This window comes from Perca fluviatilis, chromosome 4 (assembly GCF_010015445.1).
Source record: "Perca fluviatilis chromosome 4, GENO_Pfluv_1.0, whole genome shotgun sequence".
NCBI lineage: Eukaryota > Metazoa > Chordata > Actinopteri > Perciformes > Percidae > Perca > Perca fluviatilis.
The window spans coordinates 30,652,645-30,724,733 of record NC_053115.1 but is presented as its reverse complement, the minus strand read 5'-3'; the positions used below and the strand labels follow the sequence as shown (position 1 = coordinate 30,724,733).

The following is a 72,089-nucleotide window of genomic DNA, read 5'->3' as shown; positions in this document are numbered from 1 at the left end:
GGTTCACACTGGAATCTAATATTGGCCACATTTAAAAAAATAATAATGTGAACAGCTAAACTAAATAAATTGGAGGAATAGCCTAAATCAGAATTGAGCACAAAGGCTTGCATTGTGAACGTAGTCTTAAGGTCCTTGCACACCGAGTCCGACGCGTATTAATTAATCTGTTATCCGCGAAATCTTTCGCAAAAGCAAAACAAAATGTGACGCCGCTGTCGCTCTGCCTCTCTGTCCTTCTCCCTCACTTCATCCCTCGCTTCTCTCCGCTGGCGGTAACGTTACCTCTCTGCCTGTCCTCGCTGGAATCGTGGAATCGTTTCTTTATTGGAATCGTTTAATTTGGTTTCAATGTGACCCGGTTCAACTCCACCCCTCAAAGAATTGGAATCGATAAGAACCGGAATCGAAAGGAAGAATTGGAATCAGAATTGTTAAAATCCAAACTACAGATAACTGGCTTATAAGGGAGAGCCGGGAAAGTTTAAACACTTTTTAATTAAACGTAACTTACAAAGGGATCGTATCGCACTGAAAGCTAATATTTTGTCACTAGCAACCTACACCTGTCATCTGTCACATACAGTTGCATTTTCAGATTTGAACAAAACCGTTCAGGAATTATTACAGCAAATAGGGGGGTGCGTAATGTTTCATTCGTCCCTCCTGGTCGGGACGATTGAAACAGCATGTGGGGACAAATGAAACATACAGTTTAAGCCATATAAACTTCCCACAACTTCAATATTTTACTACATATTATGAATGGTACTCCCAAAAGGTGTTATTTTAGATAGATTGTTGCTGGGCTACACGTCTTCGTGAATAACTGTGCTAACAACTCATTGCCGTCACCTTGAAGCATGTATGAAGCGGTTTTTGAAATATCATGCACTGTGGATGATTCTGCCATTTTTATAGCTAGAACAGTACGTTTTCCCATTTATATCATGTTTCTATTGTGGAAAATGTCGTTTCCCTAGGTTTTTACGTGGGTTAGGTCACTGCACATCCAAATAAGTGGCCATAACGACCCACAGCCCATCAGTCTCCATAGAATAACATGGGAAAACTCGACCCCCTACCTGGTGGGGCCCAAATATATTTTCATCTGTCTAAAACTGCTTTTCCATGTCTCCCCTCCATAAATTATTGTATAAACACAGATATTTGTGCATTTACTTAAAATACATGGAGTTACAGCCAGGTCAGGGACAGTTGAAACAGCTGTTTCAACCGTCCCGACATAGACATATGCCATTATAACCTGTTTTGCTTTCCACGTAAACAAGCATGCAATATGAAAGTCTGGAAATGTGGAGAACACTAAATGGTCTACTGAATAAGCATGTAGTCGAACCTATAAATGAAAAACAGTCATTAATAATCGAAAAAAATGTAACCGCTATGAAGTTTACTTTCGACCATCAAAACTTGTTTATCGCCTGTAACTCTGTGATAAAAGGAAAAAACAGGAAGATATTTGGCTGATAGGAGGTTAACATGCTCTATGTTTTGACCTAAGGAAGTCTGTCTATCATCATTGCACTCGGAGAAAACGGGAATGTTTAATTCGTCCCGCGTTTCAATCGTCCCGGCTCTCCCCTACTTGTTTTTGAAGTGAGGATTGTAGTTATGTAGCTTTGTAAACAGTGCTTAGAGTTGTATAATACTGTCTCGTGCATAAAGCCAATTACAGACCCTGACCCACTTTGTCAACACCATTACACTGGAACCGAAGACAGAAAATAAAACGTCCTGCCAGAGGGAAGCCAAAGCCACCACAAGCGTGCAGAGCTGCTTAAGAGTCTGGACTGCTTAAGAAAGACTAAACACTGAAAAACAGACCCCAACCAGCCTCACATCCCAGTCCAGACCAAAACTCACATTAGAATCCCCCATATCGATATAAATCATACCGAGTTGGTGTAACACATTGCTGATCATAAACATCGTGAAGAAGGATTGCAGTCCAGACCATTTAAAAACCAGTTTGTGGTACTGTATTCTGACACCGGGGCTGAGGAAATAAATCCCCTCGAGTTGACGATACTGACAAGAACCACTTTTACTTCTACTACCACTTCTCCTAATAAAGACAACTTCTGAACAAGAAATGTAACTTGTCAGAATGTGTGCCAGCGCAATACTAAACTCAAACCATCCTTTAGTCAATAATTGACTTAGTGTCTGTGGTCATATTAGTTGCACATAAACATCAGCAGCTTCCAAACCCAACCACTCACATACCCGGTTTCGGTCTCCCAGTGGAGCTTTTTTGCTGCCTAAAGAGAAAAACATGTCTGATCTATTGAGTTCCTGTTTACCCTGTATTTGATTGGTTTTTGTATCAGCAGGGGGAAAAAATACGACTGTTCCAAACCACAGTCCACACGCCCATGTAAATTCCTTTTTCACATGCAAGCTGCCGTTTGGTAACTGATTTGTTCGTGGTTGTGCCCTGAGCACAAAACCATAACTTGTTGTTGAGTTGCTCAAATTGTAACACAATCTTAGAAGACGCAACACACAGCACCTGTTTTTTCCTCTCGTTCAAGTTCTAATGAATTGATACAGCTCACATTTTAGTTAAACAAAAGTAACTTCAGTGTTGGTTAACATTTTACTAGTCCCGCTTTTGCTGGACCCTCCTCCAAAGCGTGATGGAGGAGGGTCTGGCTACTCCACATAGCATTTGGGGATGGGAGGAAAATGTGCTCTGGTATATTGGCATTTCTTTAAACCAATCACAATCGTCTTGGGCGGTGCTACGCACCAAAGAAAAACCACGGTGCCGCTGCAAAATAGGCTCAGAAGGAACTTGTTTTGGTGGAACACGTGTACGTTCAAAAGTGGTTTTAGTCGTGCGAGAGAAAACTCAGATTGGACAGATAGTCTAGCTAGCTGTCTGGATTTACCCTGCAGAGATCTGAGGAGCAGTTAACCATAGTCCTCATGAACCCACCGGAGTTTAAAATGCCAACACAAAGAAAGACCAAGGTAACGGATATCCGGCCAAAATGAGTGAAATCCGGCGGATTTTCTGGCGGCAACAAAGCAATCTCAGAAGTGGAACGTCAAGGATATAGACTAACATATTACTGATGCATTTAGTATCACATTAACATTTTGAGCCTTGCCTGAAATGTTTAGGAACAGCCTTTCACAATGTAGTCAACTGGACATGTATTCCGCAGCTTTACATTTCCTCCAAACAGGGGCGCCGTATAGGGGGGAAAAGTTAGGACAATTCCAAGGGCCCATGACTGACAAAAAAATAGGTAAAAACTAATATAAAATTATTAAACCATCATCATTCAGTATATATATTTCAAATATAATAATAAAATCAATGATCTTTGTTTTTACTTGTTTTTGGCAGTAAAAGTTAAATATCCCCATTGACCAAAAAGTAAACATCCATATTGACCGACCACCCCCCTGTATCTGCATGAAATGGTTTGGTCCTGCCTTAGCGCACTCAGTGACAATAGGCTCGTTCCAGATGAGCCAGATCTGTGCAGAATCGATCACCGGCAATCGGCGCCCAAAGCATGCCGGTTAGATTTGTGTCCGACTTGATCCCGACTTGCTCTGACGTCATGCACACGTGGGCAACGATAATCTCACGAGACCAAGGCGGCCGCAGTTCTGAGACGCAGGCAGCGCAGTTGCTTTTCACCAACTGCAAGAGCCAGGCGGACGCAGGTTGACCCAGTGCATGCTGGGAAACGCCGGCCTCTCAGCTGATCGAACAGCTGATTGGTTCAGAATCGACTCAACATGATGACGTTTTATATAAACTTTTTATTGATTTTGAATCGGAGGGATTTTAACTGCTATTTGTCTGATTTAAAGGCTTATTCCGACAGAACACATGTTGTGTGGCTGATAGTTATGTTTAGAAGTCAGAGAGACTAAATCTGTTCAGATTACGGATCATCTACAGTGTGTTGTTAATTAAAATCAACAACAGATCACATGTAGAGAATTTTGACAGCTACTCTGTCATAATAAAACCAACTGGAGACTGTGTAGGGGCAGATATATGGGTCTGATAACATTTTATCAAACCGGAATCGGACCCGAACGGACCACAGTGTTTGTGTCACTTCCTGTTCAGCCTGAAGGCTGCTGGAGTCAGCTGGAAAACTGTCAGACTTTTGTCACCGCCCCCCGCTGCTGCCGCCTGCTCTCGTCTACTTTACAGGCGAGGCGCAGTTCATCTCGAACGAGCCTAGTGTTTAGTTGCAGTCAGTAGATGCGCCAGAACTACAGTGACCACAATGTTGCCAAGTAACGTTAAATCAAAATCTGGTTTTCAAAAAAGGAAAGAGAGGAAAGAGAGAGAAAGACAAAGGAAAGGGTGTCAAACTGTAACCCAGTTTTTCACCAAGAAAGGTGGGTAGCCTCTAGTCTAGTCTCTAGTGAGTGGTATTAACCTGTTGGCTTAATGTCCATAGTGAAATAAGATGGCTAGCTACAGACTAGTGTTAGCCTACATTTAATCACCATTTAGCATCACTGCAGGGAGCCTGTGGGGATTTCTTTGTCTCTCTGGCTCTTTTTACCATTACAAAAAAGAAAATATCAAATTTTACAATAAAAATACATTGAGACTGTAAAAGATGGCCTTCAGCCCATTTTTTATGGTTGCTTTTAATCTTGCATCAAATAGTGAACTGCATACTAGACTTGCATGCATGTAGAAATCACCAGCAGTAAATGTTGTGCTAGTACTAGTATTGAACTACAAGAAGCAAGCCTTTAATTTATTTAGAGTTATGTAAAGCTTTTGATGGGACAGTTAGGTCCTAGAGATGTGGTGACAACAGCTGCGCAGAGGGGGCCCAATTACATTTTTTGTCATGGGGCCCAAAATTCCTGGTGGCGCCCCTGCCTCTAAAACATATTTTGCTGTTACAAAATAGTTGAAAAAAAAAAAACATTGCATCTTCAAATCATTTACTGAGCGATTGCAGATGTGTCATTTGTTTTCTTTTCATGACAATATCCACTCTTGCGATACAACAGATATTCGGAGCAAGCTAAAGGACGTTTAGGCCAGTGGTGTAGTCTAATCGATTGTGGGTATACTGTGATGCAGTGATGAGGTGGGTGTACTATTAGGTAGATGGGTACTGAGGAGGAAGTGGGTATGCTCTCCTATATAATCCAATGGCTTTTTGTCTGATAGATGAGTGGGTAAAAAGAGGTCGGTATACCTAGTATAACCTTCACTCTTTTTACACTCCTGAAACAATTTGTTGTAAGAAAACAAGACTTTAAACAGCCAGTGACATAATTATAGAGTAATAGTATTATTGTATAAATGTACTATTGTTAAACACGGACTTTGCTCATTTTTACAGTATATAGGCCTACTATTTGAGGCACAGTCCTAATTTAAATCCAAAATGATACAAAATCCAAACACAAATAAATAAGGCATGTATTTGAATTATTTTGTAACACCCTTTGGCAGGAGAGACAGTGAGGAGTCACAGAGAACGGGACAGGCAGTGAATACAGAGGGTGAAAGGGGGTCATGATTAAATGACAAAAACAATTCAGGGTGGCACCTCCTCAGTTATTGGACCGCAGTATTTCCAAAACCCTGTGTACGGCCATGCCTGTCACTCTATTGCTGTTAAGCTTGCTTGGCACGTGTACATGAATATAGCCTATACATGTATCTATATATTGGATTGTGTAATGTATTAATATTATATGTATTTAAATTCAAATACATAAAAAAAATGGATATGGGACCCAAGACAACCATTGGCCTGTGCTCTTTGTGTGGACTGTGGCTGGATCGGTTCTTTATGAACATATGGCTCCTGCCAGAATTTCAAGTAAACAAATGCCTGAGGCGAGCTCATCGTGGCTTCGATCACATAGTCACAAATATTCTGCGGCTGCGGCTTTCCCGGATCTTCTTTCAATGTTTTCGTTACACATTCGTTGTCTGGGTCTCGCGCGTGTGTAAGTGACTTTGTGATGTCCAGTGTGAATTTCATAGTGTTGGTTAAAGAGGATATTGAAGGCAGGGTGTTAACTGAAAAACTGTCTGTGAAAGTGGAGTCAGTTTTATTAACGAAAGGCAGGCGTTGCTGGTCAGGTGGGAGTTGAGGTCATTTGTGCAACTCAACGCTGAAACAAGAGGCCGTTGTATGCATTCATCCTCTCCTTCATAAAAACACCCCTCTCTTCACGGTACGCTGTCCACCGGCGGCCTCTGCTCTGTCAGGGTGTTCAGGGCAAGGCAAGGTGCGTTTGTTTGTATAGCACCTTTCAGCCTCAAGGCAATTCAAAGTGCGTAGGCTGGGGTGATGGATGGATCAAACAAACACAGGACTTTCACCTGGGAGAGTGGGGTTTGTGTCCCGTTTAAAAAGAAAAGTAAAAACCGCAAGTTTTATTTATTTATTTTTACTTTACGGAACAGACGGAGTCACGTCTTCATCCTCATCTGATTTTAACCCAAACCACAATCTTGTTCCAAGCTTAACTGAGCAGCTGGTGCCTGCTGGTGTCCAAGTAGGTTTTGTGCCTAAACCTAACCAAACTGCAAAGTACACACGGCGATACGCCAGTAAGAGCAAATGAGGTTTAACCATGTATCCAGCTAATTTAAATAGTGCACGTTACTGTATTGTGTGAACAGTTCATTTCATTTAAAAATCACATACAATATTAAAAGGAATACGCCACCGTTTGTTGAAATAGGGCTTATCACGGTCTCCCCTAGCTGTAGATAGGTGGGCCAACGCATTTTTTGTGCATGCATTGTTTGGTCCGGTGCAACACCGGCAGTGCCACCGCTAGTTAGCTTAGCGTAGTGAATGGAATCCTATGTTGCCGGTTAGCATGTTGTGAGTAAAAGTGAGCCAACAAAAGACAAAAAAAAAAAAAAAACTAATTACTTGCACTGAGACAAAAAAATGCGTTGGCCCACCTATCTACAGCCAGAGTAGACCGTGATAAGCCCTATTTCAACAAACGGTGGCGTATTCCTTTAATATTGTATATGATTTCTTTTTTTTTTTTTTTTTTTGTGGTGCAAATGTTCCACCAAAACAAGTTCCTTCCTGAGACTATTTAGCAGAGCCGCCGTCGCTGCGTCCGGAGCTTAGCGCCGCCCGAGACTATTGGGATTGGTTTAAAGAAATGTAAACAACCAACAGTGGTTTTTTTTTTCTCCTATCCTGGAATGTATGTTTGGTGTGCGAAACTAGTTCAAATATAATATAAAAGCAAAGACTTGTGGTGATTTGTATAGTCTTGAGGATGTCCTTGCATTCTGTGTGCAAGGTGAAGTTATTCCTCTCACTCTTGACTAATCCCAGTACAAATTTCTTGCAAAGCCACTGCCAGATATTTGTTTCATATTAAAAGTGCAACGCAAATGAGATGCAATTCTGATGTTAAACTCTGGACGACAAGGGCTTCGCCGGTCCCTTCAGCCAAATCAGGCGGTTGCAAATTTTGTCTGACATTTGCTCAGGATGGCCAGTTGATTTTGCTTAGAGGTGAATAGCAGCACGGGTTCAGGATGTCACTCTGCTAAATGGGTCACCGAGCAGTGCCAATCGTTCTGCCCGTCACATATGTGTCTGGTATCCATCTACTCTATCTACCTCACTGCTTCCCAGACGTCTTCTGTCAGGCAGATGGACTTTTCTTTTTCTATTCCTCATCTCTCTCCACTTATTCCTACGTTCCTTCACTTAATCATTCCTTACTTTATCGTCTCTCAGTGCCTCTTCTTGTGCTTCTTCCTTACCTCTGTTTCTGTCCTCCGTTATTATGATCTATCATAACTGATGATGCCTAAGCCCACATATGCATGTCAAAAATGCGTGCACGTGTGTTATTATACATTATGCAAGTAATGAAAGGGAGGCACCAAGATAGATTTTTAATAGTCATTTTTAGAGCTGTTTGCATCCAGCAGCTAGCTAGCTCTCTCTCTCTCTCTCTCTCTCTCTCTCTCTCTCTCTCTCTCTCTCTCTCTCTCGTCTATGTGGTGAACCACATGGTTAACTGCGGTCCAAGCCTTAACGGCTGTTTCTCGTAGACCTTGTGGCGGCACAATGACACCCTGGGCGGCCAGTTGCCACAAAGCTCCCCAGTCAAAACAGCCTCATCAACCAGCAGCTGAATACTCGTGTGACCACTGTAGTTTAGGGTTAATCAGACAATTTAAGAAGAAAACATAGCCGTGCCCATATAGAGCTGAGTGGCTGGGTCCAAGAGGAACTAATACATAATCCTGTTTAAGATTCAATTCCATCAAAACGTTGTCTTTTTCCTCCATATATGCCACAAGTACAAACTATGTGAATGAAAAACAAATGTAACTGTGAAAAACAAAAACAACAACCATGTCATCAAGAATCTGTTTAACTCTGTCCACCGGGACCAGGATCAAGACCTGTGCACGTTGGGATGCCTGGCTTTAATATTTTTATACTCACCTCAGTCTTGATGGGAATTATAAGTAGTTATTTGGACCAGTTGCCATTTTCAAGATAAGTAGCCTACTGTATAATATTCCCCATTCATTTAAGGATGCTGGAAGCACTTATTTAAATTTAAAGCAAGCTGGTTGACATATGTGAGAATATTCTTTTACTCAGTAAAACATCTTTTACTGAGACTAAGGTTGATGAGACACAGCCTCAAAGATCAAGAAAATAAAATCAGAGAGTTGCCTATCTTATTCTTCCGATGTTTCTGGCCAACCCGGTCTCACGGCAGTTCGTGTAAATGTCCACGTTATTCTTAATCTATTGATACCTGTTCACGGAGACGTTTTTCTAGTTTTTTACGTGTAACTGTCACGTTATTTTTTACGTGTAAATGTCACATTATTTTATCGGGGAAAGGACGCTGGGAGGCGGCCGAAAAGGTCGCTCCATAAGCCGGGAGGCGCCCGCAAGGCGGCCCGCTGGGGACGCCCCACAATAACGGGATGGCGGAGGTTGGGTTTAGGAAAAAACATTTATGGGGAAAGGGCGCCTTAAACGCCGGGGAAAGGGCGCCTTAAACGCCGGAGAAAGAGCGCTATACGCGGGAAAGGGCTTAAATGCGCCGGGAGCTATAGCGTAACGGGAAAGGGGTGCTGCGAAACGCGCGAGGCAGCGCCACAGTAACCGCGCGGACAAAACGCCACACGCAGGGACGCCATCCCGGGAAACAAACGCAAAAGCGAGGACGCGATCCCCGCTCGCCCGGTTGAATGTCCTGTGTTGTTTGACCCATCCACCACCCCGACCAGCCTCCCTACGCGGATTTTCGGCTTTTTATATTACTCCCTACAATTTCGTGCTGTGGCCACGAAATATGCTTCCCATTGAAATACATTAGTTCACATTTTCGTGTTGTCCACCACGTAAAAAACGACAAAAACGTCTCCGTGAACACGTATCAATAGATTCAAATAACGTCACATTTACACGAACTTCCATGAGACCGGACTGTTCTGGCTGCAAGTCATATTTTCAGACTATTTTTTAGGTATACTGGCCATCTACGGTGGACCAAACTACTGTAAATCTTGTGACACATCCCTGTTTCTGCTTGCTGTGCATTGTCTTAACCAAAAATGAGTAAATTATGGTCAATTTGGAAAAAGAGCGGGGGACATTAAATTGTGTCTTTGTGGTGATGGCTGGTAGAGCAAAAATGGTAAATGCCTTTTTCCATTTCGATCAAATATGTGAACTGCTTCAACCCTCCAAATGTAGATGTACACACATGTAACGTTAGCGCTGTATGAACTATTACCAACTTCCAATTTAAAAGAGTAAGAGACATTTTGCCCCAAATCCTTTTTGAAACGCCAATCAGCGCATTTGTGAACTGCTGCCAACTGCAGCCTGTGTACTGTAGTGTGCAGATGTTAAATAAACGGCTGGACTTCCAAGGTAAACCGAACATGTCAACAGATGTCTGGTTGCAAGATGATTTCTTATTTGGTAAAATTGGACGATTTTGCTTCACTTTCTATAAAAGGGTTTTCTTGGTTAGTCTTTGTGCCCACATTTTGTGGTCTTTTGCTGCCGGGAACACACAAAAACATCTGGATTTTTTATATTTTTAATTTCAGTTTAAAAACTTCAGAAAATTAGATTTTCACCTCAAACCCCAAAATGGATGCAGACTAGAAAATGTGGAAAAAGTTAGAGAAAAGCACATAACATTGATAACAAATTGTTTTTCTGTCTCCACTCTAACACATGGCCATTTATTCTCCAAGCTCACAGCTAATTTTTGTTTCCCCTTTTCTTTTTGTAAAAAGGCAGTTATTCTTACATTTACTTTGATGATCATTTTGCAAAGTAACCTCAGGGAGGGAACTTAATGCAGTTTTATTGAATGTAGTGATCCATGTACACTTACTGATTTTTTGACTGTAGTTGAGCTTAATCTCAGGTAGAGTTTTAGGGCCCTATTTTAACGATCTAAGCACACGGCATGAAGCGCCTGGCGCAGGTGCGTTTAGGGCGTGTCCAAATCCACTTTTGCTAGTTTGACAGCGGAAAAAAGGGTCTGTGCGCCGGGCGCATGGTTCAAAAGGGTTGTACATAGTGTCTTCATTAATTCATTCAGTGTGTTTTGGGCGTAACGTGCAATAAACCAATCAGAGTGTCATCTCCCATTCCCTTTAAAAGCCAGGCGCGTTTGGACCTTGGCGCATTGCTATTATGATGGCGCATTTGCACCGTAATATTTTTATTTGTAATCTTTTGCATGTTTGTGTGCTGCTGCGCTCCCCTGTGTGTGTGTGTGTGTGTGTGTGTGTGTGTGTGTGTAACAAGCATAGTGTGCGTGTTAGGCGAGCCTAGGCACATTTTACGAATTTGCTGTTAAAATAACAAAGAAATGCTGCACTATTGACTTTAGACCAGGTTTTTGTTGGTCAATGAAGCGATCACTTCCTGCTGCCTCAAGATAGCAATACGCCAAGAATTCACCTGAACACACCTCCCTGTAAGACCAGCACGCCCATGGGCGCAAAGATGGGCGCAGGTGCATTTGCTATTTAAACGACGCGGGCGCTGGACGGGAAATTGACAACTGCGTCGGTCTTAAACTAGCAAAGACACTTGCGTCGGGCTTTGCGCTGCGCCGGGTGCAAGATAGAGTCCTAAATGTCTTCTTTGGTAAAAACATTTTTGGTAACTGTCCAACATTTGGGATTCATAAGCATCTCTTAAGCCTGTAAATGTTTCTCACTCAACAAGCCCTCTGCACTTCATACCACCTACTGCTTTGCCTACACATGCCTACACGATTCATTTTAAGCTGTTTGATCGATGCCGTTTCCCCCCCCTGGAGATGACAGTCACTTCTCACTATAGGTAAAAATATCACCAGGCCCTAGGAGAGTTTTGTAAATGTACCATAGATGTTCATTAGGAACTTATTCCGAGTGTTTCTTGAGGAACACGCATCCCTTGTTCTTTGGTTTCAATCGAAACATTGTTTTTTTCCAAGTCTTCACTCTGGCAACAGCAGATTTGTCTGCATTAGTCGGCATCCCTCTGTATCATCTGCCTGATAGTCTCGCATAGCCAGACCTTCCTCCACAGCGCTGCGAAGGAGGGTCTGGCTAGTCCACACAGCATTCCGGGATGGGAGAAAAACGTGCTCTGGTTTATTGGCATTTCTTCAAACCAATCTCAATCGGTGACATCCGGCCAAACTAAGGGACATCCAGCTGAATTTCCGGCGGCACCTGAACAAATGAAACTTCGTCGATATCTGCCTAATGAATTCTTCTGTATTTAACATTTAAAGTGGCCTAAAGTTGTATATTATAGCTTTAAACTACAGCAACAGATGTGTCTAAAAGTTAGGAAGTAAGCACAGTGTGTGTTTATTCCTGCTGTCCTCAACCTCGGGTCATTAAAACGGTCATTCATCTCAACTGCTGTCCATAAAGCCTCCGCAGGTGTACAACAAGAAGGTGATGATCGTTTTTTTTCATCCTGCTATTATCCAGAGAGCCGCAAAGATTGGAGAACCAAATATTTGAGTAAAATTGTTTGTGACTGGCTGTTGAACTGAAGGTTTAAGGAATATTTTTCAGGAGACACGTGCTGCATGCAATGAAACGGATACACAGCCGAAACAACAACAAACGGAGGACACAAATTACACACTACTAGCAGCTCTTTTTCTCCGCTCTCCTCCTGCCCGTGATCTGGAAATTGATCTCAGCGCTCCATCTTGAAGGATGTCTGATTTGTAAAATGCATCTCGAGGAGTGTGGAGCGAGGAGAGTGGATGCTTTGCATAAGTCTTTTTGGCACCTTTTGCCATTTAAAAAGAGGCCCGGAGCAGGGATGTCTCATTTTGTCAAATGCCCGTTGCCTCGACTCCTCGACTCCTCGACTCCTCGACTCCTCGACTCCTCTCTCCTCGTGTCTTTTCCTCGCTTCACACCTCAGTCGGGATGGACTAAGACAACGTGAGGAGTGGAGGCCCAGAAAGGTATCGAGGATGCACAAACTGAGAAATGTGAAGAGGGGAAGAGTGCACTGTACTTGTAAACTACAGCCACCCTACAACACGGTGGCCATTTCATACCAGCCTAATGACACGATGACCTCTTTAAAATAAATCCATTTTTTGTAATGCCAAATTATAATACCAGACAATACATACGGTTTATAAAACCAGGACTATCCCCGTCACCCCCAATGTCATCAATGGTCAACCAGTTAAACATAAAGATAACTTTAAGACTTGTAAATACTCCTAAATGAACTCAGAATATTAGGTTATTATTAGGTTTTAAAGTAATGCATATAAAACAAGTCCACCTGCTCAAATGACTGTGGGTTTGGATAATTATTTCGATATCATCGAAAGTGTTCTGTGTGATCATACCTGAGCCGTGACTACAGGAGCCACACACCACCATGTGAGGTGCATGCTGGGGAGGACCACTGGACAACATTGGTGGGCCGGGATTCATATCCTGTCTCATGCCTCAAGATAGTGTTTACTTTTTCAGTATATAACCCGAAACCACAATCTTTCCCGGAAACAAGTAAAATGTCTGTATGTATATAATATCTAAAAATAACAACAACATCCTATCTATAATATGATACTGTAGTGAAGACTAGAGCTGCAAAGATTAATCGATCACTTGTCAACTTTTAATGGCCATCGATTTGAGTAATTTTTTTGTATGAAAAAAGTAAAAATTTGTGATTCCAGCTTCTGAAATATAAATGTTCTTTAGTTTCTTCACTCCTCTGTGACAGTAAACTGAATCTCTTTGAGTTGTGGACAAAAGAAGACATTGGAGGACGTCATCTTGGGCTCGACAATGATCAACATTTTTAAAATCACTTTTTGGACATTTTATAGACCAAACAATCGATAATCGAGAAAGTAAGACACACACACACACACACACACACACACACACACACACACACACACACACACAGTCTCACTATCTTTGTGGGGATTTTCATTGACATAATGCATTCCCTAGCCCCTTACCTTAACCATCACAACTAAATGCCTAACCTTAACCCTCACCCTAACCATAACCTAATTCTAACCCTAATCCTAAAACCAAGTCTTAACCCTTAAACAGCCCTTTAATGTTGTGGGGTCCAGGATTTTGGCCCCACAAAGCTGTCAGGACACCACAAGTATACTGTATTCCCGTTTTTTGGACCCGATGAATGTAGTTAAACAATGCACACAACACACACACACACACACACACACATCCATCCTCACGTGGGTGGGGTCTGCAAGCACCAACCACAAGTAACAAGTCCCCAAAAACATGTTTTTATTTTTCCATGTCAAAATACCTCCTGTCCACCGGTCCCTGATGATCGCAGCATGCGAGACATTATGCCACGCAGTATTGTGTAACAGACTGTGACAATAACCCTTTAGGAGTGAGACAAAGGGTCCACTGGAAAGCCAGCAGTGTGAAAATAACTCCTCCAGACATGTACAGTATTGTTGCCGTGCTCATAACAAGCCACGAGCTGTATACATTAACAAGCTTGGACATGCTTACCACACCACATGCTGCTGCATGCTTTTATTCAGATCCTTTACTTAGTAAATGTACTAATACTACAGTGTAAAAATACTAGTATCATCAAATGAAACGAAAATGTACTTAAAAGTATTGTTGGGGACCAAGAAGCTGGTTAAACAGTGATTTGGCTCAGATTGAGTTGACTGCAAAGACACAGAGGAGGCAGGACAAAGGATCTTGGCCTACATGTGAATTCCAAAGCCAGTTTCACGAAACTCCTAAAAAGCCGCCACTTCGCAAGATGGAGAAAGTGCATTCAACACGTGTGGGACAAGGCAGACTGGTGGTGAGACAAAGAACTGCTTCACACCTGTGACCAGGTTGCAGTTTTCCCATTTTGTCCGGCCGGGTTTAAATGCACCACCCCGGCCACAAAGGAGGCGGGGAACGATAAAAGCTTTCGGCGTTGTGCTTTCTTCGCTTTCCACGGTAACCCGTGTTGCTGAAAGGAGGCACTAGTCCGATTTAGCTAGCTAACCAGCATCACCCTCGCTGGTCGAAGTTTCGAGCTGGTACAAAGTTTATATCGGCCTGATATACAAAAGGGATCCGAGGAAATGACGGGCGAAGTATTCCTTCATCTGCAGCGGGCTTAATCAGCCTGGATTAAAAAAAAAGGACTACGTTCTGGTTCTTGTTTGGTCGACCTGGATTCCGTTCGTCCCTCTGCTTCGGACCAAACGGGATCGTTAAGCTCTGGCAAGAGACTTAACTGACAAACAACGCATGTACAGTAAGAAGGCTTACACAGTTCTTGGCAGATATCAGAACTAGTCGCGTTTTGGTTTGTTACTAATGAGCAAAGGGTTCGCTACCGCGGTGCCATTAATGTGATCTGATTGTAATCATGTATGGGCCATATCTGGTTATTAATCTGTTCTGTGAATGTATAAATTGATCATTATACCTTTGATTTATGTTGTGTTAAAGTAGCTGGGTTAAAACCGTAATTGCTATCATCGCTAACTCCTTTCAGGAGTTTTAGTTACTGTCCGCAGATAATCGCGATGAATCCGCTGTTAAGCCACTGAGCTGGCCGTTATCAATATCTTAAGATCAGAAGTGCCTCTTTTCTTTACTCTACTTCTCTTTCTTCCTTTACTAACACACACACAAACACACACACACACACACAAACACACACACACACAACACACACACACACACACACAGGCTAGCCGCACGTTACACCCAAGCTAACGCTGTAGCTTCACACCGTGGGATCTCCCTACGCTCGTACAGAGCTAAAACAGGAACTAGCTACCAGATCGGCTAAGCGGCCTGCTTGCCTGCCTAGCAACCCCGGCTTCTTCAGCCCTTTCCGCGCACGCAGCACCACTACCGCCCTCTTGAGGCTAAATAGTTTTGTGCAGCTCACAGGAGTAGCCATCTTTGGAGTTGTTTTGGTGTTTAGAACTACACTCCGACACCACCCCCTCCTTTGTCACTCACTCTCTCTCACACACACACAGACACAGACGTGTCCATGACACATGCTGCTTTGTTTTTGCTTTGTTTTTGGTTGTGATATTATAAAAAGGTATATGAGTTTATTATTGAAGGATTATTGTTTAGCTACTGATAATTGTGAAGTTAATAAATCTTATTATACTTAATTAGGAGTTGCTTGTGATTGTTTGTGTACTTGTTGTAATAATTGCTGGTCGATCAGGTCCGTTGCTTGGATTCACCCATTCCTTTATTTCGTTTTAAAGGATTTCCACAGAAATGAGACTGTTCCACAGTTTGATTATTGGTCCCTGACTAGCAGGGTGGTACCCCGTTTTGATTGTTTGTCGATTTGATAAAGTTATTAATAACCATATTCATAACTTTATTAATATTGATAAAACATCTTTGATAATTTGCCAATGATCACATCTGTACCCTACAAGAATCCTACAGTATTAAATGCAAAAGTGCTCCATGCTAAAAAACCTCACATTTTAGAAACTGGAAACCATCCAAACAATTGTGTTTAATCAGCTGATCATTTCAGCTGGACTATAGACAGCAGTTATATTGTCGGGTAGTTTAATTTATAATGGAACATGGTAAAGTAACTAAATCTGTCAGATGAATGTAGTGGAGTAAAAAGTACAAGTAGTAGTAGTAGTAGGAGTAGAAGTAGAAAAGTAGAAGTAGAAAGTGGCATGAAAAGAAAACAAGGACTCATGTAAAGTACAAGTACCTCACATTTGTACTCAAGAACAGTACTTGAGTAAATGTACTTCGTTACATTCCACCACTGCCCATGACCAGACAGGATTAGGATTTCTGGGTCAGTAATTTTTGCTTTGTTACGAGATTTTAGTGAGATGCCCCCACGGTACAGGTCAGAACTTATTCTCTAATTTACAGAGGACACATTTTTAGATTGTAATTGCTGACAGCAATACAACATTTTTAACCCTTCACACAACATAGACCTCACATTCATAAATTCACTGAAGAGCTGATTGGTCACATGTGTCTGGGGCGAGACGAAGAAAGTAAAGAGAGGAAGAAGGTCCTGTGTTCAGGACTAGAGCATATGGTCAAACCAGCTCATTTCATTTAAAGTGCTCATATTATGCGTTTTGGCTTTTCCCCTTTCCTTTATTGTGTTATATATCTTTTTTGTGCACGTTATAGGTTTACAAAGTGAAAAAGCCCAAAGTCCACCCCAAAGGGACTTACCATCTCCAACAGGAAACACTGTTCACAAACTGCTCCAAACAGCTCTATTGTAGTCCAGCCTTTACCTCAGTGACAAACGTGCGTCACTTAGTAACACGTTATAATGTTCGCCTAGCTGCTAGCGTGGCACGCCCTCATACTCTCCAACTGACTAGCTAGCTGTACTTACTGCGCATGTACGACTCCCAACAAAGATGGTACAGAAGTGAGATGTCTCACTCTGTAGCTAAAACAGAGAGCTCAACACACAGGGTGAAAAGCGGAGCTGCAGCAATGTGCAGTACAACAAAAATATGGTGTTTTCTGAAAATTAAACCACATAAACCTATTCTGGTACAACCTCTAAATACAATTATGAACCTGAAAATGAGCATAATATGAGCACTTTAAATCATCAGATATTGTCACAGATTTCGCTCTGCTCTGCCGGTGTCGGTCTCTTAACTTAAGCGGCGGCTGGTTTGACCACGGAACCGCGAGTGGCGACGAGCTTGACTGCGGTCCGTTTCTGTGAGAGAAACGCTGCAAGCTGCTACGGTTTGTTGCTCTACTGCACCGCAGATTGCAAAGCACACCTGAACCCATTTAGCTCAGACTTGTAGAGTGTACATACTGCACAGTAGTTGGTGCGGTTCAAGGTTGGATCACGTTCTCACCACAAACAAACCGCTCCACAGAGTTTGTTTATAGGCGATCTGCTTTTGGTGCGCATCCGAGTGCGATTGCTGCAGTCCCTCCTCACCTGCCCAAACAAACCACACTTAGGGGGAAAACCTACTCTAGTGCAATTCTACCAAACTAAATGAGGCAGGTGTGAAAGCGCCCTTAAAATGGACATTACCCCATATGTGAATAGAGCAGGTCATTGTCTGGAGAGTTCGCAGCGAGCGAGTGAGCGTGTTGATGATGTTTCAATCACGCGTCTGGCGCAAAACTGGGTGAATACAAATATCTGAGGTTGAAGAACAAGGGTCATTTACACAAGAGGCAAACGGAAATGTCTAAGCGGAGGGTTTCAGGAACATCCGTCCGTAAGGACCTACGCCGAAATCGTCAGACAAACTCAAAGAACGGCAAGAGACAAATTAAGAACCGGTTATGTGAACGCATGTCTTTTGTTTGCTAAATGTAACTGTGAAGACAGCTAAACATTTACTATCATGTGACCGGCCGTCACGGGAGGATATCATGCAAAGTGTTGTGCATAATTTTTCGCACGATATCATGAGTTCATGAGAATGTGTTGACCCCTGAGCATTTCCAGTAGGTGAGAACGCGTGTACTATATGTGTGAAAGAGATCTGTATCTGATTCTCCAGACGTTGTGCGGATAAGATCAATGAATTTTATTTTATCGATGTTATCTGTTCATAACACAATGTTTTCAGCTGGCTCTCAGCCTCTGGCTTGGTGATACATGTTTAGTGCCAGTTCCTTCTCTAATGATCCACCATGATAGCGCCGGGCTGGGTTGCTAAGAAATTAATGATGTAACTGCAAAGCCTCTCCAGCCCAGCAGAGTCTGTCTGTGTTTTTGCTTTCATGTTTTGCCACATGTGGTCGCCCTTCCTTCCATGGGACCTTCTGTCATTTGTCATTTATCTGAGGCCTAACGCGCTGCCTGCCTCTACAACCTCACCATACATCCTGTTAGTGGACACAGGTGACTGAACCAACACACACACACACACACACACACACACACACACACACACACACACACACACACACACACACACACGACCCAGGTGTGTATGTGAAGGAACTAAAGAGAGAGAGGGCTTAAACCAGCTATACCATCATTACAGTACACAGATAATACATCTTTCAACTTACAGCTCCTATAAACTGGAACTCTGCAGCTGCAATGCTTTACTGCAGGGGTTATAGCTACTGTCAATACAATTTGCATTAGTTTCTGATTTGATGTAGGCTGAAATACCAGCGATGGCCCATTTGCAGTCATTTCGGCACCCGTTTGTTGACGCTAACTGGACGATATTGTAAAGACATTCCTCTTATTTCCGGACATGAACTGTGTGTCCCCACCTGACGGCTCACATTCATTGTACATTATGAAGGCTTTCACACCTACCTCGAAATTTGGTCCGACAAAAAGCGGTGGTCTGGATCCGAACAATTGTTCGGTTCGTTTCTAGTGTGAAGGCATTTTTTTGGATGGGTTAGACTTTCGGACCAAATAGAGGAAGTTCTGGCAGGCTAACGTCACGTTATAAGACCGGGGAAGGTCCTTAAGGAATAGCTCAGTGCTTAGCGTGTACGTGAGAGAGAGTGACGGTGAATATGCTCAGAGGAGACAGCTGTCGAATATCGGAGCAGTTAGCAGTTTACTTGTTAAGTGGTAGTAAATGTACAGTGGAAGTAACGTTCCAGTGTCTTGCTTCTCAAAAATGCAACAAAACCAAAAGTGCTGCGATAGCAGTCACTTAAAAAAGAAACTTCAGACACCAAAAAAATTCAAACCGATCAATTACAAGTATCTGGAGACGCGGCTCACGTACGTGATGACGACAGGACGTGGTTATGTCATGTATAGTTCTTTAGCGTGCTTGCATAACTGCAGTGTGAAACAAAAACTGACGGCTCAAATGTATACAGTGTAACAAAAACCTGAACCTTGGTTCAGACTTTCAAGTGTAAAAAGGCCCTGTAACGTGTAGACAGCATGAGCTTCACTCTGTGGCTCCAGTCACTTCAAGCTACTGCAATAAAAACTTTGAACTAACAACATTTAAAAACTAATTGACATTGAGCAACAATTAAATAGGAATGGAGTCATTAACTTACCCAGGAGTGAATACCTTCCACCTAGCTCTCATCTGAGTGTCCCTCCAGTAGGCTATTGTGAAACTTCCGGGCACAGAAAGATGAAGGCTCTTCTTCACCCAGAGGAGCAGCAGTCCAGAACTCTAAACTCCCAATCCGAACGAAATAGGCCATAGTCACTCCGCGGACCTTCGCTCTACAACTCTAAAACTATCTTTACCAATAGCAGCAGTGAAAAGGTTTGCAAAGTCCTTCAATGTACACCGAGCACCGCTCCGCTCCCCAGGAACAGCTAACCTCAGCTCTGCAGCCCTCTACAGAGTCCCTGACAAAGTCCTGATCAGACTCAGGTGTAATCATTTGCTCTAATGAACCTATACTCAGCAGCTCCTTTGAATCAAACTATTAAAGTAGGGTTTATTAGATGTGCTGCAATTCTTCCGAAGGTTTAACAGTTCTGTAAAGCAGTGATTCCCTACCAGGGTACTTGTACCCCAGGGGGGTAATACTGCTAGTGCCAGGGGGTTACTTGGAAAGATTGTGGCAGCTCAACTAATTTGAAAAAATATACATAAATTATGATTTGATTAAAAGAATGAGCTGTTACGCCTAAACACAGACATTTTAAACAAGTAGCTAAAAGTAATGAGTACATGAATGGTAGAAATAAATAGCTAAAAGTAGCCTAATGCATAGGGGCTGTAATGGTTCACCAAAAGTATAGAATAAACTGTTAAAATAGTTAGCTAAAACTCCTAACTAAACAGTTCAAATAGTCAGCTAAAACTACTGACTAAATAGTTCAAATAGTTAGCTAAAACTACTGACTAAACAGTTCAATAGTTAGCTAAAAGTAATGGATCAACAGTTGAAATAGTTAGCTAAAACTCCTAACTAAACAGTTCAAATAGTCAGCTAAAAGTAATGGATACAAAGTGGAAATAGTTAGCTAAAACTACTAACTAAACAGTTCAAATAGTCAGCTAAAAGTAATGGATAAACAGTGGAAATAGCTAAAACTACTGACTAAACAGTTCAAATAGTCAGCTAAAACTACTAACTAAACAGTTCAAATAGTCAGCTAAAAGTAATGGATAAACAGTGGAAATAGTTAGCTAAAACTACTAACCAAACTGTTCGAACAGTTAGCTAAAACTACTGACTAAACAGTTTAAATAGTTAGCTAAAAGTAATAGATAAACGATCGAAACATTCAGCTTCACTCCCAAGTAGTAGTACTACGATTGCTGACCTAACCAAATTAAATATTGACAGTTCAGTTGTCTGAAAAAATTAACAACAGCCACTTTTATATAATTGTTATTTATTTGGAACATACATTGGGACTTGATGGACAGGTACAGTATATGAGTTCTGTGAGATCTGACAGGGCTGTGTGGGTACCTCAGACCAAAAAAAAAAAAACACTGCTGTAAAGGACCATTCCACTATTTGTGTTTTATGTCCTTAACTGCAAATCCTTGCCATTTCTCTATGGTCCAACCCTTCCATTTATATAATACCAGTTATGTTTCTACGGAAATGTAATTGCTGTCTGGATTATGTTTAGTGTGAAAGTTGTTCCTGGTCAAGAAGTCCTACAGTCTTGTATTTTAAGGGCGGTGGTCATGGTGGACTGACTGGTGTTATGCCGAGTCCACCGTCCACCGTCTTCATTCATCACTCAGCTGTATTTCAAAAATGTTTTATGAGAAACAAAATGCACTTGACACATTTGTAAAACTTCAAGGATATACACAATGCATTTTGGTGAGAATTACTGAATGTGAGCAATTTTGGTTTACAAGAAAACCCCAACTTTACATAACAGTCTTTGCTGTTAACAACATCCATTCAGGTTCCAACCCAAAACCATCTTGCTGTCATGTGAGTAACGTGTATATTCAAAATCAAATGATGGTCTTTGTAAACCTGCTTAATATATGATAATGTGTTGGCTAAAGTGGCCTCAGTATAAGGAATGGAGCATAGAGTTCAGTCACTATTTGGTTAGAGCACAATCTTCCTCTCACAGAAAACAACCAACCTGAAGGCAATGTCAGACTTAATAATGCAGAGGTAAATGGCCATTCTGTCTGAATTATCAGGGTAAAATATTAATGAAAAAAACAACACAGGGGAAGCAAGAAATCAGTTCTGTTTTAAAGTTTTCTTATGGCTTCACACTGGCGAAAACAGGATCTATCATATAGCCTAGAATACACATGCATCATAAGTTCGGTAGACGGTAGTACATACTGTACATGCGCACACACACACACACACACACACACACACACACACACACACACATACACATTCGTATTTCAGGGCATTTTTAGAACATTTGGTCTGCGATGAGTCACTGCTGGCCTTCAGCTGAATGAGAGGACATCTCACTGATTACATCAACATAAACTCACACGGCCATATGAAGTCACGTTGTACAGGCACTTGGAGGAAAGAAAAAAAAGAGGGTTGACTCACGTTCTCAGTCACATTAAAACTCTGCAAACAATTTAATGAACAAATATTGTCTTGCTGTTATTATGAACCTGCACCAAATGTCAGGGCATTTGCAGTAATCCTGTTTTCAAAGGTTTGAAATGTAAAGGAACGTGGATGTACTTTCTGTAAACACGAGTGGAATTTGATAATTACAGTGCAGGGGAGTAATAGTAGAAAGCTTAACAAATAGAAACTGCTAGAAGGTCCATTTGACTGGGGAAACTGAGTAAACAATATAAAAATGAGGCTGCTGTGTCTTCTGCGTCCTGCTGACTGTGCCAGTAGTCAATTTCAGAGGAATTCAGACTCATTAGCCACTGAAGCCTTCATTACTGCAAAATAACAGAGACGAGAGACAGTGGTGGCAGTAGCTTAAAGAAGCTGGCGTCTGGCCCAAAGGTTGTTGGTTTAAATCCTGAGACCCGCAGGGGAAATCTGTTTGGGAAAAGGGAAAATGTCTTTTATTTCCATCAACAGCTAACAGTTGAAGTGAAGACTCCAAGACTGCGGTCACACTGGGCAGCTCTCAGGTATTAATGTCTGGAGTCACCGCAAAAGCCTCTCTTTGGTTCTGAATAAGTCTCGTATATGGTTGCAAAATGAGCAAGAACTCAGGGAACATGATGATGAGGATTTTATTCCTCTCATTATTATTATTATTATTATGCAACACTATATAATATTCTTTATTCCTCTGTCATGGAAAGATTATGTGACAAAACCACAAATTCCACACCCTGTTTTCATATGTTTGTTACATAAAGATGTTAGCTAACGGTTTGGCTTTGGCAATAAGCAAACTGTTTTGGCTACATTTGAACTTGGTTTTGGTCAGCGAGTCATTTCAGTGTTTGTAGCGTGCGACCAGGAATGAGAAAAGTGTAGAAAACACTTCAAAAACAAAAAAAGCATTGAAGGATTATCGTAATAGAGAATCTGGATTTACATAATGACCAATTTACTCAGAACAAACGTCACTTTATTTTCAATCTAGGCTTTACGACATAGTGGCACCTCTAATTTACGTACAAAAACACACACACACACACACACACACACACACACACACACACACACACACACACACACACACACACACACACACACAGTGCTGTGCCTGGGTCTCTGCTCTTCAGCTCAGCAGGCTGATCTGCGTTGGCATCATAAAACGGTTGTGGCATCTTGGTATTTTCTGGCCATCTGTCCTGCTCTCTTGTATAACAGATCCCTTTGGGCTGTAATTTCTAACCTTTACAAGGCCACTTGTTAGAGAAAAATAGGACACAGGGAATTAATTAGTTTTTTTGGGTGACAATTTAAATATTTGGCTTTGCATTTCAGTCAAATCCTACACAAATAAGTTGGCAGTGGAGATGGTTCTGTTTGTGCTGCAGATGCTGGGCCAACGCATCCTCGTACCTAAACGACAGAACCGGGACTTGAGTTTGAGGGTCGCACTTCCATTGTACACACAGTGACTTCACACTTGCCACACGCGAGAGAGGACAACAAACATGTCGACCACAGCGGGTGGGCCGTCAATCGTAAGCCTTTGGCTTTAAAAACTTCGGACAACAAAGCCCAAACAAAGGAATGCGCTGAATGCTAAATATGCGGTATCAACATAAAGGATTCCGGCTCAACTACATCTTACTGTATCAGGCACCTGAAATAGCTTTAGCCACGACCTACGGGAGGTAAACTCCCACTGTCGCTCGCTAGCTGGTATGAAAAGACGAATGAGCGTTTGTTATGTTTAACAAACTTGTGCTAGTCGATTTACGTAATCACTGACATCCCGCTGGCTGCAATGCTTTGAATTCCTTATACAGTATATAGCTATGCAGTGTTCTAAGCAGCCAACACTCATTCTAACCACCAGAGACTTGAGAGTTGACTCGGACTTGTGAGCATCTCTGCGACAGAATGGCTCCATTTTCAATGACTCCCAAGACAACACATATGACCTTTCCATTTACTGCCGCACTGTGTCCATTTTAAACATGGGACCTTTAAAAGGGACAGCGTAGGAAATTTCAAATGATGTGACCGTTACTTTTTAACGTTAACGGGCGCAGTATTAAACACATAGTTAACAGTGTGAAACGGAATTAGTTACGTTTAGGCAAAACGAGAAATACTTGGTTAGGTAAGACCCTTTAGTAAAACATCCAGGATTGGTCATGTCGCGTAAAACTACTAACAACACGACTAAAATGAGGATGTAGCAGTGCATCATGGACTAAGGTCCACAAAACTAGGTTATTTTCAGTAGTTAAAGGAATACACCACCGTTTGTTGAAATGGGGCTTATCACGGTCTACCCTGGATGTAGATAGTTGGGCCAACGCATTTTTTGTCTCAGCGCAAGTAATTAGGTTGTTTTTTTGTCTTTTGTTGGCTCACTTTTACTCACAACATGCTAACCGGCAACATAGGATTCCATTCACTACGCTAAGCTAACTAGCGGCGGCGCTGCCGGTGTTGCACCGGACTAAAATGATGCATGCACAAAAAATGCGTTGGCCCACCTATCTACAGCTAGGGGAGACCGTGATAAGCCCTATTTCAACAAACGGTGGCGTATCCCTTTAACAGTTGATAATTGCTTTCACATGGGACGCGAAGCTCGGTCCCTTGAGTTAGGCAACATTTACATTGCTACGTTTTGGTTTAAAAACAAATATCTTTTAGTACGTTTACACCTCGCATCCATGCTGCTCAGGCGTTTCCGAGCCCCTAAACCGGAGACATTTGAAAACACTTCTGACCCGTTTTGGTTTGGAATCTCCGGGGTCGTGTTTCGGTCCCAACGGCCGCAAAACGGAGACCTTCGGCAACAACGAACACTGACGCCAACGTTTCGCCGCCTTATTGGGTCATGACGTCTCGTTCTCTGAGACTAAGCTACTAACATTGCCATGGCAACTACCAGCAACGGGCGGCATATACATGCTGCCTCCTGTTTAACCCAAGGGGGTAAGCTTCGCTTCAGAACTCGAGCCATCTATGGCGCCATTTTGTTGCTACCTGGCCATCACCTCCTGTTAGCATTCCGCTGACCGCCATTTTTTTTTTTACGTCACTTGACTGCGAATAACTTTACATCTGAAGCATTTAAAGACTCTATTTGTCCATTGTTTATTTCTAAAGAAACACGACAATGTATAAAAGGCTCCATTACCTTGTACCTCACGTTATGGCTCCGTAGCAGACGTTTTTGTAAAAATAGGCTAACGATTGTGTCATAACCACGTGACTTACTGTCGCACAGTAGAGGAATTACCGTATAGTACAGGAGAAGCTCTCAGGCAGTTTCGACTTACGTTAGCTGTTTAGGTTTAATTACTAATGTTAACTAGCATGTTAGGTAACAATAATTAGCCTGTGCTTATGTTATCTCCTTACATATACCTACGCTCTCCATCTCTGTAAGAGTGGGAATGATTGAGATTTCTCTTGGCACAGCTACCAGAAGACTTACAACTTTGCTCACGTCACATTTACGTTGTCTCTGTCAGTTGGAGGCTGCGCAGTAAAGCTGGCCATCACCGGAAAAGTGCTTCTAATAGCCTTCACTGGTCTCCGTCCAGAGCAACGGGGTCTATTGGTCCATTTTATATATGTCAATGGTTTAACCGCGGCACGAGCATGCCCAGTATACCAGAATGTTGATGAGATATACGGTTTGGGCGTGTTAGTTTGAACGCAGATTAGTTCTTCTACTGGACCTAAAAACACTTGTGCACGGAGATCGCTTTTGGCTCCAAACTTTGCTTGAAAAAGAATAAAACGTAGCATAAATAAATAAATGTAGCCTGAAAGTCCTGTATTTGTTTGACCCCCCCCCCCCCACACACACACACATGCCTCCTTATGCAGAATTTGGTGCTCTATACCCTGTTAACGCGCTTACTCGTTTGCTCCCGCGATGATTACCACGGCCAGGAGAGGTCACCACCTGGTGATGGCGCAGTGGATATGACACATGCCTTTGGTGTGGGAGACCTTCCCACTGCGATACATCAACCAAGGTGTCCCTGAGCAAGACACTTAACCCCCTAGTTGCTCCAGAGGCGTTTGACCTCTGATATATATATATAGCAATTGTAAGTCGCTTTGGATAAAAGCGTCAGCTAAATGACATGTAACCTAACAGCGTTATTATGGGTCGTGATGAGATGCTTGACAATCTACCTATGCGGTCGTTTTCTGGGTGAGGACGGCCTGGCTGGGCGTTCATCGTCAGCTAGATGGTAAGTAACAGAATAGTTGTAGCATTCATCGCATAAACGCTGGTACTGCAGGATCACATGGATGTCCAACACATCAACATAAAGTTACAGAGCCAGCTTATAGGGATCAAAATTCAGGATGGGTGGGACTGGGACTTTCAAACTGAATTCCAGGCTTATTTGATTTTTATGCGAAAGAGACCTACACGCTCCAAATTGTCACACACACATAGCACCATTATTTCAAAATCTTACATAATGTTGAGTATATTATTCTAATGTCATTAATCATTTAACATTCTGTCCTGTCTACTACTTAAATATTCCTTAAACCTTTGAAAAGAATGTCAAAATTCTGAAACTACATGGCCTCAGGTCTGTGTTTTTGTTTGAATGAAATAAAGAAATGCATGTGGAGCCAGAGTGTGCGATACTTTTTTCTTACTCTCAGGTCTTTTTTTTTAACCTAAGATTGAATTTTCAGTTTTTTTTGTTTTTTTGATTGATATATTTTCATGGCAGAACAGACGTTTGGAATGTAGTAGCAGTAATGGCTCTTTAGAGTCAGATCTAATCCTGTCTGTACTTTAATGTTATTTGTAGATATGTTGTGTAATTATCATAGGCCAGTAAGATCCTGACAGTGGAGATGGTTGTGGACTTCAGGAAGAACCCAGCCCCACCTGACACCCTTCACCCTCTGTGGCTCCACAATTGACACTGTGGAGTCTTTCCGCTTCCTGGGAACTACCATCTCCCAAGACCTCAAGTGGGAGCTGAACATCAGCTCCCTCGTCAAGAAAGCACAACAGAGGATGCACTTCCTGCGGCAGCTGAAGAAATTCAACCTGCCAAAGACAGTGATGGTGCACTTCTACACAGCCATCATTGAGTCCAATCCTCACATCCTCCATCACCATCTGGTACGCTGTTGCCACTGCCAAGGACAAGGGCAGACTGCAGCGTGTCATTCGGTCTGCAGAGAAGGTGATTGGCTGCAATCTGCCACCGCTCCAGGACCTATATGCTGAAGCGTGCTGGAAAGATTGTGGCCGACCCCTCCTCACATCACATGAACAGCTTTTTCCCCTCCGCCACTAGCCTTATTAACAAGGCCCGGAAACCACCCTGACTCTCCACCTGGCTCTTCATGCCACTGTTCTCTCTCTGCTGTAATGCTCTTTATTTATTTATTATTTTTTATTCTATCTTTATTTTTAATTTAATTTAATACATACTGTGTACATATACTTATACTTATATTGTTTATACCTATACTTATATTGTTTAATATTCCATTTAGAGAATGTGTGATGTGCACCAACAACACCAAAACAAATTCCTTGTATGTGTTAAAAAACGTACTTGGCAATAAAAACCCTTTCTGATTCTGATTTATTTTTGCAGATAAAATGATAAATCCACGCGTTTCATCTTAATGTTTCAGTAAAAGTCAGTAATGAGCTGTTGATCGTTTTCAGACCAGTGGTTCCCGTGGTTCGCCGTGCTGCTGCTGTCTCATTTACAGCTCCATTAGAAGACCTTGGAGACAGAAATCTTGCTCGAGTCAAATCTCACCAGCCGTTAAAAAGCTGTGAAAACAAGTGTTAGGAGTGTTGGTGTGATGTCCGTTGTAGACAAAAACATGCCTGTGCCCATATTTGCATCTCCTTTTTTTTTCTCCCAATTTATTATCAGTTGATGCTCTTACAGGAAAACCTGAGTAAAAACCAACACGTTTAATGTTGCTACAAGACTCTTGAAGTTTTCTATCTTACTGATTTCAAATGAAAAAAAATTGTTTAGGTGTTGCTCACATGTATCTTACTGCCCCAAATGATAACAGTTTGGCCAGTTCTCACACTGGCTTTTGTTTTTTTTGAGTCCAAACCTGTTTGATGGCCCTCTGATGCACAAACAATGGGGTCCTGCTCATGTTCTCATACGTGGTACATATGCGTTATTATGCAACCCACCGCAGTTCCAGGAATGACCCGCCCTTCATAGATAGATAGATACTAGCAGCATAATTACAACTACTGCACACAGCCCAGTTCTTATCTGGTCTGGTATAATTGGGGGGGGCGTGGGGCTGTGGGGACAAAGGATCTCCTGAACCTCTCTGTCCTACAGTGCAGCGAGAGCAGTCGCTCACTGGAACTGCCCCTCTGTCCATCCAGGAGGTCGTAGAGGGGGGTGGTTGTCACTACCCATGTGCAGTTTGTTACATGCACGCCCCTCCACCACAGTTCTTAATGAGGCCAGTCTTCTTCCCAGCACTGAGCTGGCCTTTTTGACCTGCTTGTCGAGCAGCGGACCAGTCAAGCTTGCTGTCCAGGAGCACGCCCGAGTACTTGTAGGTCTGCACAACCTCAATGGCCTCCCCCCTTTATGCATGGGGCCAGTAGTGCTGACAAACGCAACCTAAACCGAAAACTTATCCTCCTCGGCAGAGGTTACTATTTTAGCACAAATTGACTTTTTTAACTCACATCGAACAGTGCATTGACCTGGGTGCTCAGGTACAGTTTCTTGGTCTGCGCCTGGGTCCGGAACAAGTGATCATATTACCAACCTTTTAGGCAACCTGCTCCTGAACTCTCACCTTGCACGGCAGCTGAATTCTCGCAATATCACGAGATCACGCGGAAAACCCAGAAGTCGACAACCGTTGTAGTATGAAGTGCCATTCTAAAATGTTCTTATTAATGAGTGTGCCATCAGCATTAAGCCTGACACCATCTACCGAGCGCGCTCCTATACCGAGTTTACTACCAATGTCCTACTTGTCCCCTTTCTGTGAAGAAGGCAACGAGTACAAGCCATAGACTGTATAAGCCAATCAGAAGCTTCCTCGCCTACACAACACATCTAGTTGTATGTCTCTACATCTCTACATTATGGGCTTCCTAAATTTGCTTGGTTGATGTAGTTAGTTGTTTTCCTGTAATCTGTCAAATGTGACTGCTTTTAACTACATCCCTTTAACCCTTGTGTTGTCCCTACTGGCTAAAGACATTTTTTAGACTTTTTTTTCAACATATTTTCCCTTAGGCTTCCGGCACTTTTTGTTCCCGCTTTTTTCCACATTTTTGTCACTTTTACGTTTGATGCATTTTCCCCCACCGCTACCAACTCATACAATGAGTTATACACCTTATTCTTGGAATTCATGGACACTAAACCTAATTATAATATAAATGCCAGTTTATAATATAATAAATATAATTATTATGTAAATGCCACCAGACTAAAAACCATCCAGGCAGCAAGGAAACACAGGTTTAGACACAACACCTCTGTGAGCAGTATACAGGCAGCATATCAGAACCCTGAAGTTTACCAAAGGCCACATGCCAAAGACTGAGTGTTACTGTGGCTTTTATTGCTAATCATGTTATTATCCTAGAAAGCTGCACTGACCAGCAGTTTCTGAGACTATAAAGAACTTAAAAGCTGAAATCTTTACCTTTACTTGGTAATGAAAGGTAAATGAAATGGTGTGTGATCTGAAAGAAAGTGGCAGTATACTGTACCTTGGAAGAAGTGGTAGTTGAATAGCAGCAGAGCATCAGTGCTGAACATGCAGATGATATACGGTATTTTAGCAGAAATAAATTACTTCAGTTCTAAAGGAAAAATCTACCCATCACTTTGTAGGATTTTCAGTAATGCATTCCGCCTGTATTTATACAGGGTGATCCTGTGAGAACAGTTGGCTCTTTGTTGCATGGGTGCAGAGGCAAAAATCTAACATTTCGCCAAACAACCTCAAACCAAACTGCAATGCTATATTATATTCAGCTATTGTGGGCATCAAACTTGTGACCAACCACAAGGACGACGTATGCATGTCACTTCAAAAGTGAATATCAAACTAGCTAGAAAATCTTTCTCTTTTGTTGTTGCTGTTTGCTCATGCCCACATAACGAATACACCACACACACACACAAACACACACACACACACACAGAGTAGGCTACATGTGCAATGCACAGTATACAGTCAGGCAGAAAAAGGATAGCGGGGATTTAGCAATAATATCACGTGTGTGTTCTGCTAGGCAGCCGTGACATGTTATGTAACACACACACACACACACACACACACACACACACACACACACACACACACACACACAAATATATAACTCAACTCTGTTAAACTGTCCAACATGTAGACAGCCTCAGGGGAATGAGTGGGAAAAACAATCTGATAAGGACCCTGTTCCTCTTCACACACAGAGGCAGACTGAACGCTCTAACAACAGTTTTACATTATAAAGGTTTAAAATGTATAATATGACACCTCAAAAGTGCACACACACAAACACGCATACTGTGCCAGCAGCAGCTATGAAAACATTTTCAAGTGTCAAACTGCCTGTGTTGTATTAGCTTCTAAACCTACCCAGTTGCTCAGTTCCTACTTCCTAGGAAATGTAAACAAAGAAGTTGGAGATGAAGTTGCATTCAAAGACACCTATGGGACGCTCCACGTCAATTGGTAGAAACAACCCACAGGGGGATTTAGTTCAATGTGGGATTCCTAGTAGATAATAATCTACATGTTGATGTTACGCCCACAGGAAGAATAAAAGCTGGAATTATTTGAAATTTTTAGCATGATTTTTGAAGGTACGGTTACAGTCAGGTATTAAGTCAAACACCAGTTTTCATACGCTGCTCGGTGTTAAATACAGAAATAGGCAGCGGAAAGTGGGGGGCTAGTGGTATTTCTGACGCCTCCATGAGAGGAGGAGCAGTGTGTGTGTGTGTGTGTGTGTGTTTATTTAATTAATTCAAGGACGCCTTGCTCCAAGGTTTCATGGGCTTTTATTTGGTTATCTTTCTCTCTTTGTGGGTCACATACCTGTCTCAATGGCAGATTTGGTGTGTGTGTGTGTGTGTGTGTGCGGGTGTGTGCCCATTTCTATGTATAGTGTGTGTGCCTCCGTGTGCTACGTGTCCTTTTGTCTGCAGTTATTCCTGTCCATAATGCTTCACCATTTGACAAATCTAAATTGTGAGTCTATTTTTAGTTCTTCTTATCAACTCTGCGAACCATAGCTATGCACTGACAACACGGCCAGGGTTACAGAAAAAAAACTTTAACCTTGCTGTGAAAGTTTAACCCTCGTCTCCAGCACAGTGAATGCAGAACGTCAGCAGCAGCTGTTACCAAGCTCCAGTCATTTTTGTACTATCGATGAAACGGGTCGCTGTGGGGGCCTACTGGACGTTTTAGCCTCATTTTAACTCATTGTTTCGGTTGTATGGCACATTTCCTGTTTCCCAGCAGACAAAGTTAGGGCAGAGGTAGTCTACATCCACGACGTTCCACTTCCGGGATTGTTCAGGTGCAGCCAGATGTTTTTCATTTAGGCCGAATGTCTATCCCCTTCCGCTTTCTTAGTGTTGGCGTTCTAAACTCCGGTGGATTTCTGAGGACTACGGTTAACTGCTCCTCAGATCTCTGCAGGGGAAATCCAGACAGCTAGCTAGACTATCTGTCCAGTGTGAGTTTTCTCTCGCACGACTAAAACTTACACAAAACAAGTTCCTTCCCGAGGCTAGTTTGCAGAGGCGCCGTTGCTCCGTCCGGCGCTTAGCACCGCCCAAGACGATTGCGATTGGTTTAAAGAAATATAAACCAATAAACCAAAGCACGTCTTTCTCCTATCCCAGAATGCTGTGTGGACTAGCCAGACCCTCCTCCGCAGCGCTGTGGAGGAAGGTTGGCACCTATAAATATAGAATGAGTTTGTTGGCCCTAAGGGGGGGGCTGCTCGCCTCACTGCGAACTTCTGAACTTCAAAATCGTCATCGATTAAACAATGATTTTTGCAGAGAGCTGGGTGGTGCACCTTTTTTTTTATTCAAATTGTTATCACATTCTTTGCTTATTCTTCGATGCAATAATACAAAACTGTGAAAGTGAGTTTTCCGATTTCTACATCAAATCCCTATTGCTTCTATTGCCAGAGAAAAATGCATGTTGTAAAGTGTGTCATGGCACAGCAGCAGGAACAAGAACAATCAGCACTTATCAAAACCATTACCATAACCATATGCTCATTATTTTCCAAAGACTCACACTTTGAAAACATGTGTCTAAATTCAACTGCTAAATGTGTAAGCGACAAACAGAAGCTCTGTATTTAGCCACAGTTCAGTTCAGATCAGACGTGAAACAAACACAACTGAACAAATTGAAGACATTAAAGGTGTTACAACAATTTTTGTTGGGTGGAAAATATCAGATTGTACGTGTAACCTGTCAGGGAGTCCAACCAACAACCTTCCAGTCACAAGCTGGTCTCTCTAGCCCACATGATTTCAGATTATGATCCAGCCCGCATGTCAATTTAGGTTCACAATACATTTTGGCCCACCTAGTTTGTGTCACTTTTGCTGAAATTTTTTTCATGTTTTCTGACATTTTTTCCAACATTTTTGTCACTTTTTCCGACGTTTTTGGGGCGCTTCTTTTCTATGATGGCTGAGGAACTTTTTCCTGACTTCTTTAGGACTTTATGTCGACCAAACTGTAAGTGAGAAGACTATATGACACATGCAATAATACAGTCAAATATATTTTACTTTTTCGATTAAATAAAAGCCTATCAAAAAACTAAACATGTCTGGCCCTTGATGTGATTCTTATTTTCCAGTGTGGCCCTTAGTGAAGTTTGAGTTTGACACCCCTGCTCTAGCCGATGAAGAACCAGACCAGCGAGCATCAGTTGTTGGAGGAAAAATGATAGGGGCAGACTGACACTGAAATAACTTCAGCCACATCAGAGACACCGCTAGACTGAGTGTGAATGCCGAGCGATGCGGCCTCATCACATCAGAGGTCCAGTGATTAAAACGCAAAAAATATCTCTGACTCAAGTGCGGAGGCACGTGAAGCATGAACTCGTTAAGTATTTCTTTGTTGAGCGCTTTCAGGAATTGGATGACATCATGTTTGAGGAATGTCGTGTCTGTCAGCACTTCAAACTGCTGCTGAATCTCCTTAAAAAGCCGGGTTCGGTAGGGTTAGGGTAGGTGCCTTGAAGTCAATGGTCGCAGAATCATGACAAATGTGATGAATGAATGAATGAATGAATGCTGTATATCTTAGTTGTTAGAATAATTTACATTATCAAAGGATTGACGGAACCACTGAAGTTATAGCAAAGTTCATTTTTACTTGTGAACACAAGGAAGCAGTTCCAGTACTCACAGCATAGAGTACAGAAGTGACCTAACGAAAAGCTCTCTACAGCCGCTTTTGATAATACCAAGTGAAATGTAATAAAATCATGATACAGAGTCGATGTCGTCAGTAGTTATCTGGTAAGAGACGATGTCGTCTCATCTATCTGGTCTGGGAGGGCATGTACGCCCTCAGGAACACACCGTGCCTACAAAAAAAGTGGCTCCCATGTTATCTTGTGAGTTCAAGCAGTGTTTAGGTTTCTTAACAATAGCCCCACACGTCCACGACGGTTTAATTTAACAGAGAGAGAACATAGCAATCAGTATAATATTATTCTATGCAAACAGTTTAATAAATAACAAGAGGAAAAGTATGTAAATCACACTTGTCCACCAGTTTCAAACAAAGACAGGTTGACAGCTACTGTCGGTGTCGGAGCAGCTCGTCACAGGTCCATGCAGAAGAATGAAAAACCACACAGCTTGACAGTAGGCTGCTGTTTAGGGATGAGTTTGGGTGTGACTTTGTCATTTGTGCCCAAGAAGACACGCTAGTCCAACATATAGTAGTTGACCCAGAGTAGAGGATGGATACCCGAACCCGAGGCCGGGTTCGGACAGATATTTAGAAATGATGTTCGGGTCGGGGTCGGGCTCGGTCACATCAGCGCGATAAGGCATTGAACATTTTAAATTAAAAACAGCTTATTATGTAGGTGCGCGCCTGTGTTAACGTGCGCTTGTTGCCCCGTGTGCGCTGATGCGCTCATCTGTTGACATTTCCGAATGCCTTCCTACAGTTGCTTAATAAAAGCGGGCCTTTATACACAAACAGACGTACACAACATGGCATCATGACTTTGCGTAAACATACACGCCACTTTCCTAAAGCCAAATGGCGTGTTATCTCTACGCATTTTGAGCTCTCCACGTGTATGTCTACACTGTATACAGCGGATGTAAACATACACACCATGTCGCGTGTTAACGCGAGAACGTGACGTACTATACGCGGGACGCAATCCCGGCTCTCCTGGGTGAAAGTCCTGTGTTTAACCCATCCGCAGACTTACGTCCCTTTATACTACTCGCTACGGCGAAAATTCACTCGTAAAATATAGGTCAATGGTGGGCGAACTGCGTTGATAAACACGCTAAAAAGCGATTATGCGTCTTGATGACACGCCAAAATGGCATAGGAATTGTCATACATACGCCACTTTATGAGATCAGTCTGACGTACATGTGTCATTAGTATGAGAAAAAAATGAGATTTTAACCGTGTCGGGGCTCGGGTCGGACTCAGACATAAATGTCTTAATACAGAAAAACAGAAAAACGCGGCCCGATCCGCACTCTAACCCAGAGGTCACAAAAGTAATTTGAAAGTGGTCAGGGGACAGGCACCTCGCGGATAGTGAGGAGAGGTTTGCTGTATGTGACAAAAAATGTTGTAGCCTACCTTTAATTGGCAGCACACTGGTTTTGGTTTAGCAACAGGATAGACTGATGTATAAAAAAGTTCTTAAGCCTGTTAAGCCCAAACGAAGGGAGTCTAAATCGCCTGTTAGAAGGCAAAAGTTGGTATTGATAATTCACTAATTGCATGCATGTCTGTACTAATTGTTGTTATAGGTAGCCTAGATATTTCAGTCTGGACCAAGTAGTGGACTGACCGAACAACATTATACAGTGGTGCTCATAAGTTTATGAACCCATGCTAAAGTTGACTAAAAAGAGGAATACAAAAATAATCTTTTGGAAATTGGTCTTAATGCCTTAATTAAAAAAATATTTGGAAAATTCCAACCTTTAAGGACACCAATTTTCTTTGTGAATGAATAATGTATCATAAATAAATAAATGTTCTTCCTTAAAATACAGGGGGCATAAGTCAGTACACCCCTATGTTAAATTCCCATAGAGGCAGGCAGATTTTTATTTTTTAAAGGCCAGTTATTTCATGGATCCAGGATACTATGCATCGTGATGAAGTTCCCTTGGCCTTTGGAATTAAAATAGCCCCACATCATCACATAGCCTTCACCATACCTACAGGTTGCCATGGTTTTATTTCAGTTAGACTAATAGCTGGTTTGATTTGCATTGAGATATGATCTTATGTAAAGTACCCCATGCCAATCTCTAGGTATGGTGAAGGCTATGTGATGATGTGGGGCTATTTTAATTCCAAAGGCCAAGGGAACTTTATCAGGAATAAAAATACAAATCTGCCTGCCTCTATGGGAATTTAACATAGGGGTGTGTATACTTATGCCCCCTGTATTTTAAGGAAGAACATTTATGTATGTATGATACATTATTCATACACAAAGAAAATTGGTGTCCTTAAAGGTTGGATTTTTCCTCATTTTTTAAATTAAGGAATTAAGATCAATTTCCAAAAGATCACCACTGTATCCTCAATATTATGTTATGTCTTAATTATTTCAACTATTGAGGAGAAATTAGTTATAGTTAGTTAAGTATTTTTATTACTGGTATGAGTGTGATATAAATGAAAGCTCTGGAAAAAAAACAAGTGGAATTATTTTTCCTATGCGTTGGCATATCAATAGACCAATCTCCATTTAGAAGGGTGTGGTATGGTTGAAAGCTTCAGAAAAAGCAAGTAAGGTGGAACTTGAGTTTGACTTTGTGTTGGGTGCAATTTCTAAAATAGTTGTAGTTGCGTTGCATGAAGTTTTTTTTTATTATTACCCAGATTGAATAACATCAACAATAGGCTGCCTCATTTGCACACATTTAGCAAGAAGATGCTGAGCTGCTCATTCAAGTGCATTAAGGTTGTGTACTGTCGATGTTACATTACAGGAGCAGCCCTTTGTACGGTGGTAATGGGCTATGATGGTGATGTGGTGAGACAGGCAGTGCAGCCGAGTACTGCTGGCATCAACAGAACGTTTCATATATCCAGTAAGGAACCTCAGTGCTTACTTTATACAAACGCTGCTGCTGGAAACACCAGAACGAAAAAACAAAAAAATAGGAAGAACGAGTCCAGATTTCCATGTATCCCCAGTTTTTATTAAGAGTCAGCACCTGTCTGCTGGAAAGAGTGCTGTCCTGCTGTCATGCTGTTTTCAGTTACAGTCAAACTTCCTGTCCCGTAATGGCAGGGGGATTTCCTAATCGGATCGGGAAGTATCGGATTGGAGCCGATATGGGCATTTTTGAACTGATCGGGGATCGGAAGTCACCACCGATCACCTTTCTACGATCGTTTTACACCAGTAAATTCTACACCGTTCTAAGTAGAAGTTGATTTTATATGTGAGTTTTGCAACAACAACAAAAATGCTATCTGCACTAAGGATGGAAGGAATCTTTTAGTTGCTTTGTTTATTTTTTTGTAAACAAAAAAAGGTGTGCATCTAGGCAAATACAAGTATCGGATCGGGACTCTAGTATCGGCAGATGTTCAATATTTAAAAAATTGGCTTACTAGTACATTACTAGTTTGTATTCCTGTTTAGTAAAATGTGCAATAACAGTCCAATTTTTGCCATGAACATTTAAATGATTCAGCTAAGAAACAGCAAAAGAAATAGTCCCTGTCGAAACAGCACAATCTGTGGATAAATCTAGCGTATCCAGTTCACTGTAAAGAGAGGCGCCACCGTTGAATTCTCAAAATGTCATTTTTCAAAGCGGTGAGCTTCCATTGTATGTGAGTGAAGGCAGAAATCTCAGAGACCTGCTGTATACCTCCTATATACCCGGATGGGAAGTGAGAACATGTTTCTCATTTAGTCTGCGTGAACTGAGGCTTTACAGTGACAGTTGTGATATTGAGTACCTAGTCACAGATGAAGTACATAAAGGTGCCACCTGTCCAAAGTTGGCAGTGATTATAACTTGGACAACATTTTGAAAACAAACATATTTTATAACCAAGTGGGACAGATGACAGGGGGATTCTGAGAGGCGTACCTCAAGTCATACTCCAGACTATACATGTGTGGCGTTTTGCACATAACAGTGTGTATCTTTGGTCTCATTAATATATGCTGAAAATGTCTCCAAACATGCCACACATGTTCAACTAATGTGTTAATAACAGTACAAAGTGAAATATTTGTAGAATATTGTGCTTATGACTGTACAATTTTCAGTTTGGGCTTTAGCGAAAGAGAAGCCTGCAGCTCGTTGAGATAGAATCCTGATAGGTTACCATCAGCTGTTTAACAGCGCCACACCATGAATGCTTTACTAGATATATACTGCCATCTAGTGGTTAAAACGCAACAATGCAAACACTTACTCATGTACTTGATTTAAAGTGCTCATATTATGCTCATTTTTTACATCGGAATACGTTACCATGGTTTAATTTTCAAAAAACACCATATTTTTGTTGTACTGCACATTGCTGCAGCTCCTCTTTTCACCCACGCTAGCAGCTGGGCGAGCATTATAACGTGCGTTACAAAGTGATGTCATGTTTGTCTCTGAAGTAAAGGCTGGACTACAACAGAGCTGTTCGGAGCAGTTTGGGAACAGTGTTTCCTGTTGGAGATGGTAAGTCCCTTTGGGGTGGATTTTGGGCTTTTTCACTTTGTAAACGTATAATGTGCATAAAAAAAGTTATATAACAACAAAGGAAAGGGAAAAAAGGCTAAAATCATAATATGAGCACTTTAAGTATAGTTTTGAGGTACTTGTACTTGACAATTTCCCTTTTTGTTGCTGCTTTAGGATTGTGCTTCACTACATTTTAGCTAGAGTTAGTAGTTACATTACAGATGAGGATTTGATGTAGAATTGTATACAATAAGGTGCACTGTTATAGATTAAAATACCTAACAGCATGGCTGGATTAAGCTGTTGGGGGTCCTAGGTTGGCCTCAGGTTTTGTGTGTCAGTGTGATTAAACACATTATTTACAGAGTGCACTTTGTGAGCGCCATAGGACTACATTAGAACTACATTTTAGCCCTTCTACACTACGGGACACAGATGTGGTAATAAAGCAGGAACCACGGTAGCGGATATCTTGCTAACAAATTTGCTTTAGAAACAAATTGTTTTCTTTTTTGCCAGGAAACAGCTGGTCGAGGCTACGTTCCTTCCCTCGCTCGACTATGGCGACTGTTGTACGTGCACTTCTCAGCCCAACGCACGCATCGGCTGGATAAGGTGCGCCACAGCGCTCTGAGGTTCGTCACAGGCTGCAAGACCAACAGTCCAAAACATAAACATATTTAGTTTATTATCAGAGGAGACAAAGATAGAGAATAAACTGTACCGTATTTTAATTGGTGTTAGTTTTAGGGCTGCAACTAACGATTATTTTCATAGTCGATTAATCTGTTGACTATTTTCTCGATTAATTGATTAGTTGTTTGGTTTATAAAATGTCAGAAAATGGTGAAAAATGTGGATCAGTGTTTCCGAAAAGCCCAAGAAGACGTCCTCAAAGGTCTTGTTTTGTCCACAACTCAAAGATATTCAGTTTACTGTCCCAGAGGAGAGAAGAAACTAGAACATATTCACATTTAACAAGCTGGAATCAGAGAATTTTTTACTTTTGTCTTAAACAAATGACTCAAACCGACTAATCGATTATCAAAATAGTTGGCGATTAATTTAAAAGTTGACAGCTAATCGATTAATCGTTGCAGCTCTAGTTAGTTTACACAAGAATTGAAGAATCCAAAAACCATGCAAGAATTACCTTTTTTTTTATTTAAGTTACCGAAAACCAAATCCTTACACATCTTTACACATCCGAGCATGATGTACTCCCAAGTCCCACAAACGCTACAAAAATAATATGTATAAAAAAAAAAAAAATTGAACTAAAACCGTCCCAAAGAAACTCAAACTTCCCAAATACTCACAGGTCATGGGTTTGGAGTAACTGCAAGACCTTTGCTTAGAACCAACATAAATTTCACTTGAGAAATTTAAAAAGAAAAAAATATATAAAAAAAAGAAATCAAATAAAAGCCCTCTGCTCAGTCTGTTCAATCAAGCCACAAGTTGATGTACACATCTGAAGCAGTTCAGCTTCTTAAAACCATGATGAGACATTTGAAGCTGGCTCTGGTACTCGTAAAGACTGGTAATAAGAGTAATTCCAGTCATTAAAACTAATATTACATTTTTCTGGTTTACAACTAAACCGGCGGGGATGTATTAATTGCTCTACTGATGGAAATCAAATGAAATACCCAGGTGGCCTGAAATCACCCATAATGGCAAAATCTATTTAATAATAATTTGCCTAAATGAAAACTAAAAAAATAAAAATAGGCCCTCTTCGTCCAAAACAGAGTCCTCTTTTTTTTGCCTCGAGTCAAAACATGGTTTATATCCTTGCAGCCCGACAAAAGGAAGTCCCAGCTGTCACAAACGGCAAACTCCTCGGCACCAGGAAGTGGTCAGGGTTAGCCCACCCTGAGGGGCGGAGCTACGAGGACAACGCCGTCTCCTCGGACAAACAGCATGGGGATGTTTCTCTTGGTTGACTAAAAAGACACAAAAGCATGCCATTACTATACAACGATGAGCCACAAATTCTCAAAAGGGTTCTATAAAAGTACCTCCAAAAATTAGCCTTGAAATCTAGACGCACCCTAGCGGCAGCAAATATCATTTGCAGGCAGGGTCGTCCAGCAACTCTCCATTGGCTTGCGAGCTGGAAAAACTAAACTCTAGTCAGGCCAATGACATCGTGTATAGAGTCAGTGGGCGGGCTTAACATAATAACGGCAGAGTTGCGACGGTTCCGCGTGAATTCCCTGCTACTTGAAAACAAAGAAGATGGCTGCTGCTGCTGCTGGCGGCGAACAGCGGTCTTTGGAATCGGCTTTGGACTTTGAGTTAAGCTTTTCTTTGAGAAAAGAACAAAGAACGGCACTGAAGTCATTCTAATCCGACTACGGCGCCTTCTTCGTTGCTCTGCCTGGTTGTAGCGTGCAGAGGGAATTTGAAAGACAACCGTTTATCCCGCCCCTCGGATTGAGCCCTGCCAATGGTGAGTTCCCAGACCCAACATCTTGATGTGGGTCTGGCTAGTCAATCTAAAAATGTATTTAACAGAGAAAAGTAAGAATATATGTATTATTTCCACATGTGTAAACACAGTGTGTGTGTGTGTGTGTGTGTGTGTGTGTGTGTGTGTGTGTGTGTTTGTGTGTGTTTGTGTTACAAACATTACATGTCATTTAGCTGACGCTCACAATTAAAGGAAAACTCCGGGCAATTTTTACGTTAATCTTGATCGCTATATGTACACGAGTACTGTCGATAGCAAAAAAAACGAGCCGAATCGGTGCTAGCAACACGGAGCTGCTGCAGCTAATGCCGAGAGCTCCCACTCAGCTAAAACGGCAGTTATGGGGGCATAAGATAAAGAGTGTCTTTGTGCCTCTTAACAGACACAAAATGCAATTAAAATGTCTGAGCAACATGAACAGGGCCCTTACATGGCAACAAGATGCGTTTAGCATAGTGCTTTCAACTGTGAAGGTTCAAACTCCAGACAACAAGTAGTAAGTGCAAGTCCATTAGCTTTAAATAAGCAAAGCTACAAAGAGCCATATGAAAGTGCAGGTTCAAGCTTTTTTTTTTTTTTCTTGACTTTGGTTTCAAGCCTGACAACAAGGAAACTTGGTTATCTTAAGGATGAATGCAGATATGCTTTATATTTTAATGAGGACTTTGTAGCATTGTAGTAATGACTTAACTTTTCAGAAAATCTTTTTCCAATCTTCTGTCATAGTATTATGGACCTCTGTAATAGAGCTAGGCTGATAAATAGGCCAACGCTATACTGTCTATCAGCCAATATTAGCTTATTGCAGATATACCCGTGTCAGTGTAAATATGAACTGATAAGTAATAGTTTGTCTACCAGGGAGCACTGCCACCATAAAAAAATGAAATGTCAAATGTTCATTCAGATTTGATTTTTTTTTGGTCCTTTTTCCTTGGAAAAACCAAATACTCTTTCTACACATGTCAAGGGCCTATCGTTTCAATAAGGGGACTACAAATGTATAGCATTTTGTAGATCAAATGCATATTCTCATACAGTATGCATTTTAAAATGCTACTTTGGAGGTAGAACGATGTTGCTAAAGTAGAATATTGTAGTAAAGCAGCATCGTTCTATCGTTTCATGGAAAGCTCAGGATGCCCAGACTAGTGTAGGAGCCGAGACGACCACAGCAGCAGTTGTTCAGTAAGAAGAAATGAGGAATGCTGTACCTTGTACAGTTCTTCATAAGTCTCCTCATCAATCTCCACCGTCGTCACCGTCTCCTCCACGTCACCCAGGATCATGTTCAGGTGCTGATCGTAGGCCTGGGAGAAAAAAAAACAACACAATTATTAACTGGGAGAAGTGCAGACAAAAGCTTACAAGAGCATAAAAAAAAAGGTCTGGCCTGCTCCTCTAAAATGTAGAAACCCACTATAACCACACACTTTCTAGGTGTTTCAGTGTTTTTTGGGGGGGCATTTCTGCCTTTATTAGATAGGAAAGGTGAGATGTGAAAGGGGAGAGAGAGGGAGGGGGTGGGACATGCAGGATAACCCTCACAGGTCGGACTCGAACCCTGGACCTTCTGCGTCGAGGAATAAACCTCTCCACATGTGCGCCCGCTCTACCAACTGAGCTAACCGGCCACGTTTCAGTGTTTTATTTGTACAGTGTAAGCGGACGCTGGGTGTGAATCTTACGTGCAGTCGGCCACGGAGCTCCCGGTCGTTCCTCATCTTGACGTAGATCCTCTCATCTAGACTGAGTCTGATCAGATCGAGTGGCTCCTCAACCGTGTTGGTACTCGGTTGCTGCAGCGCACATAAAAGGACATTAGTTAGACCTATGACAGATGCAGATTTCAACAACTTCAGAGACCAAAAGAAATGCGCTGCTGCTTCCACAATTCAATGAGGTGGGTAAACCCATTTGGGATTTTGGAATGACCTTCCAAAACAGAGATAAGTGTGGTTAAAGGTGCAGTAGGTAAGACTGATAAAACTAACTTTCTGTCATATTTGCTGAAACTGACCCTATGTTCCAGTAGAACTACATGAAGCAGGCCATTAAACAAAAATCCAGCTCCTCTGGCACCACCTACAGCCTGTAGTGTGATTTGCAAAAATCCACCGCTCCCTGTTCAGATGCACCAATCAGGGCTGGGGGGGGGGGGTCTAACTGTGTGTCAATCACTGCTCATGCACACGCATTTATTCTCTCTTGTGGGGGGAGGGGCTTAGGAGGCCGTTTTGGGCTTTAGCGGAAAGGGGAGGAGGGACTGAGAAGTTGTCGATGTTCAAATTCTTTGGCTAAGTCCTGGATCTTCACAATCCTACCTACAGCACCTTTAAACAAGCCCTTTGATAACTTTTTTTGATATCACAAGGGATTTTTTTTACATTCTTTCATTTGCTTAGCTCGGTGACTCTAATATGATAAGTAAATGAGAGGCACACACTGGGGCTACAGCTGGTGAAATGCTTGGTGCAAAATTTAGAGCTGTAACACAATTTCACTTATTCAAAGAGGGAATTCAGCCAGCAGCAAAAATTTCACTGCGTCCATGGGAGAAAAATAACTGACAGTGGAGAAGCTGCAGAAGATCTGTAATGAGAGGAGCAACACCAGATACCTGAGGAGGGGAAGAAGTGTGTGTGTGTGTGTGTGTGCGTTTGTGTTACAGCTTCTAACTTTGAGCATGCACGCTAGAGGTGTGAATCTTCACTGATCTCCCAATTCGATTACGATTATCATGTCAGCGATTCAATTCGATTTCTCGCATCACGATGCGTCAAATACATTTTTCTATTAAAGCCATGTAGGATATTTAATTCATAGCTTTTCAAGCTTCAAAAACTAAACATTCTGCAGTGCTCTAATACTAAATAAATTGGATACATAAATCTACAGCACATGGCACTTCCTTAATGTGCAAAACATAACAGACTATGTAAACCGAAATGTTGTTAGGCCTACATTAAATTGTCAACAGAAATAATTGATTATGAGCCTGCCGATTATCGATGCAGCATCATCCATGTCCACGATTCGATGCACCGATCATTTGATTAATTTCAACAACTCTAATGCACACCAAACAGACAAGTTTGGGCTTGTCCATCAACATTTTACAAACCAAACCCAAACCTTTTGGGTCATCTTGCATTACATTGGCAGAAAAGGTTTGGGGAGCAACGCGTGGCATGTTGGGAGGAAAGTCTTGCAACTGTTTTCGTTTTCAGTTAATTGTGGTACAGTTAAAAACGTAACTAATTCTGCTTTGAAACGCCATGCGTCTGAGATTTAGAGTAAGCAAATCAGACCTAACTAATGAAAACTGACACGACACTGGGAGGACAGATGCAGCTGTGGTGAAAAGTCGGTGAGATTATATTGTGTTCTTCACTACAGACCTCACTGCGTTTTCTACATTTCTATAGACACATCTGTCTCCGGTTAAAAATAAAATCCAGATCCAACGTTAAAATTGTTTAAGGGGAGACAATACAATCAATATTATCTATTGCTAACTTTTGGTTTTGGGCCTTAGTGCATATTTAAACATAGATACAGTGCTTAGTATAATTGAATACATGCTAAAGTTGACTAAAAAAAAAGGAATAAAAAAATCATCTTTTGGAAATTGATCTTAATGCCTTAAATAAAAAAATGAGGAAAAATCCAACCTTTAAGGACACCAATTTTCTTTGTGAATGAATAATGTATATCGTAAATAAACAAATGTTCCTCCTTAAAATACAGGGGGCATAATTTTTAACTAAATTTAACAGAATTTTTAAGCATAAACAGGCAGGCAGATTTTTATTTTTTAAAGGCCAGTTATTTCATGGATCCAGGATACTATGCATCCTGATAAAGTTCCCTTGGACTTTGGAATTAAAATAGCCCCACATATTCACATAGCCTTCACCATACCTACAGATTGGCATGGGGTACTTTACATAAGATCATCTCTCAATGCAAATCAAACCAGCTATTAGGCTAACTGAAATAAAACCATAGGTCTATAGCCTATTCTGAAGGTTTTTACAGATGGGCTTGTTCATTTATCATTCATAGCCTGATTTATGTAAGATGTTATACCTAAAACGTAAACAGATTGTGTATGGCTGTTGACCGTATTTTCTGATATATATATATGGAGTGATAGGGAATCTCTTTTTTTTTTAGATTTCTGTACTGGAAATTTATGCAAACAAGGGCATTTTGTATTAGAAAATGCGTCATTTCCTAATTTAAACGTACGTTACTTAAAAAACATGTAATACAATAGACTGTTGCCTTTAACGTAGATAGCTAAGTAACGTTAAATGTTTACGTTATTCAACTGGGGACGTTTCTTGGTTGTATCTGTTGAAATAGTTTCCATATTTACCTGCAGTGTCTTCCATTAACCAGTTTTTATCCCAACAACACATCAAACAAAAAAGAAAACGTAAGTGAAACATTGTGCTGTCCTATATTAAGCCGTTTTAGCTCTGACTGGTCAACAAAACAGCACCGCCAATCAAACACGTTTTATCATTTTGACGGTAGCATTACATGCTATCCGGGCTAATTTAGCTAGCTTGTTTGACAGGCCGCTCCCCGCTATTACCAGAGGAAAACAAACAAAGGGACACGTTAATCCCACTAAAACATGCACACAACCAAAACTATCTACTGGCCTGCTTTCACGATAAGTATACACACGCTGTGTTAAGGAATAACTGTACAATTTGCCGCTGCTGCACCAACCTGCTCAACTTCGTCCGCCATTGGGTTTGAGTCTGCGTCGTGTGGCTTGACCGGTACGGGGGTTGCCAGGTCCGTAAAAACACGCGATTTTAATAACAGGCCATGGGACGGGCCTGCACTTTTGTTGGCAAATAATTACTCCTGTATTAACCTGACGGATAATTATAGCAACGAACAGTGTTTGTTCGGTTAAGTATAGTGTTAACACCTGTTTGCATGTACTGAAAGCAATGTCCAAACAAAATGACTGATGCAGTGGTGAAAAAAAATAGCAATCATTTAGATCTGAACCAATGACTGTATATTTGCTCTGTCCATTCTTTTCTTTTTTTACAGTCTTATGATCTGAACACGTCCTACCTCCACCACAGTACGCACTACTCATGCGCGCTGGAGGATAAACTGCAAACCTGGCAACCGCTAGATATAGATAAGCAGTACCACTCTCCTCCTCTTTCTTTTTCCAGACCTTTCCATCCTCCATATCTAGCCTACAGCAAACTGCGCAATGGTAAGGGATTTATTTTACCCCCAAACTTAAGTATTTGTTGCGACTTTTCATTCACCAAGTAGACGCCTAAGTATGTATGCAGTCCATTGTCTTATTTCGAGCGACTATGCTGTAAAGCAACTGTCCAGTTTCTAGCGACGTTTACAGACTATCGCGTTACGTGTCAGTGCTGTGAGCTCAGGTTAAACTAAGTGTTAGCCACTTCAATTAAGATAGAAAAGAGGGTTAAAAAAACAACAACCAATAATATAATATCGTCAACTACTACTGACTGCACGTTATATCCAGCTTGTAAATGTCAGAAGAACCACGCGACATTTATCCACGTACATAAATATGCACACATCTTGTAGGCGTTTATTTTAGTGAAAAATCCATGTATGAAGCTATCTCTTATATTCTTAATATACGCTAGATTTATGTCCAGGTTTAGCTAGGCTAGCTATATCATGTGACTGTATTCCCAATGTGTTTAACGTTATGCCACGTAGGCTAATATCAATATGCTATGCGTGTGTCATTCAGTAGGTTGGAAAGTTGAATAAAATGACGAATAATAATATTATAAATATAAATAAATAATAATTGTAACATAATGTATGATCTCTGCGTGTAGTCTGTTTCTTCATGCAGAAATGTAAGGAGTTATTCAAACCAACATCTGTTTGAACTGCTACTGTTACTTCTGTGCCCGACTATTTGCTGCATTGTTCATAATACATTGTCTCTACCAAGAGTAGGCTACTGTACATCAATAATAATTTAGAATGGAGCTGGAACCATTACTTGGGATTTACCTTAATTTGTTTGTGTTTACGTTCCTTTCTGTTCATATGGTGTGTGTGTGTGTGTGTGTGTGTGTGTGTATACACGCCTCCTGTCCCAGTTCAGCCCAGTGCTCCATACTGGGTGTTGGTGCAGGCTGAGGAGGCAGAGCAGAGCAGTGGTGATACCCATTCCACCCTCGGCTGCAGCATAGCTCTGTGGTGGAAGAGATCCCTGCTACAAACTAAACACGACCGATGACTTGTGACACTAAGGCTACGTTCACACCGCAAGTCTTAATGCTTAATTCAGATTTTTTGCTCAGATCCGGGGGTTTTTTGGCTGTTCACGTTACCTTTTTAAAACGTGACCTATATCAGATTCCAGTGTGTACTGTTTGCACTAAAGTTAGGGAGGTTATGGAGGAAGTAAGTAATTTTCGCTTTTATTTCAAAATGTTTGTGTAATGGCAGCCTAAAAACATTAATGAGCATACACTAATTAGGTCTAACACCTCACGCTCCCTCCGTTGGCTTGCTCCATCACTGTTCTCCATTTTGTAAGCCTTGTCAATTTTTTTATTTTACAGTCTGTGTATAGGGCTAACTCCCGCCGCCGCATAATTGTGACAAATGGCGATGTAGAGTGATATAAAAGTCGCATCAAATCCGCCTTGGTGGTTCACGCTATGGCCACATTGAAAAGAAAATCAGACCTGGGTCTGATTCAGGACCACATATGGAAGTGGTCGAAATCAGATTTGTAAAAAAAAATCAGATCTGGGCTAGATTTGAGTGTTCACACTACTTCTGAAGAAGTCTGACCTGGTCAGATTTGGGCCACATTTGCCTGCAGTCTGAACGTAGCCTAAACTATAGCGTTCGACTGATGACTCACATTTTGAAACCACTGGATATGTGTGTGTGTGTGTGTTTGCTCCTCTGTGCGTGCTTGTTCTGCTTAAAAAAACAAACCGATATAGAGTGTACAGAGGGAGAGGGAAAACTAGATTTATCAGTAATCATTAACTCACACAGAAGGAGGCGGTGTCCTAGGAAAGGTAGATGGCGCAATAATGCTTGTACTGTAACAGACTGTGATAACATTTGTGTCCTTTTTTCTCCTCTCGTCACTCTTTATTCGTCTCTGCTGTCATCCTGCAGAATCCGGCGTGGGACAGACCGGCAACATGGTGGCGCCAGACAGCAGTCCAACTGAGAGAGTCCGTCTGTTTTAAACTGCTGTAATAAACTGTATCCATTGGTTATTGCTGAGAGGTCACTGTTTACGTATGTAAAAACAACCCAAAGCTATCACTAGACTAGATTAGATGAGATTCAACTTCATTGTCATTGTGCAGAGTACAAGTAGACAGCGAAATGCAGTTTACATCTAACCAGAGTTGCAAAAAATAAGCAGAAAAAGTGCAATGCAATATACAAAGTATAGACAGGTGGTGCATAGGCAGGACAAGAAATATATTGCAGTGTTATAAGAACAGAATAAATATGGCTGTGTAATATGAACAATGTATGAACAACATGTACAGACATGTGCAATGTAGTAGCAGTGACATTATACTAGTAGTAAGAATAATATAGATATATGCAGTGTATTAGCAGAATATATAATAAGAAAAACAGAATAAATATGGATATTCTGTGTGAACCATATAGACAGATATGTACAGTATGTATAGCTATGTGCAGTGTGGTAACATAAGAGTAGTAAGAATAAGTGTATGTGCAGGATGAATAGTCTGGAGAGCAGTAGAATCTGGCTATGTATAGGTGTAATTACAGTATGTACATTTGTCTACACTAATGTAGCAGTAGAGCGTGGTTGTTAGGGTAGAAGTGTGTTTTAGCAACGAAAGTGAGGAAATTAAAAGTAGTTCTCCTGGGAATTAGTCTGGTAATATTACAGGAGTTGTTACAAATCTGATCACTTTTCACTATGTCATACAGCATAACATACAGTTTTACAATGACCTTTTTATTGCATTGTGTGTGTGTGTTGTCTTTCTTTTTTAGTTACACTGAGCAACACTGACATCAACAAGAAACGAGAACTGTGTGTTTGAACTTTATATAATTTTTGTCAAAACTGTCACCGCAGCTTTGAGTTCTCAGCTAAGAACATTTTAAAAGTGGAAGTCTTGTTCTGCCAGAATGTCGCCTCATTTGTCATTTCCTTTAAATAATGTCTGAATTTGATGGCTACTTACGGTGGCCGGGAAGTGCAATGCAACATTACAAAGAATGAAACACTTTTACAAAGCTCGAGACAAATTTACATTTTGGAAAACAAATTTACATTTTGGAAAACAAAATAACATTTCAGAAAACAAATTTACATTTTGGAAAACAAAATAACATTTTCGAAAACAAATTTACGTTTTAGAAAACAAATTTACATTTTGGAAAACAAAATAACATTTTAGAAAACAAATTTACATTTTCGAAAACAAATTTACATTTTAGGAAACAAATTAACAAGATGCAAAACACTTTTACCAGTCCCGAAACAAATTTACAAATGACAGATTCTTCACGGAAAGGGAATGTACCACATACCGGAAGTGATGAGGTGTTGTTGGTGAGCGCAGTCAATTTGTGTTGTTGTGAGTGAGTATATGGCGTGAATGAAGTTTATGGTGACTTTACGTGTGGTCGGTGTTTGGAGTTTTTATATGACGCGGACCTGACGGAAACATTGGAAAAACAGGGAACGTATCGACAGCCGCGGCCGGATCGAAGCTACAGCAGGGGGGCAGCTGAGTCCGTCTGCAGCTGCAGGACCTGGAGCTCACTGTCCATTCCTGGGAGCCAAAACCGACACCACGCAGCTGGAGACCCAGGCCGTATTGCTGGGCCCGCTGGAGGGAAGGGAAGCCCGGGAGAATCAGATCCAGGACTGAAGGGCGGAGTGTCACAGCCTGCTGAAGTTTAAATCACAGGTTTCCTAAAAGGAGGTCTGGCGGGACTCGGACTGTGGACGACGAAACACGACTTAAAAGTCTCGTTAAATAAATAAATACATGCAGAAATAAATGAATCATTAGTGGGGGAGTGAGCCTGGACATTTCAGTCTGTTTAAACTTCACTTTGAAGCAGAACCTCTTAGTTCAGAAGGGTGAAGTTTCCGTTTGTACTCATATCTGTGAACTGATTATAATAAATATTCTTTGTATTAACACATTAATTAGTCTCTTTGTCTTTTGTTTAAAAAAAACTAGAACATCGCATGAGATTTTGACGATTTATAGTGATTTTATTTCCGTTAGACCTTTGCCTACATTGACGCTGATGCATTAAGGACGGCCCATAGACAGTATATAAGGCAGTGCCTCCCCTGTTCCAAGATGGCGGCTCTATTGACGCATTCGATCCATAACTGCCGTAGTCAAGGCGACATGTATACAAAACCTCATCACTTCCGGTATGTGGTACATTCCCTTTCCGTGAAGAATCTGTCATTTGTAAATTTGTTTCGGGACTGGTAAAAGTGTTTTGCATCTTGTTAATTTGTTTTCGAAAATGTAAATTTGTTTTCTAAAATGTTATTTTGTTTTCCAAAATGTAAATTTGTTTTCTAAAATGTAAATTTGTTTTCGAAAATGTTATTTTGTTTTCCAAAATGTAAATTTGTTTTCTAAAATGTTATTTTGTTTTCCAAAATGTAAATTTGTTTTCTAAAATGTTATTTTGTTTTCCAAAATGTAAATTTGTTTTCCAAAATGTAAATTTGTTTTCCAAAATGTAAATTTGTTTTCTAAAATGTTATTTTGTTTTCCAAAATGTAAATTTGTTTTCTAAAATGTTATTTTGTTTTCCAAAATGTAAATTTGTTTTCCAAAATGTAAAAGTGTTTAATTCTTTGTAATGTTGCATTGCACTTCCCGGCCACCGTAGCTACTGTATGTCTACACTACCGGTCAAAAGTTTGGGGTCACTTAGAAATTTCCATTCCACTCCTTTACAGACAGAATACCCGCTGAGATTGGTTGCATTGTTTTTTTAAGCAGGGCAGCAGTTTTCAGATTACATTATGTGCTTACATACTTGCAAAAGGGTTCTCCAATGTTTTCTCAGTTAGCCTTTTAAAATGATATCAGATTAGTAAACAGAATGGGCCTTTGGAACATTAGATGAATGGTTGCTGATAATGGGCAATGTAATGTAGATATTGCATTAGAGATCAGCCACGTCTTTCTACAACAGTGGAGAACCCTTTTGCAATTATGTAAGCACATAATGTCATCTGAAAACTGCTGCCCTGATCTCAGCTGGTATTCTGTCTGTAATGGAGTGGAATGGAAATTTCTAAGTGGCCCCGAACTTTTGACCGGTAGTGTACATTAATATAATAAAGTCACATTTTGTCACTTTGACCGGTTTTCTGTTAAATCTTTCATTGTCGGTGAATGATGATGATGTCACTTGTGTTTAGGAGCAAACATACCTGAAATTAGAATGTAAAACAAAGGAAAGCTTAAGAAAGGAAGGAAATCTGGCTACTGACAACCACTGAGGATTAAACCTGTGAAATGACCATTTTACTTAAGCTTCATTTATAGTTCTGGGAAACGGGCTATAGATGTAGCGCAGCCCACACATGTTGCTGCCATTCTATAGTAACATTCAGGGTAGCAATCAGTGACAGCTGCTGAATAGTAGAAAATGTGTTTCATAATATATGGTTTATAATATAGAGCGTGCAATGAGCAAAAACAATATTAACTGCAAATTTGAACTACTTAAAATTGGCGAGAACTACACGTGTATCAAGCCAGTATCACAATGTTAGACTTTGACAATGGCGTAGAACTAATAGACTTAAGATGCATTCCTATGTTGCGTAAAGATTCTCGACTGACTTCATTTTTTTTTTTTTAAGATTATTTTTGGGCTTTTCCACCTTTATTTGATAGTACAGCTAGGTGAGAAAGGGTGGGAAGACATGCAGGAAATCGTCACAGGTCAGATTCGAACCCTGGACCTTCTGCGTCGAGGCATAAACCTCTCAGTATATGTGCGCCTGCTCTACCCACTGAGTCAACCCGGCAGGTTACTGCAGCCTCAAACTATTTCCCCTCGTGTTTCTCGCTCCACAACATTGTTAGAAAACCACAAATTGTTAACCATAATTATTTTCTTTTTGTTGTCATTTGGTGGCACCTAGTCTCGCATGGCCAGACCTTCCTCCACAGCAGTGCGGAGGAGGGTCTGAAGCAGAGGGGTCTGTTGGGGTTACGCCTTCGATTCGACGCAGAAGCATAAAAAGGCCTTAACCCGCGGCGCTGCCTGGAAGACGACGTTGGGGGCTTAAATTACCAAACACCGTAAAATATAACTAAACATGCTTTAAAACATCAGTGCTTTCTTTTATGGCTTGATAGTTGCGGTGTCATTTCAAGACATAAAATGTCTTAAGCTGGATCCAGAAAAACAAATGAAGGAAAAATAAAACCTCACGGACAAATCTATTTCAAAAGGCAGCCAGGAAAAAAATAAATAAAAAGACTTGAATCTTCATCTTCATGTTGTTTGTAGCTGCCAATACATCTGAGAAAGGTAGCCTAGTGTACTGAACCATAAGTAAGTGAGTACAATTTATTTATAGAGCGCTTTTCACAGATAAAATCACAAAGTGCTTTAAATAAAACATACAAAATTATACATATTAAAACACATAGTTAAAAAAAAAAACAAGCATTTATTTTGAAATGTAAAAACTGTATTAGTGAGGCCTATTTACTGCTGAAGCAGGCAGATGCTATCACAGCAGCGTCCACAGCAGGTCAGTGTTGGACCACAAACAGAGTTCCTCTTCCTGGCCACTCAGTGTTTCGGCTGCCAATAGATTTGAACTATGCTGTCAAGTTTAAGTGGAGAAAAAAAAATAATAATAATAATTCTGTGAAGAACATGTCATTCATCATCAAGATTTTTTAAAGTGGCACACTGCTGTGCCCTTAAAAATGAAACCTAAAATGAAAAATAATTCCACTGAAGGACATTTTAAAATCAAATAATCCAAAAGTACTTTTAAAATATTGAATTATTTCCGTATTAATTCAACAGATCACACAGAGACAGGTGAGATTAGGAGAGAGCGAGACGGCGTCTGACCAAGGTCATAGGCAGGCCCCGGAATTTAACACCCGACCACGCGCCAAATGTGGGTTCATTTTTGCCTTGGGAGGGTGAAACTGTCAATCTACCTGCCACTTTGGCGGCTAGCCAATGAGAATTGAGTGAGTCATTAGTCAGTGTTGCTCTTTCACATTTCAACCAAGTCTGCCCTTTCATTGGATCTCAGCTCAAAAACGTGGCTCGCGTGGCCGGGTTAGCTCAGTTGGTAGAGCGGGCGCACATATATAGAGGTTTACTCCTCGACGCAGCGGCCGCGGGTATCGACTCCGACCTGCTGCCCTTTGCTGCATGTCATTCCCCCTCTCTCTCTCTCTCTCTCTCTCTCTCTCTCTCTCTCTCTCTCTCTCCCTTTTCAAGTCTTCATCTGCCCTGTGGAAATAAAGGTCTAAAAATGTGCCAAAAAATAAAAAGTGTGCTCGCATTTCCTGTATTTCACCTTTATGAGACAAAACAAATATGGAAAAATCCATTACACTTATATATCGCTTTATCATAGACACCCAAAGCACTTCGGAGGGGGGGGGGACTACTCTCTACCACCACCAATGTGTAGCACCCACCTGGGCCTTACAAAGCCAGACGCTCACCACACATCAGCCTGGCAGAGAGGGTGGGGGAAACCCACGCAGACACGGGGAGAACATGCAAACATGGGCCACAGCGCTAACCACTGGGGCCACCGCGCCACCGTGTGGCTAGTGCATTTTGAAATCCACCTGCCACAGTGGCTGGTGGCCAAAAAAGTTGACTTCAGGCCCTGGTCGTAGGTCATATTCAACCAATGAGTAATCTGTTAATGATTTACTTGATGATGAAAGGTGAGACGCAGCACCTTTAAATGGTTAACCGATTGTTAAATTACACAAAGAATGAACAAGCCGGCGTAAAGCAGTATTACAGTTCCAATTACCCACTACTTTTTTTGTTGCCGGTTTGTTTTCGTATGGGTGGAGACACGAGCATTTACACCCATATTTAATTATTGAACAAGTCATTGCACAAGCCTCAACTCGTTTTGGGAAGACTTTCCACAACAACATTTTGGAACCCTGGCGGCTGCAGGGATTTGCATCAGTGAGTGTGTTCCGGTTCATCCCAAAGGTGTTGGATGGGGGCTGAGGTCAGTCAGGTTCTTCCACACCAAACTGGGAAAAAACATTTCAACCAAATTCTTTCTGGACCTGGCTTGTCATGTTGAAACAGTAACTCCAGTCGGCTCCGTGCTCCGCCCGTCCCTCAATACCCACCAGGTCCGCATTTGTTGCGGAACGGCTGCGACTGACAGCTGAAGTCACGAGGAGCCACGAGATCTCGCGAATTCAGGTATGATCGCGCGATATAACAGGATGTAGTTTCTATAAACAGAAACCACAAACTTGACTTCAGGCCTGTCTCCGCTCCATTATGACGTTTTCAAGGTGTAGTGCAGGGGAAATCTGATCCGCCCGTGAGCACGGTGTATTTTATTTTGAAAATGAACCGGAGGTTTTATTTTGTTTTCTGTGCTCGACTTCCTGTCCCGCACTATCTGCCCTGTGCTGAATCGCTGCGGAGCTCTCCGGCGTCCGGCAAAAAGATAGAAGCTCTGCGTACCTGCTCCGGAGGGCTGCGGACCGCCGGAGCTGGGACGGAGTCGGGACGCAGCCGTTCTTCAGTCAGTGGAAACACACACGTTGACTTTAATGGAGCGCAGCCGCAGCCGTTCCGCAGTTGGTGGAAGCTGCTTACACACCAACCAGACGGCCAAATATCGGCCGAAAAGCCAGTTGGACTGATCAGTCTCCCCGAGTTGGTCAAAAAAAGCGCCTCGGAACACACCGAAGAGACGAGACACGTCTCCATAACAGCTAATCTGTATTGTTGCCCAAAAAAATGAAAACCGGCAGCTGATTGGACGAACGCATCACGTGGGGCTGTTTTCTCCGGAAATTCAAAGCCAGACTGTCATGGCGGCTCGTTCAGAATACGATCTCATATTGTACTAACATAGTTCACCGAAACATGTTTCTGAAAACATTTTAAGCGAGAAATAGGCCGTGCAGTTGCTGAATCTGTCTTCATTTCAGATCGACAAAGGTCAGTTTAAAAGATTTTCGTCAGGTTTTGAGAGACTGTAGTCACGCTCATTCCGCTCCCCGTTCCCGGGTTAGCACTCCACCAATCAGATGGGTCATTTGAGTCCGATTGACGGCAGTGCCCGCCCCGCCGATTATGCATGTCAAATCGGCCAAAACGAAGGGCGATTATCGGCTCTGTGTGTCCGGGCCTTTATCGTAACATTAACATTATCGTATGCTGTTTTTTGTAATTTTGACTAAGGGGTCTAGCCCAGACCATGAAACGGCCCCAAATCAAAAGTACACAAAAGTATGTGCAGTGTTTTCCCTCCGTTTGTGGAAGACTTAGGTGTGCGTATTGGCGGGGTTTAGATGTCCTTCCTCAAGAAAGTGTTACGTTTTGTTAATTTAAGAAAAGTCTCTTTCTGGGGTTTTTGCGTCTCTCTCGTGTTGTGTCTCTCTTTTGGTCATTTGTGTTTTCTTTGGGGTCATTTGGCGTCTCTTTTGTACTCGGTTTGTGTCCCTTTGGGCTGCTTTTGTGTCCCTTCATTTTGTAGCATTATTATTACCATATCTGTGTCAAAAGATATTGGAAAAGCTAGAGCAGATAATAAATAAATAACCCTCCAAAAGCGTACAGACAAAACTTAAAGCTAAAGAAGTCCAACAACAGTCATTAGATCTGAGAAAAGTCTTTTAGTTACATTCATTTGGCTTAGGCGTTGCCCAAAATGGCTCGGGTGCTGCACCGAAACCTTCTACTGGCAGGAAAACCCTGATGTGGACAGGGGCGTCTGCATACTTTTGACCATAAAGTGTTTTTTTTTATTGACAGAGACTGTGTGTGTGTGTGTGTGTGTGTGTGTGTGTGTGTGTGTGTGTGTGTGTTACACATACAGTAGATTCACACCTCATCACCAGTCCTGTTCATCTGCGTTGTTTCATGGGGATTACTCATACTGACGCATTTACATGAATGACTTCTTCTCCATCTGGAAGAAGACAGATGCAGCTAGAGAAATCTGCCACTTATCTCTCTGTGTGTGGCTGTGTTTATACGGACTGTAATGTTCTAACACTGACCCAGTTAAGACAACTCTGCCACGAAAACAGCAGCTTACCTTGTCAAAGCTGGAATAGGCTCTATGCTGCATGTTGTATATTATTCCTGTTGAAATCATTCTGAAGTGATCGGGCTTCTTTTGTACTGTCAAATACGCCGCACAACACACACAGCCAAAATACTATTTACCCTTGCTCAGCCAACATGTTTGCTTATTTTGACGTTCCAGGTTAATTGATTTGACGTAAGTGAGTGTGTCACTTTTCATAGTGCTGCTGAGAGGTCGAATGAAAGGTTTTCTTCTGAAATGAGACATGCGCATTTCAAAAACATTTTTTAAAAAACGTCACCTAGTCTGACAAAATGATTGATGGGACACAATTAAAGATTATGACTTCTTTTTTTAAAGGACATCAGGTCACTTTCAGCTGCACTAGCAACTTCTAATTCTGGCAACTCCAAGGTGGGAATGATTTAATGTGATGTCAGTGAAGTGCACACAGCGCACTCATGTTTAGAAATGCATTTAGTCTGTGATGTTCGGTGCCAAGAACACAAGAGATTAAAGAGGGAAAAACATTGTAAAGACAAAAGTTGTCCAGCTTCCAATGGATGAAGCGCTCACTACTGCTGTTAGGGAGACAGTTGAAATTCAGCACTTCTTTTGAGTGCATTTCCATTGCCAAAGTCATATTTTAATTTAATAACATTGGCCAAATCAACAGCATCTAACTGAATGTCAGTGGAACACTCTTCTCTATTTTTTCATTTTAGCTCTTTAGTGCTTAACTTTTTTTTTATGTTATTGAAGGTCCGTTACAATCAAGCCATTGCCAAATGAGTTGATACAAAGCTAGTCTCGCATTGCCAGACCTTCCTCCACAGCGCTGCGGAGGAGGGTCTGGCTAGTCCACACAGCAATCTGGGATGGGAGAAAAACGTGCTCTGGTTTATTGGCATTTCTTTAAACCAATCACAATCGTTTTGGGCGGCGCTAACCGCCGGACGGAGCAACGGCGCCTCTGCAAAATAGCCTCGGGAAGGAACTTGTTTTGGTGGAACATGTGTACGTTCAAAGGTTGTTTTAGTCGTTGCAACAGAAAACTCAGATTGGACAGATAGTCTAGCTAGCTGTCTGGGATCTGAGGAGCAGTTAACCATAGTCCTCAGAAATCCACCAGAGTTTAGAATGCCAACACAAAGGAAGCGGAAGGTGACGAACATCCGGCTGAAAAGACACGCATCCGGCGGAATTCCTGGCGGCAACGGACCAATCCGTCGTGGCTATGGACTAATACAAAGCTAATTAAGCCTATCAGCAACTCTCTTTTGGATTTCTCAGTGTGGCTATTTTCAGTCTCGAGTGAAGACAATCACCTCTTCTGAAGAGTCCATCCAGTTTATTAATCCGTGTCCTGAGTGCTGTGACAACTCACAGATATTCATGTTTCTGTGTTTTATTTCAGAACTGTAACAATACTCACCACTGCTGTGCCGCTTGTAACACGTCCAATCTGCCAGTAACAATTCTCTCTTCTGTCTTCACAGGCAAACGAGGGACGAAGCGGCGAGCAGCTGTAGCGCTAAACGATCAGACACAAGCGAACTGCAAAGCCTATCATTCAATCAATCAATGCATTTTTTGAAATAACACGTGTGTTCCTGTACACTAATATAAAAAATATGTGCATCATTTCGCCATTTTCATTGGAACTGTGTAGAAATGACATTCTAACTATGATATAACAGTGACAATGTTTACAAACTACTTTCTAATAAGATATAATAAGAGGAAATAAGACTGATATCCTACTTTATTTTACGGTACGGTTCTGTTCTTATGTGTGACTAATTACCCACTAATAAGTCACTAATAAGGATGTGACTGGGAAATAAGAGATGCTTATGTCCTGCAGCTTCTACAGCCTATGGTCGGATAGTTATGACCTGTCTCTCTTAGTTACGCTGTTATAGTTTTAGACTGCCGGGGGACTTCCTTCCGTTGACACACTGAGCTGCTCTCTCCTCTCCCTTTCTATTACTATTTCTATTACTATTACTATTTGTGTTTATCCCGTCCCAGAAATGCTTGTTATTAATCCTAGCTTCTGGGGAGTTTACTCCCCGGAGTCCTTATGTTTTTTTTCCCCCAGCGTATTTCCTTGGAGAATGTTGGCACCAAGATCTTGGTTCCAGCTGTCGCCGTGGTCCTGCTGCACTCCCTGCTAAGCTCTGCGGTGCTCTGCAATGTCATGCTGCTTCCTGCTGAACCCTGCTGCTTACTGCTGAACCCTGCTGCTTCCTGCTGAACCCTGCAGCTTCCCGCTACGTCCATCCATGCTCTGCTGGGCCACGCTACATCCTGTAACGCCCTGCAGCGCCCTGATATAACATGAACTACTACGACTACCATTTGAAGTCACTGTTCCATTATTAATGTGACTATTATCGCCACTGTTCATCGCATCCCCAACCGGCACCGTCAGACACCGCCTACCAAGAGCCTGGGTCTGTCCCAGGTTTCTTCCCAAGAGGGAGTTTTTCCTCGCCACTGGTCACACTGCTTGCTCTTGAGGGACTTATTGTAATTGTTGGGGCTTTGTAAATTATAGAGTGTGGTCTAGACCTACTCTATCTGTAAAGTGTCTCGAGATAACCTGTGTTATGATTTGATACTATAAATAAAATTTAATTGAATTGAATAGTAACATTACATGTTCATATGTCTTAACTGTGGAAGAAGAGCATTGATAAAGCATGTATAAGTATAGCAGTATACCTCCTACAAACACCACGGGACTCCAGAGCGCCTCTTGGCATGAGTGACTGAAGTTGCGGCAGATTTGACGACGTGGTTTGACTTTTCTTCTAATAAGCATGGGTATTTGGTCTCTAAAAAGAGTGTAATTTGGTACAATATACTGTCTAGATATAGTATATTTTGAGTTTAATACGGCAATATGTGCATTTCTAGTTACAGCATAATTTAGGTGTATGGTTTCTTATCAGCGTCTAACTGGGTTCGTTTTCTGTTTAATGAAGAGCAAATAATTTCTTGTTTTGGTCTAATTTGATACAAGGTAAGGCTTATTATGTCTTATTAATGTACTAATTACAGGATAATTTAGGCGTTTGGCATTTAATTATGGAATAACTGTTCATTTTCTGTCTAAGAAAAGCATTATTTCTAGTTTTCATATAATTTGATACAAAGTAGGCTTATTACGTCTTCTTAATGTACCGAAAAAATTACGTGCGACCACTAAGTGTCCCATCCGATTTTACTCAGATAAGATTTTATCTCACCTACACTTACTACATTCACAGTTTTGGTATTCACACTCATTCTATGCGAGGTATCGGAGCCAGATGGCAGAACATCTCAGTCCAGACAAATGACATAACAACATGTCGTTCCAACCACACCATCCTGTTGGCAGGTTCCCCCAAATTTAAAACAAAAGAGCCAGAAGTCTGAGTGTTGTGACACCATCTCTGCTCAGAACAATAAAATGTTATTTTTTTTTTATCTTTGTAATACTTTTGAATCCAAATGCTTCTCTATGTGTCTTTGAATTCATATGATAACTGCGACCAAAACTACCGAGCTGTTTTCATTATTTTTTTAAATTGCAATTGCAGAAGCCTTCCTTTCCAAAGTGACAACTATGATTTTCTTCACTTAAAATTATCTTTTAAATTGACGAACATCATATGTGTATTTCATGGCTCAATTCAAACGGGATTAAAAGATTATTAGTCTCTCCACGTTCACTACTATACAAATTCTTTTCCGAAGTAAGGTCCCATGGTGGTCCACCGGAAAGGGGAGGGACTTCGCCTCTTTATACCAATCAGTATTTTTCTTTTATTCACTCCTTGAGGATGAGCACGCAGATCATCCCAATCTTTAGATTTTTTGGAGTTTTACATTCAAAACGCATGAGACAATAGAGCAGCTGAGGACTCACGATATGATATCATCACGATACTTGCGATTTTACACATATTGCAATATTATGGGATAAATTGCAATTTATTACCTTTTTTCCAACTTCAATTCTTTTCCCATTTTCAAATGATGTCCCCAAAAGGAAACTTTGTCAACATCTGTTTGATCTAAAAAGATCAATTTCTCTGTTTGTTCATCTCACTTCAATTTTTCTTGCTGTAAAATGGGATTGACAAGCAGACAAACTGACCACAACATATATAATAATAGATCGATACTTGGCGTTTGTGTATCGATACACTATTGCCACGGAAAATATTGCGATACTAAACTTTATCGATTTTTTTCCCCCACCCCTAATTTTTACGCCATGACCAGTCATGTTTCCATCAACGTATTTTTAATGCGCATTTTGAAGTATCACATTAGAAAATGTTGATGGAAACGTCAAAATTCGAAAAAAAAACTTCCTCAAATTCGCAAACAAGGTTTTACACTCGCTTGAGGTGGTGGTTTCGAAAAAGAGTTAATGCGCAAAATGGGAGATGGAAACAGCTTTGCCGAATAAGTTAGGACGTAGCGAACATGTAACTCACATGTAACTCACATGACTATAGTCCCGGTATCCAACGGATGGAGGTGTGGGAGGATCGGGATATGGATATCATCCAGTGCTCTTTACACTTGTGGCACAAGGTGTGTAGTGGAGTTGCGGTGTGCTATAGTCTGCGCCTCAGCCACGTCGGGTAAATTGATGAATTGGTTCAACAGCTTGAATCGAGTGGCCCTGCACACCGGGTATACACAGCGGTGAACAGTTGTCTCCCTGACACCAAATGTCTCTGCCACAACCCTGTATTCTGCACAGGTGGCCAACTTGTACAATGCTACCTCTCTCCATTTAGCCAAAGAACTTAGCTTCTAAACTCTTTGATTTAGCAAGTTGGTTTGCAATCTACAACCATGCGTAACGTCAACTTGTGAAAAAACTACATGCATTTTCCTTTTTCTTTTTTGCGCCACTTTAAAAGTTTGCTTAATATTCGCTTGACAATTAGATGGAAACATGACTATCGACTGCTGTTTATCCGTACATTGACTTCACATCTCCTCCCCTTTAAAAAAGATGAGATTTGTAGTCCGTGTGACAATCTAAAAATACACTCTGACAAGAGGAGGAAGAACCAAGACACAAAAGTTGAAAAATGGAGGGAAGGGTATATAAAAATAATGAATTGTTCAGCATGAGTGATGAAAGTGCGTACCTGTTAGGCCTGTGTGACCCTAGAATAGCCCTGCAGTCGTTAAAAAGTCATTCTGCCTTTCACATTACAGCAATGACTGACGGACTGATTTATATCAAATTAATTATGGATGAAGCCAAAGTCAATGGAGCAAACTGAAATACAGATGAATTTACACATATGCACATACAAATGTACTAATGTATGCACTGGCATAAAAAAACCCACAAAAATACAAAGTGACACTTTCAGCGAGCTGGTTCAGAGCAGCGTGTCTCCTCTGTAGCTATTTCTACAGGATCTATTTAAAACTCAAGCTGAGGAGGAGACGAGGACGACAGGGCCTACAGAGGACCGCAGGGAAAATCCATTAACATCTACTCTTCATTATTCATTCCAAAATGGAAAAAAGCAATAAATAGATCTGCCCTTTGATGATGAGCATCCAATCAGCAGCACCAAATCACGCAGACAGACACAACATGTGAACAGGGAGTTGAAAAGTCCAATGTACTTGTGCATGTTTGACATTTCTATAATTCATTGTATTTATCACTAGTAATTTGTAATTGTATTTATTTCCCAGGTTCCCTGTAAAGACGAGATCAGCGTCCCCATTTAAATGATTGATCCGTCGTGGTTTTTCCAGGCTATGTGCAAATTGGAGCCAGCTCAACTGCACTCCAGAGGGTGGTGGCAATGCAACTGATCCAGTTTGGTAACTTCCAAAAAAACAGCCGAAGAAGAACAACTTGTGCATTTTGGCAGCAAAGAGACATTTGGAAACGCTGTTGCTCCCGTTTTGGTTTGAAAACTCCGGGGTTGCGCTGTAGTCTGGACGGGCACAAACAGAGACCTGACTTCACGTGACCAGCTAGCGGTCGCCTAATTTGGTAGGATATTATACAAATTGGTGTGCATGCATTTTTGTACCATATCATACGAACCCCATTGATGAGAATGCGTTGAGCTGGTTCACAGATTATAGCTATACTTCCACAGGCCGCTCATTGCCATAGTTAGACTTGGTCCTTGGTTGCATTTGATATCAGATCTGATCTAACCACGATGCATGAAGTGTGAATGAGATACAGTGCCTTGCGAAAGTATTCGGCCCCCTTGAACTTTTCGACCTTTTGCCACATTTCAGGCCTCAAACATAAAGATATAAAACTGTAATTTTTTGTGAAGAATCAACAACAAGTGGGACACAATCATGAAGTGGAACGAAATTTATTGGATATTTCAAACCTTTTAAACAAATAAAAAACGGAAGTATTGGGCGTGCAAAATTATTCAGCCCCCTTAAGTTAATACTTTGCAGCGCCACCTTTTGCTGCGATTACAGCTGTAAGTCGCTGGGTATGTCTCTATCAGTTTTGCACATCGAGAGCGACAATTTTTACCCATTCCTCCTTGCAAAACAGCTCGAGCTCAGTGAGGTTGGATGGAGAGCGTTTGTGAACAGCAGTTTTCAGTTCTTTCCACAGATTCTCGATTGGATTCAGGTCTGGACTTTGACTTGGCCATTCTAACACCTGGATATGTTTATTTGTGAACCATTCCATTGTAGATTTTGCTTTATGTTTTGGATCATTGTCTTGTTGGAAGACAAATCTCCGTCCCAGTCTCAGGTCTTTTGCAGACTCCATCAGGTTTTCTTCCAGAATGGTCCTGTATTTGGCTCCATCCATCTTCCCATCAATTTTAACCATCTTCCCTGTCCCTGCTGAAGAAAAGCAGGCCCAAACCATGATGCTGCCACCACCATGTTTGACAGTGGGGATGGTGTGTTCAGGGTGATGAGCTGTGTTGCTTTTAAGCCAAACATAACGTTTTGCATTGTTGCCAAAAGTTCGATTTTGGTTTCATCTGACCACAGCACCTTCTTCCACATGTTTGGTGTGTCTCCCAGGTGGCTTTTGGCAAACTTTAAACAACACTTTTATGGATATCTTTAAGAAATGGCTTTCTTCTTGCCACTCTTCCATAAAGGCCAGATTTGTGCAGTATACGACTGATTGTTGTCCTATGGACAGAGTCTCCCACCTCAGCTGTAGATCTCTGCAGTTCATCCAGAGTGATCATGGGCCTCTTGGCTGCATCTCTGATCAGTCTTCTCATTGTATGAGCTGAAAGTTTAGAGGGACGGCCGGGTCTGCGTTAGATTTGTAGTGGTCTGATACTCCTTCCATTTCAATATTATCGCTTGCACAGTGCTCCTTGGGATGTTTAAAGCTTGGGAAATCTTTTGTATCCAAATCCGGCTTTAAACTTCTCCCACAACAGTATCTCGGACCTGCCTGGTGTGTTCCTTGTTCTTCATGATGCTCTCGGCGCTTTACACGGACCTCTGAGACTATCACAGAGCAGGTGCATTTATACGGAGACTTGATTACACACAGCTGGATTCTATTTATCATCATTAGTCATTTAGGTCAACATTGGATCATTCAGAGATCCTCACTGAACTTCTGGAGAGAGTTTGCTGCACTGAAAGTAAAGGGGCTGAATAATTTTGCACGCCCACTTTTTCAGTTTTTTATTTGTTAAAAAAGTTTGAAATAGCCAATGAATTTCGTTCCACTTCATAATTGGGACCCACTTGTTGTTGATTCTTCACAAAAAATTACAGTTTTATATCTTTATGTTTGAGGCCTGAAATGTGGCAAAAGGTCGAAACGTTCAAGGGGGCCGAATACTTTCGCAAGGCACTGTATCTATCTCATTGAGATCACCGGATTAACAGTTGGAAATATAGTCAAAACTCTGTATATGATAAATATTAGGGACATGATAGTTTTTTTCTCTTGGTTCAGTTTTTTAGGCATTGTAACCCATTCTCACCCCGAACTCATAAAAGCGGTCTGAGGCGATGAAAAAAGCGCCCTTCACCGTGTTTGTAGAACGTACCGGGGAGAGCAGCAGCTACAGCACAGCTACAGTTTTAGCGAGTAGTATGTAAGGCCGAAATTCCGCGTAGGGAAGTTGGTTGGGGTGGTGGATGGGTCAAACACAGGACTTCCACCCAGGAGACCGTGGTTTGTGTCCCGCACGGTACGTTTCCTGAAGTCACTTTCTTCTTTAAAGGACAATTCCGGCGCAAAACAAACCTAGTGGTTTGTTAACTGATGTGTACCTACTCTGTCGCTCTCTGGGACATGTTTTCATGCTAATCGAATGAGTTTGGAGCTTTGTCACCAGTCATGACTAGTCGAAAAACGAGCGCCGTGCAAAGGAGTCTGAGATTCCCATACTGTCTATGGAGATTCCACGTTGCACGGTGTTCGACTAGTCATGACTGGTTTCCAAGATTGCTCCCGCAAGTAAACATAATAATCCCACCCACAACCCTTTTCCTAAACCCAACCGTCCTGTTCTTCCAGTGTCACGGAAACGTAAGCCCACCCACAACCTTTTCCTTAACATAACTGCATCAAAAGTGACTCCAATAGTCCGGACCAAACGCTAAAGGAGACTTTTAGCGTCAATAACAACGACAAAGGCACCTGACCAAGCGTCCGTATTTTACGAGATGGGAGTGAGAATCTGTTGGGCATTGTGCTGCCACTGAAGTTTTCGGCATCAGAATAAGTTCTGGTTTTCTTTGGTTGAACTTGTGTCCGTTTGGTTTCTGTGACAGAAACCCAATATGGAGAACGGAGCTAAAGCAATTTAGGCTGCGACCCACTGCTGGCTATTTAGAGCAATGTGAATTAGAGCAGGCAGAAATGATAGCTACCTGTCATGAGGTAAGACATCTCCTATGCTACTGCAGAGAGAGAAAAGGAGAGGGAAAAAGGGAAACGAAAGAAGAGGGGGAAGAGGAAATGGAGATAAAAAAAAATGACAAGAAGGGGGAACAGAAAAGGAGAGCTGATGAAAATGAAGCATTTATCAGGAAAAGGAAAGGAAAGGCAGGATGAGAGGAGAAATTTGAGCAGGGAAGATGAGAGCAGTTTATATTGAAGGCCTGGAGCCAGAGGGATGTTACCTTCATTTGGGGAAGAAATGTACTCTATTGAGTAAAAGCTCTGCAAGAGATCCCTTGGGATCCCTGATATAAGTATTTCTGTCATAGGCGTAATGTACAACCCCCCAATTAATCAAAACTGGTCTGTGCAACCCGCCATTATAATTTCCTTTACATAAATAAAGACATTTGCACCATGCCTTGATGCAGAAATGGCACAAATTGTTGCAGAAAAAAATCACCAGAATGCAGAAAAAGAAGTGATGGAAGTGTGGAGATCTCAACCCCATGGAGGTAGGCCATTCTGATAGAAGTTTCCTGCCAGTGATCGAGGAGGTAGGCCTTTTTGATTGAGGTTTCCTGCCTGTTATCAAGAAGGTAGGCCATTCTTATAGACATTTCCTGCTTCTCATCGTGGAGGTAGGCCATTCTGATAGAAGTTTGCTGCCTTTTATCAAGGAGGTAGGCCATTCTGATAGACGTTTCCTGCCTCTTATCAAGGAGGTAGGCCATTATAGACATTTCCAGCTTCTCATCGTGGAGGTAGGCCATTTTGATAAACATTTCCTGTCTGTTATCAAGGAGGTAGGGCATTCTGATAGACATTTGCTGCCTTTTATCATGGAGGTAGGCCATTCTGATAGACATTTCCTGCCTGTTATCGAGGAGGTAGGCCATTCTGATAGACATTTCCTGCCTGTTATCGAGGAGGTAGGCCATTCTGATAGACATTTGCTGCCTTTTATCGAGGAGGTAGGCCATTCTGATAGACATTTCCTGCCTGTTATCATGGAGGTAGGCCATTCTGATAGACATTTCCTGCCTGTTATCGAGGAGGTAGGCCATTCTGATAGACATTTCCTGCCTGTTATCATGGAGGTAGGCCATTCTGATAGACATTTGCTGCCTTTTATCATGGAGGTAGGCCATTCTGATAGACATTTTCTGGCTGTTATCAAAGAGGTAGGCCATTCTGATAGACATTTCCTGCCTGTTATCGAGGAGGTAAGCCATACTGATAGACGTTTCCTGCTTCTCATCGTGGAGGTAGGCCATTCTGATTAGACATTTCCTGCCTGTGATCGAGGAGGTAGGCCATTCTGATAGACATTTCCTGCCTGTTATCAATGAGGTAGTCTATTCTGATAGACGTTTCCTTCCTCTTATCAAGGAGGTAGGCCATTCTTATAGACATTTCCTGCCTGTTATCGAGGAGGTAGGCCATTCTGATAGACGTTTCCTGCCTGACAGCAATAAGAATATGGCAATATGGCAACAGGCAGTAAGGTTATGTTTAGAGTAGGGTGACCAGATTTCCCGAAGCTAAAACCGGGACACTTTGCACGTGACCGTAGTGCTCGTGCACGCACACGCTTTTTAACGTGAACATGTGCCAGCCCAGGTCAGACATATACACAGACAGTAACTTCATTATTTTGATCGTAGGCTCCTCATCTAATAATAACAGTGTTTTTTCCTGTAAAATTAACAAAATTGCAGCAGCAGCCTTTTTCAGTTCAGTGTGAGATTTATGTTGAGATTTTTTCTAAAAAAGATTATTTGAAGTGTTATTTATTCCAATAACACCAAAAAAATTAAAATGATTTTTTGAAAGTTTTGAGCACAACCACTTCATTTCCTGCATTCTGGTGAATTTTTATGCACATATTTCTACCTTTTTCTGAATCAATGTAAACTGCAACCTGCAAATATCTGTAGCCTAGGCATCATTTACTCCTCCCTCCGGTTTGGTGTCTTTTGGTGAGGAAGTAACCTCCTTAAATGTGCATACCACAATTATTCACCTCAATGATACATTAATTCATTTTAATTTATAATAGACCCCTGGACTGTAATATTTCAGATGTGTTTGAGTAAGATTTCTGCTCATTTCCAAAACTTTGTGCACCTTCAAAGTACAGTATATCTGTGTTCTCTGTGATTTGGAGGAGACGATGAGTCGTGACATTTTGAGAAAAATTAAGTTAGGTTAGTAGGCTATTACAAGAATAAAGTCACTATATTTCAGAAACTAATCTATACCTGCACAATAGTCTGCTGCTGTGCATTACGTGATTGCTCTGCTGATACGGTAGATATGATACCTTCTGACAGACAGAGAGCCCCGTTTGGGTCTCTAAATGAGACAAATAGTTTAGCTAGAGAAGTAACTGAACGCTGCTCTACATCGGAGGTGGAAAACGGAAACTACAGAAATACACGGAGCACTAAACGCAACACATCTACCGCAGCATGCCCACAGCTGAGCCGAGCGCGTCCATAAACCTGAAGCTGCGCTGCATTTTACAGAAAGAGTGGACACTAAGCAGGTCTGCTTCAGAGCTCCGTGTGTCTGAGTCTGAACCGTAGACTGGAAAAGTCACGTCACAGGAACCTCAAACTAAATCATTACTATTGCGCTCCTAAACTTTGTGTTGATGGCATCAATGTATTACACTGATTTGGATTTGATTCCTCCCAAAACATCACCCGGCTTTCCTCACGGAGAGACAGTTGCTAGGTGATAGCAACAAATACAGCATGGTCGGACCCCGCAAGTAGCTGCCCGTTCTAATCGCCTCGGAAAAATAAACTGGACAAAGTTACATTCGGGGCTAAACTCAAAAAATTCGGGGCTGACTCCGCTCCTGGTGTAAACCGGGACATTTTAGCGTCCCGACAGGCTTTTGTCGGGACTCGGGACAAACAATTGAAAATCGGGACTGTCCCGGTCAAACCGGGACGTCTGGTCACCCTAGTGTAGAGTTTTGAAAAACGGAGAGATAGCTTTGAAAACGTGTGTAAGCAGATGTAAAACAACTGTAAACCATGAGGCTCCAGCAGTAGTGTCAGATCTGTGAGTCATTGGGAAAGAGCGCCACCTGCCCATTGACACCTCGTTGTGGCCGAACATGGTATTGCAGCCTATTTCTCCCGGCTTCAAAAGGCTTTAGAAGAGGGTTCGATTCTAAGCGAGTAGAGGCCACATTAAAAAATAACAAAACGACAACACAATCTAATGGGCTCGTATTTTCAGCAGACAAAATAACTGAGAAAGTACTACAGTGTCAGCCGTGGCTAGAGGAAATGTAATTTAGCTTAGAGCCCAACTCCCCATGACCATATACCTGATTAAAGTTCCTATTTTATGGATGAGTCATGAAAATTCGTATACATTAATTTTACGTGGCATTTATCAGGCGTTACCCACAATTCCAATGGGCATCCTCAGCCAAATCAAAGCCAATCATTTGAAAACTAAAGCAATTTAAAATCTGAAATTAGTGTCTGCAGTGACTATGAGATAGAGAGAGTGTGTCCGACATGAGAATTAACAGAGAGTGTGTCCTAAATGGGAGTGAACAGAAAAAACAAATATACACCCTCAGTGAAACGCAGTAGTCATTAGAGGCCTTTAAATACAGCTCGACTCCTTTTTATATTCCAGTAGGTTGCGGTGCAGCTGCGAGACTCAGAGCTGTATGACGTAGCTCATGTATAGGGATTTGCTTTGACCTATCTCAGTCCAGCTGATGTTGGTTCATGTAGTACGTCGGTCAGCGTTGAGTATTAAAGCTAACTTGTCAATCTACGTTTTTCAATTGCTCAATGCAAAGACGTTTACTTCATAGTTTTTTAAGCTTTGACATCATACTCATTTTAATGAGCTTTGGCATAATGCAGATAATAGGCTACCTAGCCTAATGCTCTGTTGTCTGTTTGAAGACAGTTTAAAGTTGTCTGACTCTGACACAGCCATTGGATCTGTAACCTATATAGTCCTACTATGTGTTTTTTTCTTGCAGTCTAATAATAATACCGTAATTCACTGAATGCAAAAAAACAAGCATAGGTTTTACTCTATAAGACCGGACGCCTCACTTCATGTCTAAACAGTTTAAAATTAGGGTAGCCTAATAAATTATTACTTTCCAAGAGAATAAAAGAAACAGGTTTCAGTGGGGAAAAATGCAGTGCAAGATCTTCCGCCCGCGCCACTTAAGCCTGCAGTCAAGTGCCTGTTTTTTGTGAACAGAAACGTTTAACTTACAATGATTAGGCTAGTTGTTGGCGATATTAGGATCCTGGAGATGTCTGTTTAGTTTCACTTGACAGAAACAGCTGTGCCCAAAAGCGCTGCGTAATTGTTATTTATTCACTTTTCAGCACTCTCCAGCATGTCACTGACAGATATTAGCCTACTGAATGTATTTATGTGGGCCTAAAAGATATTGCTCCAGTAATGAAGTAAAATTCCTTCAGGAGTAGTTCAAGAAACATTCTTGAAATTATTGGATAACAATCACCATCAACTCCCCCGACATCTGTCCCTCTGAAGTGGATTCATTCACACATAGTAAACTCTTTTTCTAAACATAGAGGCTTTACCGGGCTTTACTGTCTCCCTCGGCAGAAGTCTAATGGTGCGTTCTTTTTGTCCACCGAAGTCGTTTTACGAGTTGTTTTCCGGAGTTACGACCCGGAAGTTGCAAAAAGAACGCCCCCGAGGTCGTATTTACGACTCATCAAGTCGTCTGAACTCAGAGGACCCCGAGCTCACTTTCAAAGATGGCTACGTCGTGCATCACACATAGTAAACATTGTGGTTATCTACAATTTTAAGCACTTTTGTCTTTGTTGTAACCAAATGAAGAAGTCGTACACATAGCGCTGTATACTGCTACCTAGGCATGTCGCTACAGTCTTATTAGGAGTTAAATACCGCCTGATTAGTTATTTTGTAGCTTGTGCAGCTGAAATTGGCTAGAGACGCTCGGTTGCTATATGACAACAATGGCTTTAAGGCGAGTCTTGAGCAGAAAGCAGAGCAGTAGCCTAACGTTAACGTTAATCAAAACGTAATGTATCAAACTGTGAAATATATGTGTGTAATATGTCAATAACTGGGTGAATAGAATCCTAAATGTTACTAAAAATGTTACAAAAATCCATCTTTTCTCCGACTCGTAGTATTGTGTGACAAAATTGTGTGAACGCAACAACCCGCGGTTATTCGTTTTTCTGACACGGATGTGACGTCACGCTCGAGCTACTAGTCGCGATTACAAGACAAAAAGAACGCACCATATATGTTGAAAGAGCGCCACCTGCCTATTGACCCCTTGCTGTGGCCAAAAATGGTAATGTAGTTTATTTCCCTCCGCCTCGTGTCGTGTTAGACGCGGGTTCGAATCCATGCAAGGACTGGCCACATTAAAAATAACAAAACACCAAAACATGATGGGCTCGTATTTCCAGCAGACAGAACAACTAAACAGTACTACAGCTGCAGCTGAGGCTAAAGGAAATGTGATTTAGCTTACAGCCCACCTCACCATCAGCACACACCTGATTAATCAGAATCAGCTTTATTGGCCAGGTTTGCGTAGACAAACAAAGAATTTGACTCCGGTAATCTTTGCTCTCAAAGTACAACACTTAACATATTAAGAATGAAAACAGATGACGGTAAGAATATAAACAATTGTGTACAGTATGACAATACAATAGAATTTACAATATATAAAAAAAATACAATATACAAAAGAGGTATATATATATATTCTGTTTTAACATTGCATTGGTGTTTACACCCAATATCTCAACCCCTCTTAGCAAATTACTTTCACTGTAGAACATTGTATGGAAATGTATATTTAAGCCTATGAAAGATAAAAGAGCTTTAGATTTAGAACAACAGTTCATGGTATATCCCAAAAATGTAGCCTACTGTTGTGAAAAAGCCATCTGATGCAAATGCTTCTTTTTGAGATGCGTTTCTGGTATTTTTAAGGCATTTAAAAAGATGTGAGACATTTTGCATTTTGTGTGTGCAGTTTTGGGAATTGTGTGTAGAGGGACTGTGTAAGTAAGAATACAATTTGTTGATTAGTAGTTTTCATTTTTATTAATGTTGGTAAGTTACTTTGTTTCCCTTCTACATACTGTATATTGAAAACAGGGCCTACAACAAGTGCAGCAGGTTAATATTCTGTGAGTGTGTTTGCGAATCAAGGACTTGTTAGTGGGTCAGCGGCTCGTCTGTGAGGAGCAGCAACAGCACGACACGCTGTTAATAAGTGGCTCTCTGTAATGGTAATGTGCTGCAGTAATGTCAAAGCCAAACACTCAGAGGTGTGCACAGTACAGACAAAAGTCAGAGGGTCAATACAATTTTATAAAACACAGACACACACACCAAGGTTATTATAGTTTTGCATTTTTCATTAGTTTTTATTTTTTATTTAGTTTTGACCTTTTCTTTTCAAATTCAGTTTAGTTTAATTCGATTTTTGCTAGTTTAGTTTTTATTTTTTTTAAATGTTTAGTTTTAGTTTAGTTTTTATTAGTTTTAGTGTTAGTTTTAGTCTTTTTCGTAATATGGGTTATTTGTCGGGGGCAAGATTCAAAAAGGTCAGAAAAAGTATTGTGTAATAATAACTCAACAAAAACATCATACGGTTTTAGAAATATGTATTCACAATGTATTCAACAATAACACCAGTACATACAATGTACATATGATGAGAACAAATACGTAAACAGTCTACACAAGACGTCGCAGTAAGTGCAAAATGTGTAAGTGACGTGTGCCAGGAAAAACCCTAAATAGCCAACAGACTAAAGAAGACAGACATCAACAGGTGTTTTGAGCTTTGGTTTGAGTAAAGTGGCGAACTTTTTGAAGTCAACTGACTCACACAGTTGTGTAGTTAGACATCTGTCAGTACCCGATCCGTTCCACCGGCACGATCCGTTCTGCGCATGTGCAAGATGACACGTATGCCATGACGTAGGCGCAGATGATAATGCTGCGTTCATGCCACCTCAGAATAACAGGCACCGCCCCACTGGTTACGTTGTTTCTGACTAGCAGCATTCACATGGTCGGTGGCTGTCTGTCAGTACCCGATCCGTTCCACGCTAGCCTCCACCGGGATAGCTAACAGCTAATTCGGCTAACCGCTACAGCTAGATTCAGTCTATAATAACGCATGCGCAGAACGGATCGTGCAGGCAGAACGGACAGCTAGATTCAGTCTAAAATAACGTTAAGTCAAACATAATGGGAAAAGCAGGCTACAG

At 41.4% G+C, this 72,089-nt stretch overlaps 1 protein-coding gene and 1 long non-coding RNA gene across 2 annotated transcripts; one reads left to right on the top strand and one right to left on the bottom strand.

The window, feature by feature from the left end:
* Positions 1 to 39,198: 39,198 nt before the first annotated feature.
* lsm3 (LSM3 homolog, U6 small nuclear RNA and mRNA degradation associated) lies at positions 39,199 to 45,418 on the bottom strand. The gene is made up of 4 exons (XM_039798881.1): positions 45,281 to 45,418; positions 42,223 to 42,333; positions 41,749 to 41,844; positions 39,199 to 40,004 (listed from the first exon to the last, which is right to left on the bottom strand). Exons 1-4 carry the CDS (start codon positions 45,299 to 45,301, stop codon positions 39,924 to 39,926), a joined length of 309 nt encoding a protein of 102 aa, XP_039654815.1. The 5' UTR covers positions 45,302 to 45,418; the 3' UTR covers positions 39,199 to 39,923.
* Positions 45,419 to 45,651: 233 nt separating this feature from the next.
* LOC120558045 lies at positions 45,652 to 47,826 on the top strand. The gene is made up of 2 exons (XR_005639048.1): positions 45,652 to 45,791; positions 47,720 to 47,826. It is a non-coding gene; the product is annotated as an uncharacterized LOC120558045 (long non-coding RNA).
* Positions 47,827 to 72,089: the final 24,263 nt, after the last annotated feature.

Coding starts and splice junctions, on each gene's coding strand:
- lsm3 (XM_039798881.1), bottom strand. CDS start 45,301: ATGGCGGACGAAGTTGAGCAG. Junction 41,845..42,222: donor AGCTCCGTGGCCGACTGCAC/GTAAGATTCACA, acceptor TTTTTCTCCCAG/GCCTACGATCAGCACCTGAA. Junction 40,005..41,748: donor CTTATGAAGAACTGTACAAG/GTACAGCATTCC, acceptor GTGTCTTTTTAG/TCAACCAAGAGAAACATCCC.